This window comes from Brachionichthys hirsutus, chromosome 2 (assembly GCF_040956055.1).
Source record: "Brachionichthys hirsutus isolate HB-005 chromosome 2, CSIRO-AGI_Bhir_v1, whole genome shotgun sequence".
In the NCBI taxonomy this organism is placed as follows: Eukaryota; Metazoa; Chordata; class Actinopteri; order Lophiiformes; family Brachionichthyidae; genus Brachionichthys; species Brachionichthys hirsutus.
The window spans coordinates 11,501,342-11,573,430 of NC_090898.1; the positions used below are offsets into that span (position 1 = coordinate 11,501,342).

At 41.7% G+C, this 72,089-nt stretch overlaps 2 protein-coding genes across 2 annotated transcripts; one reads left to right on the forward strand and one right to left on the reverse strand.

The window, feature by feature from the left end:
- The first annotated feature begins 5,666 nt into the window (after window positions 1-5,666).
- On the forward strand, window positions 5,667-56,310 carry LOC137908812 (metabotropic glutamate receptor 7-like). The gene is made up of 10 exons (XM_068753237.1): window positions 5,667-6,140; window positions 27,648-27,864; window positions 33,870-34,005; window positions 34,495-34,649; window positions 36,748-36,882; window positions 38,633-38,833; window positions 43,350-43,489; window positions 46,399-47,334; window positions 52,766-53,018; window positions 56,252-56,310. Exons 1-10 carry the CDS (start codon window positions 5,694-5,696, stop codon window positions 56,308-56,310), a joined length of 2,679 nt encoding a protein of 892 aa, XP_068609338.1. The 5' UTR covers window positions 5,667-5,693.
- Window positions 56,311-66,914: 10,604 nt separating this feature from the next.
- On the reverse strand, window positions 66,915-70,780 carry LOC137908039 (dystroglycan 1-like). Its single transcript, XM_068752400.1, is given in 3 exon segments — window positions 66,915-69,236; window positions 70,369-70,753; window positions 70,755-70,780. Coding segments are annotated over 3 exon segments (2,733 nt in total).
- Between the last annotated feature and the right edge of the window lie 1,309 nt (window positions 70,781-72,089).

The following is a 72,089-nucleotide window of genomic DNA, read 5'->3' on the forward strand; positions in this document are numbered from 1 at the left end:
CTCGGATCTCTCAGACTATGGAAGCAGTAGACTCCAGTTATCACTCTAATCTGCTGTGGAAGCATCTTTCCGTCTTGGTTTAGGAGACTGACCACCCTCTCTAAGCATTTCAGACTAGGTTTAAAACATTCCTTTTTTGTTGAAACTCAGGGTATAGCCTTTAGCCACGCTGATATGGGGGGGGGGGGGGGGCTCCCAGGGGGGGGGGCTCCCAGGAAGGTGTTGTGAGATCAGTTTTGTTGCTTTTCACCCGACTTCTTGATCACATTCTAACATTTATAAATAAATAAATGAATATAATACAATATTTCAAAGATGAAAAAAAAACACCATCATTGTCTTCAAAGTGTGTCATCACCTGCAAATTAAGTTTAATCTGAAGGTACCATAAATAGCTGATTTAGTTAATCAGAAAAATGCCAGCCAGGTGAGTAGACTCAGTTTTTCAGCCGGGTAGTATACAGGGGGGCTGAGCCCCTTTACTATGCTGCATAGAATTCCCTTTCATCTTTAAGGATGTTAAAATGGGAAATAATGGTTAATTCCCAACAGCACAGAATGGAATAAAGCAGGAAGATGCATTAAAAACCGCACTGGATTTCAATCCCCTGAAAAGAGGGATTGCTGCAATTTTGGGCTTCATTTTAATTTCGTGTTTATTTTGCTCTCTGAAGTTTAGCAAACTTTGAAAAGATTTAAATGCCTGTCATTTCCTGTGTCTTTATTCCATTGCATTTGATTTATAGATTTGATTTTCGGCTTGAAAGTAGGGAGTGAGAAATTCTGAAATGGATGGGGGGGACCCCACCATCATGACACAGAGGAGCTTAAAGCTTTGAAAGGTGCAGGAAATGGGAAGGATATAAAATGCTTATTGCCTGCTCCACGGATGAAATATGTGGAATTGTGGGAAACCCTGTAACGGAACGTGATGTGTTGAAAATGAACTTGGCTTTATCCAATCCCCGAGCAGCCGTAAGAAGTCCTATTCTACTCTGCCTGTATTGTGCTGTGCCCCTGTGTCGACAGGGCTCCATCTCGCTCGACACCGCTGGGCGCCCATTAAACGCCACAATACACAACCATTCCTCTCTCCATACTCTGCAGACACAGTGTGCACTCTGTTTCCCGCTTTCACTTTGAGCTGACGTTCTTCAGCAGGAGGGACAGACGCCCTGATTTGACCATGACGTTCCTTGATTTCACGGTGCACCCAAAGCAACCCATGACTATTGTAACCCAATAGGTATGAATATATGGGTTTTTTTTCTCCTCACCTTAACTCGTGTTCTCTGTGAGATAGATCAGCTAAAAATAAGACACCCACGCAGTTGGAAATGTAGCAGCCCTGCAGGGAAAAGGGCAGCTTTTGTGACTCACAGTTCCAGGACGACTCCCATGGGAGCACTGGGGCCATGGGGAGTCCAAAGGGAGATGGACCATGGCTAAGAGGTATAGGAGGGATGCAGGGAGACCGTGGAGACGCTGAGCACACAGAACATGTGAGCCCAGGGGATTACTGTCAGACTGCACCCTCCTCAGGCTTTCACATGGTCAAAATGGGGTCTACCTTAATTCCAACCTGTGTAAATTAAGTGTGCCCTCTAGCAAAAGGAGGCAGAAAAATAGCGGCAGTGAGTGTAAAATCGAGCTGACAGCTTTTATGCCCAATGTCACAATTTAGCTTTTCACTTTATGCAATAGCTTTGTGCAGTAATTTGTTAATGTCCACCTAATCACTGGGAGATATTCATTCGTCATGAATTGCACGGCAGTCAAGATGAGCAAATCTGTGTTTAAAATGTGTTTGTATGCCTTCGTGTTCTCACTACTGCAGGGGCACTTATCTGAAATAAGTAGGGCTGCCCTCCACTGCAGTCCTCCATATGGTAATGAGCTGTGCAAGATGAAGAAAATATGTTATTTGCAGCACAAACGGGACCAACGTTAATTCAAGCAGCTCAGGCGCTATCCACTCTCACAGTCTCAAAGACAACAGCCTTTTTCCAAGTGTTAAGTTTATGTGAAAAACAATTCTAGAATGAGTTCATTTGTGCAGCAATAACATAACGAGAAAGAATGCAGACTTGTGAAATGCAAAATACATGTGAGACTCTAGCTGTCAAAGCATGAATTGAACTGAATTACAAACTTGGAGACTCGCCAGCCAAAGTGAAAGGCAGATAAGGCTATGATGCCTATTCTGAAATGTGGGCATAGTCTCGGAATCAGTCACTTCATTAACGTAAAGTTTGACTTCATCTGTCGAAGCTGATCTAAACATGCTGACATTTGAGCACTTTTGCATCACATGAAGGCTGCAGAGCTGCAATATTTTTGGAAACACAGATTTTACAGTCCACTGTGTTTCTACTGAGACAGAAATCAGTTCAAAACAAGCTAAACCAGTAAATACTTTTTTTAAATCGTTCTTTCTCTTTGGTTTGCTGTGAAGTAACTAGCTGTGCATTTCCGGTAAACATTTCATTAATTAAATCAACAACAACAAAACAAGTATGGCAGTAACTATCATCATAACAGGCTTAGAATTAAATAGCTCATAAGTTTCAAGGAATGGCTGCAAATAAATAATGCTTCTGATAAATATCACAATGGTCGCTGGGTATTATCTCTCAGTATTGCAACATTTGGAGTGTGAAAGAGTCCCGAGCTCACAGCAGCATCTTTACAGAGACGTAATGAGGAGGGAGAAAGTATGACAGATGGATTCCAATCATAACTGAGAGTGTGGAGAGTCTTTGGTACATTGCACCTGTTTTGTATGCTTATACAGCAAAAAGAGGTAAAAAATGCATCTTCTCTTACTGTAGCATTTCTCCACGCCCTCTCACAAACTTCAATTCAGAAGAAGAATATACTGTAGATTTATTATTTCAAAAGAGCCTTGCACAAAATGCGACATTGGTGACCTTCATGTTGCTAATCTAACATTACCGTTACACTGATCTAATATTAACGCCTCACCCCTCACAGAGTATGCATGACTCCAAACAGACTGGTAACCCGGTATGCTTTCACACAAATCACCCAGACATGCAATTACCTCCTGCTCTGGAGTTATTTCCTTCCCGTGGATAAGACAGCCCTTTCATTTGAGTCTGGGAATTAAACAGGTTTCCAGGTTAATTAATTTGACAGACAGAACCCATTGTGCCTCGTGTCAGCCCAAGAAGAAACCTTATTACCTCTTGTCCTGCAAGTTAACTTTTTATTGTTCCTTGATTCGTTGTTCTTGAAAGGAGAATGCAGCACCGGCGCCGTAATCGACTTAAAGAAGACTTGCATTGAGCAAACATGTTATTGAATTGCTTGAAACAAAAGCTGTGGCTCATTGTGGGAGACCATCATTTGTGCATAATGCAACGCACCCCTGGCAACCATGGCTATTTCTGTTTGTATGGTCAGCTATATGCTATAGGTATACACAGCGTCCAGGATACAGTCCTGTTACCCCTCCTTGCTTTGTTGTGTTTTACTGCATCCAAATATGAAATTTAAATAGTGTGTTTGTGTGTGTGCGCGCGTGCGTGTTTTGGTCACATGTGACTGTGAGAAGATCCAAACTGAAGTGTAATCTCAGTCTGTATCACGCAGCCCCCCCCCCCCAGAGGAAAAGCCCCTCTTCCTGGAGTTAGTGAATTAAATCACAGTGAGGGCCTCATTTTTCAAAAGTAACCTTTCCATTGACAGTGTAAGTGGGAGTCAGGCTCCCACTCTACAGTCTGAGCATCGGTTTTAATGTCTTGCGTGGTGACACCAGTCTCTCAGGGTGTCATTTGTAGGGGCTGTTGCTGCATTTTTTTCATTGCCTGCTTTGCCTGTCTCCTTGTGTTCACAGTGGAGGTGGCCATCTGCCTCCCTCCCCCCCACTCACACCCCTCATTTCTCTCCTCAGCAGTCTGTTCCCATGCAGTTCCCACACAGTGTCCTTAAAAGTATTTTTGGTGCATCTCATGAATTTTGCCCCCAATGTACAGCCAGCTCACCAAGACAACATTAATATGCTCGGACTGACACATGAATGATCCCCCCCCCCCCCAATTGAAGGATAATAGAGATAAATTCACTACATGGAAAGATTAGGCTTCAGTTAATCTCAATTCATCTCAATTAATTAGCAATGTGTCCATCCTCGCCTGTAATGTGAATAGAACATGTTTCAATTAGACGTACATGCCTCTTCTAATCCTTAAATTGAACAGGAGCGAATGGAATGAACATGTTCACAAATTGGGATTCTATGCCTTATAATAATTTTCAGGATGACGCAAATCTCAGAGGCTGTTTATTATTCAGGGATCAAGCATCTTAACTGATTCATCGTTAATCCGTTTACTGGTTCCCACAGTGCTACTCTAGTTTCCCAGACACAGCTGCCCGGCTGATGCTCTTTATTGATGGACGAGGGGTAGAAGTGGTCAGTTTCTATAAGGTTACTATAGAAAATGAAGACAAGTGCATGAATTATGATGATGATAGCGTTTTGTTTAGATGTGAGGGATTCCTGTTCCTCCCTCTGTGCATGCAAGTGCGGTGTGTGTCCGTGCGGCTTGGATTGGGGGTGGGGGCGCACACAGGATGAATTAGGAGTGTCTTCCGATGAAGGGTTGCCTGGGAGACCATTCTGGACCCCTCCCAACGTACCCCCCCCCCCCCCCCCCCTCCGTTTTAAAGGTGCACCAATTACATGCGTGGGGGGGGGATTACGGAGGGAGGGAAATAGAGCGATTATGAACGCGCAGCGCGCAGAGGAACGATAAATGTCACTAAGTGCGTTCGTTCGTCGTGTTTACTTTCCAGATCTCTTCGAACTCCAACTTCCTGAAAACCTTCCCATGACTGATTCCACTTTCCAGCCAGCGGAGTGACGTCTCGCAGGCAACGGGGGGGGGCTTAGAAGTCGGGTCGGCGCACAGCGAATCCCTCTGTGACTCATCCCCTTTGAATACACGCGACCGGCAGCGGAGACGGAGGAAGAGCCGCGGCTTTAACGAGCTGGATTTCCTTGGCTCTTTCCAACGGACGCACGTTTCAGATCGCACTGGTCGATTTCTTTCTTCTCTGGAGACCGTGGATATGAAATACACCCCCCCCCCCCCCACGGGACACAGAGCAATTCCTGCGGTCCCATGGAGTTGGTTTGAGTGACAAGAATGTCACCCACTTCTGCCGGTCCTCTAACATCCAACTGTTGGCTCTGAGAGATTATTCCTAATTTGTCTTTTTGTTTCTTGGACATTATAGCGGCTTCATATTGTTCCCGCTTTCGCTTTGGATTTAGTATAAACGGGCAAAATTAAGACAGATTATTTATGGTAAGTGTTCATATATATATATTATTTTGCATAATATAATCTATAGATATTTTTTTATGGATGAAGCCTCCCGTCACGCGTGGAACTAAATGATCGTGAGGGGCTTCACCATTCAACAAGCTGCACCGCGCACTCTTCGCAGTTTGCCTCAGCCGTCTCCTGCGGGTCGGTGCTTCAGCCCAGCTTGTTGGATCGCATCCCTTGTGACACAAGAATGGGTTCGTTTTGACAAACTTCTCGGATATCCTGCTTTGCATCTTCGGCGGATCGCACTCTCTCCCTCCTTCCTAAAAGTTGATCATGGCTCATCTGGGTCCGTGCGCCAAGCTGAGCTCCGTATGGAGAGCGCTTTGGCTCATGAGAGCTGTGGTAGATTTTGCGCTGCCCCAGGAGACTTACGCACCCCATTCGATCCGGACCGAGGGGCACCTGACTCTCGGCGGACTCTTCCCGGTGCACGCCAGAGGGAACGACGGCACGCCGTGCGGGGATCTCAAGAAGGAAAACGGCATCCAGCGGCTTGAGGCCATGATGTACGCGTTGGACCAAATAAACCAGGACGACCAACTCCTACCCAACATCTCCCTGGGCGCCCGGGTGCTGGACACTTGCTCCAGGGACACCTACGCGCTGGAACAATCTTTAACGTTCGTCCAAGCCCTGATCACGAAGGACACCTCCGACGTGAGGTGCACGAACGGGGATCCGCCGGTGTTCGTCAAGCCTGAGAAAGTGGTCGGAGTCATCGGCGCGTCGGCGAGCTCCATATCGATCATGGTTGCCAACATCTTACGCCTCTTTCAGGCAAGTCTTTGACAGAGTGCAACAGTTTTGTGGCATTGTAATTGTTTACCCCCCCCCCCCCCCCCCCCCCCCGCCGCATCTCGCCATAAAGCTTTTTAGGAACGACTGGAATTGGTGCGTTTAATTGCTTCCCACGCAGTGAAGCAAATGAGAACAGAGAAGTGATGGAAAAAAAGAAAACCACACACCTTTTGTAATTGTTTTTTTTTTTTTTTAAAAAGAACAGTTTATGGCGACGTGTATTTGTGCATTGATTCTTTTCCCCTCTAGTTTTTATTTGATTTGTGTTACATAACCAATCGTCTTTTAGCTTCTCTCCATCTTAAAGGACCAAACAAAAAGGAAAGTGGAGTGTCTTTGAGTGGTTTCCCCTCCACTACACTGGGCCGCTGCGACAGCCGAGTGCGCCGTTGCTTGTCCCCGGTGGTGCTGAAAGAACAGCTCCGGTCTGTTCCAGTCTCACTTCACCGTCTCGATGAGTGGGCGCTGTCAGCCTGACACAATCACACCCAAACTCAACAACCCCCTCCCGGGAAGAGCAGCCTCGCTTCACGTGATTGCACATGATTATTCGAGGCTCTTTACATGCAACAACTGCAGTCATTTTTTTTATGAATCGTTTTGGGCCTTAATGTCTGGATTTATGGTCGAGTGGGCTCTCATTCATTGGCGGCGGGCTCTTCAGAAATGAGCTTGCTCCACGCACTTTGCACCCTGATGGAGCTCGGTGGCTGCAAGTAAATGAAGTGAATTTGCTCGTTTCACAACGAGTTTGGGTTTGAAGGGGAAACGTATTTCCACTTCCTATGATTGAGCGTTAACTGATAATGTTGGTTATCCCATGCACCCATGCTGGTGCTGCGGTGGAATGAGAAACGCAGCAGGGCACCAACACAGCAGATAAATTATTTAAGACACTTTGCCATAGCAAAACATGTAATTGCTTTCAATACCAAGTGGATCCTTTCTGCAAATGTGTAGACTTCTATTTGGCTTTCCCCCTGTGAGGATGGCAGCATTTAAAGCAGGGAGAATTACTGGAGATGCAGTGCTGCTGCTTCTGCTAATGATTTGTGGTTGCAGAATGAAGCATGCATGTCTTACCATTTTGTCTTTAGTTCTAGTTTAATTAGCCTATAGCCAAGACTATAAGTAGCTGTTTAACTGCACCTAAGTGCTTAACTTGCTTTTAGCCTCCCTTCCGTCTTCCCTCCTTACAAACCTACACCTGCACTGCAAAACACTTCTTTTTATAGAGCAGCCATTCTCTGATTTCATGGGCATTGAATGAACAATTACACCGATGATGCCCATCAAACCCTCCAGACTGGCTTTGGTCCCCAGTCCCCCTTCATAGACTGAGGTAACAAATGTTATTTTCTATCATTCCAAACCTTGAGTTGTAAGGCTTTGTTTGTGTGACTGTCAGCAGATTCTGATCAGATGTTGTATATGGGCACAGCTTGGGTGAAAAGAGTTACTTAATTTTGAAGTAGATTCAGAATCTGGATAATTTTCCACTTTCTGCAACATCACATAATGTCCTTTTTTGGCATTTTGCCAACCTAATGAATAATAATAATAATATTAATAGGACAAAATAAAATGCCTTGCTATTGACAACTTATAATGTTTCACCACATTACACAAATTGCATCGACATCTGGATCACAATTCAAATAGCAGTATGGTAACGGAGATCTCTAGAGAATTTAATCAATATGTAATTCAGATTCAGAGTATTTCAAATGGCTTTCATGGATTTGATACCATAATAAATTCTCATATTTTCATCAATAAGCCACACACTAGGGATGATGAACACATGGATCCAAAATCTCGGAGTAGTTTGCTGTATTAATTTGAATCGAACAGAGCTGGAAAAAAGCAACTTCATCGCCACATCCTGATATCCCGTGCCGAGGAGCAACAATTTCTGACCGCCGCATAATGATACAAAATGGAACGAACAATTACAAGCATGCCCTTATCTTCTGTCAGAAACCAGAATCCCGGTGGAAATTACAAAAAGGCATCTAACATGAGAAAACTATTTTCCAATTGCTCAGATTTGGGGATAATGAGGTTCAGAGAAGAATGGGTTCGTAGCTGCAGAATGCGAGGTTTGTAACGCCTCATTTTTATTCAAGCTTTGTTACGGTAACTTGTACAGATTAGTGAAGTTTGAAGGTTTTAAGGGGCGCGAGCTGATTTCTATTTCCTTCTCCAGTAGCTTCTTCCAATCAGTTGTACCAACATGAGAAGAAGAACAATTTTAACTATAGGAGTGTATGGTGCAGGCTATGTGCTGTGTTGTGATCCAGCTTGAGGAATCGGGATTGACAGAAACTGTCATGCAGCACTGACCTTCACTCTGCACATCTCTCTCAAAGTGCAGACAGAACGGTCAGAGCTGCAGACACATTCACGTTCTCATCTGAATTCTTTTGATGAATGACGATGAATGAGATGTAAACCCGCCCAAAACTACATAATCAATACATGCCCAAAGTGAATGCCTGCAGCCCATTTACCCTCATTAGCATCACAGCGTTTGCCGCTCGACAGCACGTTTTTGAGTTTATATCTGTAATCCATCTCGTATGAAAAGATTCTTGTCAAAAATATCAAAGCCAGGAGAGAGCCCTTTTCAGGTATAATTGCAGAAGCCAGGCAGAGTTCGTTTTCTTCAAAATAAAGTGAAAGGTGTGTTCAGCTTCTAGTCTTAGCAACAATATTCAAGCTTGCAGACATGGCTTCTCCTTGAGCTGCCCTGCATCCAAGTCATTTCTTCTATCACCCATGTATGAATCTGGATGGACACTAAATAGTAATTGTGTTATTTTATTGCCATGCAGAAGCTAAATATCATTGTTTTCCATTCAGGGCATGAATAGATACTGAGCTGTTAATGCAGGGAAATGGACATGAGTGATGGATTTTTCTGAGGACCCCGGAAGGTTGATCGATACTGTTGCCATGGTGAGGCCGATTTGCTGCTAAGATGTTTTCATATCATTGCCTTTCATGCTGCGTTGCTATTGAGAAGCAACAGCATGACGGGAGGGAGAAAAAAAATCAATTAGTCAAAATCAAAGTTTTGAATTGTTAGAAAGATCTACGATGTTCTGCATCTTTTCATGAAAAACACCGTTCCTGACTATTTGCTCGTGTTCAGGACTCAAGGACGGTAACGTCGTTGCTCAAAAGACGTGGCGAATTTGTCCATTTGTAAGTCATAGCTGCTTGAATTAATCACACAATCAATGTTTTTTGAGAAGATGACATTTACATTAGAGAGTGCAGCATGCTATTATGAGCCGCATCTCTTTTCCCAAAGACCAGGGAATATTTGTAATGAAAGCAGATGAACTTCATCTTGTCCTCCTGTCTGGGGAAGTGGCCTCCTTGGACTAGCTGTCTGAGTGAGGCATTGACATGCCCTGTTCTTATAGCCCTGACAGGCTTGGGCTTTTTTATCTCTCCTTTTCCACAGAATCACCATTGTGATTGATTTGAAGCTTGCAGTGTGATTTATTCAGCCGGCTGTAGTAAAGATGGACACAAAAGGGAATGAAGAGGGCTGTGTGTTATTTAGCAAGCACTCTGAGTGACACAAACTGGCAGAGGTTAATTATCTTTGTCATGTTTGCCACTTGTACATTGATGCATATTGCGTGCAGGACAATTTGTTGCATGCACTGCATTAATCTCTGTCATAGGAGACATGGCTGGTGTGTCAAATGCGCAGCATACAGTATGAATGGTTGCACACACACATAATTATATCAAGAATGCCAGAGTCATTCTTCTAGAAAAAAAATAACTGTTTCAGCAGCTTAAGCTCTTCCATGTCATTTTACATAGAGCGTGACACAATGACTCACTACTTTCTAACTCATAACTGGAATCTAAAATTTATATCAAAGAAAGTACTTTTCGAGAATTTTGAAATGCAAGAACAAAACTGTACTATAAACCAATGTAGTTTTTTTTTATGGCAATATTTAACTGTTATTATTTATTGTCCTTCCGGATATTACACTGACATTTCGAAACTTCGGGCACTAAAAACTTACAAGAACAGGGAAAGAAAATGTTCATATATTTCCATAATATTTGGTTTCGAGAGGGTATCAGTAGCATTTAGCTTGAAGGAGTTCAAATCTCTACTGAATGCTAAGAACATAAGTGAGCCAATCTCTAGCTGTCTTTGGGAAATAGTAAAAACTTAGGAAGTGAATCATGCATCTGGATAATATTATCCGCACACCATCAAAAACCACTGCAGTAAAATACCTTATAGAGCGACCATATCTCATTCCAAATGTTCATTTATTGCTAAAGACATCATTGACATCATTTTGACCTTATCTGATGCTGCTCTGATTGAGTGGAGGCTCTGAGTATGTCTAGAATATGTGGAGTACATATGAGGGGCATATGCCCAATACATCAAAATTTATGATACTGCTTCCAGAACCATAAAAGGGAAAACCACAAATTGAAGTGGAGAGGAGTGAGGAATTTTATGAATTAGAATGACACTCAGTTTTGTACATACCTCCCTGCACAATCCTGCTTATGCCTTTTATTTCACTCCTCCATGGAGTTTCAGGGAAATCAATGCAGCTTCAATAGGGAAATTCTTGACATATACTTTTTCTTGTAACGTTAGGGGATGATATAAAATGAGTTTTCCTTCCAGAGCTTTTATTTACTATCATGTCCCCTTCCTCCAACAAATTTCATGAAGATCCATCCAAAGGTTTTTGTGAAAACCAACCAACCATCCAATGGACACAAGTGAAAATATAATCTCCTTGTTGGAAGCAATAAATACGTAATTTTCCTTTATTATTTCCATTGGATATGCTGATCTATAGCTCAATAATTCTCACTCCTGGTCCTTAAAACTGAGAGCCCAGCCTGTTTTCATTCCAGCGATTTAATCTGATTCTGATTTCTGACGCAGGAGGACCAGATCTGGGAGGTGAAATTTGCTCACATTATTATGCGCAGGATTGCAATAATTAATTGCAGGTGTTAGCATAGCCAACCGGGGATTACAAAAATTGACAGTTTTGGCGGGTTTAATTTTTTTTATTACTTGACACTCTCATTCTCTTCTTTTTACGTTCCTTGCACTGACAGTTCCTTACACAGACCTGCTTCTACTGCTTGTGTTCTTTAAACATGCAGTTATGCACAATCAATTTCTCAGTCAAGGCGAGGTCAATACTGTATTTTCAAAACAATATTGAGATTTGTCAATCTCACTACATTTCATGTCTGCATTCAGCCTGGCAGACCAGAGTTTATTCCAATATTTAATGAAAAAATAAATAAATAAATGTGCAATACTTCTGCCCCTAAATTGTGATGTTGGGTTGCAAAATGAGTTATAACTCAATTCAGCATTGATCAGAAATGATATTTTGTCCAAGTAACTTTGCAATAGTGATTGTTTTTAGTCGGCTTTCCTTCTGGTCTTTTTGTGAACGGGTTTCATGTTTTGGTGGAGAAGTCATATTTTTACACACAGAAGCACAATGCAGTGTGAGCAACTAATGCAATATTAATAAGGTGAAAAATATACCTGTATTGGACAAGCTGTCATTGCTGCAGACATGAGGTCTTTGGGTTAGCAATCTATCATGGGGAGAGTATTAGAACCTTTACAGACATTATATTAATGTCACTGCTATTCCCTTAGCCCTGGGGCGATGGGTGGAAGGGGTGCACTATTAATGTACTGTTTCTGAGTGAAAACACATTACATTATAATTCTGTTAATTATTTTTCTGATATATTCTACTTACTACTAGATCTCCTACTGTCTGATTTTAACTGCCGAATATTGATCCTAAATGAGGTGCAATTTAACAGCAACGACAATTTGACTCGACGTTCCCAGTCAGGCCCATTTTCTCCCAGAGTCAGAGCACCTGCTTTAATGTCTAGCTGTGCTCACACTGAAGCCTTACCGGAGTTCCTTCAAAATGTATCGTCCGTACAACCATAAAAAGTGACAAGAATAGCACTCTCAGACTTTGTTGGACGTTTTCCACAGTTTATGTCGCGATCAGAAGGAGCAGAGAAAGAGGAAACCCCATTAAGTCCAATCCTTTTACGGGGATGAGCAGAGAAGCATGCATGAGAAGGTCTCTGCTTGCTCGCTTGCTGGCCGGTCTCTCAGTCATCCTTCCAAAAGGAAAACTGTCCCTTTGCTTCAGCAGAAATCGCTTTAGAGCGACCTGAAAGACATTGTCACAGGGCTCAGATAGACTGATCTATGATCCATGCAGCATTCTGGAGAGTCTGAATTACAAAGTCACTCAGCCATACTAAATATCTGTGCTGTATAATGTGCTATATCATTCTTTTCTTTTTTCTGTTGCAGTTGAAAACCTCATGTAAGCACAAAATGTATGTATAGATAAATGGAAAATTGCCTTTTAAATATAATCAGTTTTACAAAACTCTTCTTTTCAAACTTTCTGAAATCCAGATAAATGAGTAAAACAAATTCTTTAAAGGTCTGTTAGAGTGTCTGCTGCATCAAAAGGAGGTCTGGTTTCTCTCAGTTTCTGCACTTTGCTCTGTATTTGATCACTTTCTCACCCAGCAATAAAATCACAAGATCCCTCATTGCATCTTGGTTTAAACCTCTAGACCTTTTTGTCAGGGCGAATTCACTGTCAACACATATAAGATTGTTGGGATTTAAGGGCACAGGGAGCAAAGTTGATGGAAACATCTACATACTAACAGTCCTGTAACTGAACAAGAGATATTCCACTAGTAAAGGGACAGTAAGGCGAAGTAAAAAGAACACAATTATTGGTCCTACCCTTTGTAGACTTAAAGCATTTCAATAAAATGAAGATTGGAAATGAATGGATAAAACATACTATGAAGGTTTGGAGAGAGGTAAAGAAAATGCTTAAAGATGCCGGATCAATCTCACTAGTCGGTAATATCGACTTTAAACCGTCAATGATTGATCTGGGTTTTCAGAGATGGGCAAGTAAAGGCCTTAACATTTTTCATCAACTGTTTGAAGAAACGCATTTAAAGTCCTTTGCACAACTACAGGAACAATTCGACCTCCCCTCAAACGATTTATATATCTACAAATTAGGCATTACATCACAAACCATAAGGACAAAGAAAGAATTGTCAAAATCCCAAATTCTATAGAAAAATATTTTATCACAATTATAGAAATAGGTCTTCCTTTCCATAAACATATTTCCTACCTCAATAAAATGCTATCCTCAGACACCTTTCGAAACACTAAATATCAAAGAAAAATGGGAACTAGAATGCAATACAATAATTGTAGATGAGCAGTGGGAGAAGATTTGTAAACAGTGTCATAAAGGAATCAATAGCCAACAATGGAAAGAGTTTGAATGGAAACTAAAAATGCGTTATTTTCATACTCCCTTAGTTGTATCCATTTTTTTTAAAGATCACTCTAAAGCTTTGTGTTGGAGACAATGTGGCAAAATAGGAGACCATACACATATTCTATGGGACTGTCCAGTACTAACAAGATACTGGGAAAATGGCCTGAGGGTGCATCAGTTGCTAACAACAGATATAAACAATTATATCATCAAGCAGTGTGGACCTTTGCAGGAAGACTGAATTATTGAAGCACAGTGAAGGCCTGGGGCATTGGAAAATACCTGTTGACTTAACATATGAAAATAAAGGAGATAAGCTTTACAGCTAAATTGGCTTAATTTATCTTATTTTTTATTTGCCTCTAGATAATATTTGAGAAATGTATGTATTTATTTCTGTCTGACTGCAGCGGGACTCGAGTGATTTTTGTGCAAGTTTATAATTCAGCTCATTTGGTGTTGAACTATAGACTCTAATAATATCAGGTACCTGCAGGAGAACACATTAAATCAACAAGGATAACTATTTTCAGACGTGACTCTCATGGAGTAACAAGAGCTTTCTGACATGCCTCATGTAGTTTCATTGATTTAGGGGAAGACCTCAATCACCACTGGCATTTTGCGAATTAGGGAAGTGGTTTCCTTTCAAATGGAGCTGCTTAAAATGCAATTGAGTGCTAGATGGGAGCTACTGGTGACTGGATGTAGTGTTTTTTAACTGCCTTATCAGTCAGATCTCAAATGTGGCCGGCGTTGAGGCTAAGGGGATCAATAGCGTCCTGTTTATCAATGGATTATGCATAGAGCTGTCAGGCTCCCTCCACCTTGAGGTCAGAAGCCCCTAAAATGTGATTTATGCCAGTAAATACACTAAGGCAAAAAAAAAAGGAAGAAAATTCCCATCTGTATGACGCATTGGTCAGCCGTGTCAATCTACTTATGCTCCCGTCCTGTGAGTATGATACTAAAATATGTAAAATGTTCAGGAGGATCCAATAAGCTTTGTTGTACGGTTACTCTTCAGGTTATATTTCATGCTGGAGGATGGAGACTGACTGGCTTCCTAGAAAAGTCTCTATGTGTAGTTGTATTATTGAAATGTTTGACTAAAATATTCATATGAGTTTCCCAGGGTGACGTTTTTGTCTTCCGTGGGTTATAGTCACTGGTTATAGTTAAGGTTAGGACAGAGCTCCGTGTAACTGGTCACAAACCTGTTGTAGGTAACTACAGTGTAGTTATATATATATATATATATATATATATATATATATATATATTGGGTCTCAGCAGCCCTTTGTCACCGATTCTGTTCATAACCTTTATGGACAGATTTTCTAGGTGCAGCCAGGGCGTTGAGGGGGTTCGGTTTGGTGACCTCACGATTGGGTCGCTGCTTTTTGCAGACGACGTGATCCTGTTGGCTTCATCAGGCCGTGCCCTCCAGCTCTCACTGGATCGGTTCGCAGCTGCATGTGAAGCGGCCGGGATGAGAATCAGCACCTCTAAATCCGAGGCCATGGTTCTCAGCCGGAAAAGGGTGGAGTGCACCCTCCAGGTCGGGGAGGAGATCCTGCCCCAAGTGGAGGAGTTCAAGTACCTCGGGGTCTTGTTCACGAGTGAGGGAAGGATGGAGTGAGAGATCGACAGACAGATCGGTGCAGCGTCTGCAGTGATGCGGACCCTGCACAGATCCGTCGTGGTGAAGAGAGAGCTGAGTCGAAAGGCGAAGCTCTCGATTTACCGGTCGATCTTCGTTCCTACCCTCACCTATGGTCACGAGCTTTGGGTAGTGACCGAAAGAACAAGATTGCGGGTACAAGCGGCTGAAATGAGCTTCCTCCGTAGGGTGGCTGGGCTCTCCCTTAGAGATGGGGTGAGAAGCTCAGTCATCCGGGAGGAGCTTGGAGTAGAGCCGCTGCTCCTCCACGTTGAGAGGAGCCAGATGAGGTGGCTCGAGCATCTATTCAGGATGCCTCCTGAACGCCTCCCTAGTGAGGTGTTCAGGGCACGTCCCACCGGGAGGAGACCACGGGGAAGACCCAGGACACGCTGGAGAGACTGGCCGCCTGGGAACGCCTCGGGATCCCCCCGGAAGAGCTGGAGGAAGTGGCCGGGGAGAGGGAAGTCTGGGCTTCCCTGCTTAGGCTGCTGCCCCCGCGACCCGGCCCCGGATAAGCGGTTGAAAATGGATGGATGGATGGATGGATGGGTCTCAGCAGCACTGTAGCACTAGATGGATTTACTGAATGCATTCAGGCTGCATGTTGCTTTATTTGTATTCCACACAGTGAATGTTGTTTACATTCATTCATTCTCTTTGTGATGCAGAGCGGCGATGGGCTTGGAAAATACTTATACAGTAGAAGTGGAGTCACATCGGAGCTTAGAACCTATTGCTCATAACTGAACTGGATTCTACTCCCTTTTGAAGCATTGTGTTGACAGTCATTCATTTACCGTGACGTGTGATAAGATCGGGGCTTGGCGGAGTCTTTTCTTTTACTTCCATAACCTCATTCACGAGCACCATAACCCTAACCCAGCATGAAAAGCACCAACACCCAAATCATTGCTCTCTACTCTCAATATATCTGTATGATATCTCTTCAGACAATATCAATAAGCATCTGTGTGGATGTTTGTAACAAGAGATGGAGGTTATTGACCCATGTGGATGGATTCTGGTTCACATTTTCATTTATTTTAAATCCCTGCCAAATGGGCAAATGCAGGTTTATCCTTGTTTGTTCAGATGACCTTATGTATTGTGAGGACTCCCATGGACAGAAGTTCTCTTCTCTTTCCTTCCCGGTTTACTTTGTAGTTTCTTGCCTTGAAGGACTTTGATTTCTGTGTGTATCAGGGTGGCATTTAGAGTTACATCTTGAGATTGCAATGATACGTAGGTTTATTATTATCATTGTTCTAAAATCCATACAGAATAAGTAAAGATAATGCACTTGAATGCTCTCCAAGCAAAAGAGGTTTTGATGAAATCATTCTTACCATTTAATGACTGTCTGGTTTCAATAATGCCACCGTGAATGGATTTTCCATCTCGTGAAATCACACGTTGCAAACACAAAACATAAAACTTCTCTAAACGCTACTATTAATCAGCACATTTCATACATATTCATACAATACTTTGTTTTTGACAATCTTTTGATACACATGAGCTGTTTCGAGAAAGATGCATGATGGTGCTGAAAATACTGGTAATTTTCTGTCACTGCGTGTGTCAGTTCCATCGTATTCAGAGGGGCACATTCCGGTTTCGGCTGGTTAACTTGTCTGAGGGTAATTGTCTGATCCAGAGTCTGTTGCGCAGCCCCGATTCCTGCTCTGAAATACATGCCAGTGTGCAGCTTTCTAAGACTGACTCTCCATTGAAGTGGAACTACGCAAAATGTGCCTTTTTTAAAAAAAAACAAAAAAACAAAACAAACACATTCCACATAAATCTTCTTGGTCCATTAGTCAAGACACTCGCTCCGATGAATCATGATCTCGGCCGGAATAGCTCTGTCTGAGAGAACTGTGCCCCGTTCTCTCAGAGCTGCCAGTTTATTCAGTGTGGGACAGCTGTCTATTGTTCTGGCTGCTGCATTGTGGCGAGGACTCCCAGGTCAGATGCCCTCAGTGATGTGCTGCACCGGCAGCATGGTGCAGAGCACAGAGACGTGGGAGTTTGGGTCGCTACTGGACACAGGATGCTTTTCAATAGATTGAGTTATATAATGGCCACCTTTCTCTAGACCCCACCTCACTGCTCAAGAGCACATAAGAATATAATGTATAGTAGTAGTAGCAGTGCAACAGTGCCTAATGTCACATTATGATCGTATAGTAGGTTGTGGTAAATGAGCTGAAACCTGCAAAACAGCTGACGTTGCTCTTTTAAAGTACGATGAGAAAAGAAATAAATGAATGAGCTGTCTGTACCCTATTCTCAATAGTTGAATGTAGAATGATGCATAAAAGTATAGACAACACTCAGAGAGCATCTACCTTCATGGCTTAAGGGTACTTAACCTGATCTTTGACTATATGGTTTCTGCTGAATATGTCACATTATGACACTTGGGGATATATTTCCAAGCCAGTGATGGATTTTGCATGAAAATTGTGATGGAACTACAGTCCTGCGTTTCTTGCCCATCTCAGCATCGCTCCCCCAAGCTGCACATGTGGCTTAATTTGTCTCTTTACTACATCATAAGGCATGTGACATCAATTTCGATTATTTTTTTGACATCGCACCCTCTTCACCCTCAAAGGTTCCCCTTTTCATGTGATTTTCTTATTGATCTTTCCTCAAGGTTTCCCATGGTGCCGTCCTCTCAACCTGGACAGCCTACTCCTTCTACTCTATGTAATTTATTTTCCATTGGCATGTCTCATCATGGCCATTTCTATCTCTCTTCTCAGATGTTTGTCAAGGGGTTGCCTTGACTTCCTTCTTCAAGGCCTTCCTCTCTTCAATTGTTTCTCTCTCCAGTTGGATGGTAGTTTTTATTTAAGATGTCTGTCTCTGGCTCGTCTTGGCATTTCCATGTCCAACTCCTCTTTCTACTTTAGGCAACAATGAAGGGAATTGTCGAGTACCTTCCTCCATCTGCTCAACCAGCTTGCCTTTATCTAGAGAGAGATAAAATTCCCCTGGTGTTTCACACGGCAGCATCCTCCTGTCCTCTTTGCTGCAGTGGATGGAATAGAAAGTCTGAATGTTCATCAACATCTTTATTCTAGGGCTCATCGATACTATCACCATGAAGAGGGGAGAATCAATAATGCCATTGTGTGATGCCCCACCTAGCTTTCGCCTCCTCCGAGATTTGGATTTGGAGTATGAAAATTCATACTTAACATACATTTTGTTAGACAAAAATGATTCAAGTAATTACACAGCTAAAATGATATCATCCAACCTCATTCATTGAGATCTTTCAAAAAAACACAAAACACATCATCCATTTATTTGATAATTATGCAATAAACCATGTCTGAACCAAACTTTAGTGTTTCTTTGTTTATGGTGTGAAAGCAAAAGGAGATTTTTTTTTAAACAATTAATTTTCTTCACAACTGCTGTCTCTCTCAAAGGTGCATGTTTTCTATCACACTGTACATTGAAGCACAGATGGTAGTCAGTGCCAATATAAGGTGGGTACTGTCAAACTTTATTCAGATCCCCCTCTTCATCTAGTTTTTATGTAATCCTGCTAAAAAACATACAACTTAGACAGGTTTGTTCAAGAAAGCACTCGCACATCAATGGAATAGCCAATAAGTAGCCCATAAGTGGACTACAACTCTACATCTGAGCCATGATGAATGAACTAGAGGAAAGCGTTCAAAATTCACCCTGATGTGGACATGAGGAGGTCCGTAAGACACATTATCAGTGTTATGATTGTACAATTTTCATGCCAGTTCATCCACTAGTAGTTGAGATGTTTCAGTCTGAAACAAATACATGACTTAGTAAATGCTAATAAGGATAACTGCTTCCCATTTAGTGAATTTAACAGATTACATTTTAGTTTCCTTTTTTCTTTTTTGGCCTCAAGTATCTTACGGTAATTAAAAAAGAATGCACGATCTATTGGCAATGGTCAATATTTTGGTCTCTGATGCTTTCTGGTTTCCATTTGTTCTTCGCTGGCTCATGAAGAAGGTATTGGCCCAGACTTCCATCGGCTGCACCAACCACCAGCCACTGCTCATTGGGCTCTGGGAATGAAAGCATTCAAGTCATTAAAATGCATCAGTAAGAAATGTAACCATTTGGACGCAACACATTCTTGATTTGCGTTCTATATCTGCTGATTGGCAACAAGATTGATGGTTAATCTTCTGTTATTCTCAGCCTGCTGAAACTATGGACTATGTTTGCACCTGTTTGCAATGTCCAGAAAAAGTGAGTGTGCTTATTTACCAGAGTCTACAGGCTTTTTATTGACTCGCATCGAGGCTGTTTCTGTGTACTTCCACAGAGAAGCTGAATTAATGTGTTTCTGTGGACAGAGGTGAGCTCTGTATGAATCCTTCCAAGGTTCATACAGTAAGATGTTTTTCTGTGCAGCTAACTCAGCAAATTCAAGTTCTGTAGAAGACGATGACTTTGTTTCTCTTGAATACTTCTTTCAGTTGAGGTGTGTTTTTTTTTTTTTAATCTCTTTGATTACAAGCTACAAATTTCTTGCTTAAGTAGTTTCAGGCTGCTTTTATTTGTTTATGCATTTGATTGTTTATTTTTCCCTCCATTAGTCTCATTTTGATGTTTCTTTTATTAATTTTTCATTTTCTTGTGAATGTATTTCATTCATTTAATGATTTTTTTTTTATTATAATTGTCATTGTTCCAGTTTTGTAATGGTTCCGGAGTGTGAATATCTTATTTTGAATGACAGTTTAAGTCGAACATTCTGCAGATGGTCCTCACATAACGACGTACTCGTTTAACGATGACTTCGAGTTACGACGGGCTTTCTAAAATTCAAAAGTATGTGTTTAGTGACAAGGAATCGCTGTTGCGACGAGTGGAATGCATTGGCTGCGGAGTCGTGAGTGAGCACGTGCATACAGTATGTACAGCATAAATGTGCTACACGTTTGCAAATATAAACAAAACAGGCATTCCATCAGATGCAGAAAAGTCTATTCGTCCATGCGTTCTTTTTCAAATTCATGACAGGCGGGTCTGCTGGTTGACATTTGGCTACTCTTATGAAGGCAGGGGTTGCTGATGAGATACTAAATATAATCTCAACTCTCAAGGCAGCGCTGCAGGAAATGCCAGGCGAACAAATAACTGCTCATTAAAATATTATGTTCTATGGCTGCATATTTACGTCTCAAGTGAACGTTACCAAGTCGGGGCTTGTGTACTTACAGAAGGAATAGGATATATGTGAAACTTCTAGCGCTGCGATGAGATTTTAATTAAACGGCCCTGCTAAAGAATTCCTTGTGAGGCATGGACAGATTAAGGCAGCTCACTCACATTGTCCGTGCCATTAGGAGAGAAATGGGCCTGGTGATAATGCTCTGGCGAGTCTGAGGCGAGAGCTACACAGTCAGGGGATGGTGATAACGCTGAGGGAATCATTTGGATGCAGGTCAGAGTATTGCCGATGCCTGACTGACAGTGAATGTATCAGACCCTCGCGCTGCGGGTGTAGGTTCGTAAAAAGGTGAACCCGTGTTCGCACTTTGGTGAACAATGAGTCAGAGGACTATTAAGACGAGGAGAGCGATGAGGCAGAGCAGGAATGGAAAGATGTTACACGCTCAGACACTTCTCAAAACCAATGACATTTGTATTTGTATGCCTCTGTTGAAATAATATTTTCATAAAATCGAAGTAGCCGCCGGTAATGTGAGGCCCTGTGGATATAAAAGAATGCATTTGAAAACATTTATCCATAAACCTGCAAGCCATGTTTTATTCTCACTGTGACTGAGTTTGCTCAGCGCCTGGAGAGAGCCGACAGCACTGCTGTAATGGTTAAAGCTCCTCTATTGAACGGCATTGTGTGAAGCTTAAGTCAAAAGAAGCATTGCAGAACGCCTTAAAGTGATACTGTATGTGTGCAAAATAATCCCTCACTGTTTTATGAGTGACAGTATGAAAGCTTATGCCATCTTGAAAAGCGAGCTGCTTTAGTCAGAAGGCTCCATTAATGCCATGTTCTCGTAACTGTGCTGTTCCACGTAGATGTTGAGTCTCTCCCCAGTGCAGACTCTTCTTCACTGAGGCTTTGAGAGCCATTGGTTGTTGAAAACAATTATATCTTTAATCCTAGTAAAGTTCAAACAGCAAACTGTCTACCAGATGGAAAAATGGAGATTGGTCAGGTTCTCTTTTTAAGCTCTCACACTTTCCTCCCACGGTTTGACACTATACTGTGTGGCTCTCCTGGTCAAATATCTGATTTGTGTGAGTCATACCTAGCCTTTATACCCATGGAGGAACATACTGGTTGTCTTAAAATACACTTTTGCAGAGACCATGCAAGAGCTTGAACCCAGCATGGAACACTGGGAACACCCATGGGACGAGCATGGAGCGAGTGGGAGAGACGAATGGGTGAGGGGAATTAGGCGGTGAAAAAGAGAAGCGTGAAGGATACAGTGGAACGCCAAGTTAGATAAGGGATTATGAAAGCCAAACTTTCTGTCATGCAACACAAAGGCTAGTTCAGCTGTGTGGGCAATTCATAAGAGTGGTGTTTGTGAGGCCTGTAGCGAAAAAGCTGTAAATGACAGTAACCATACAGGCTCGCTAAATGCTGTTCAGGTCACATCCTTGGAGAATAACTAGCTGTAAAATGGAGAGATGAGTGGGAGTGTGATGTGCGAGCCTGTTCTACTGCAAAACGCATCAAGTAACACAAATTCTTTTTCAAATCTAATAAGAAGCAAACAAATTTCTCTACAGATGACACGTGTCAACGGGCTGGGTCTCAGGAGGATATTCCAGAAATGTTGCATTCCTATAAAGCAGAAAAAGCTCAGTGAAGAAGCTGGAATGGATGGCTGGGTGCATAAAGCTGTTTACACTGACAACTGGTTTTCCTGCCTGCATTATTTTAGTAAATATTTAACTAATTACTGGTTACTTTCGACCAGCTAAAAAACAAAAATCAGGAGTAACGTTTCCCCCGTTGAGTTAAACAGTTTAACACCCTCCACATGATAGCCCACCGCTGGTAAACATGGTGGAACATTTAGAGGCTTATTGGGAGCTAAAGGACAGCAGGGTTCGACTTGCCCAGGTGTTCTGCTCATTCAGACAGATATTAAAGGTGCTCTGTTTATGCTGCATGTGCCATAAGCTCTAGCTTTGCTGTAGTAACTTTATATTTCACCCTCCTCCTGTGGCCGACATTCTCAATTAAAGCTGGTTTAATCAAATGTTTTGAGTTTCTCAGACGTAGTCATGAAAATAATAATTATGCTTTAGTTGCCACAAGGGGATATTATAGCGAAACACTAAAGCCTCTACAGTTATGATTCTGCATCTGCAGGAGACTTTTTGGTTAAATTAAAGTAAATAAATAAATAACATAATCCTGGCAGCATTACATTTGGCAGTGATGGCAGTCGGGGAGCACGATCAGCCAAGGCACTTCAGTTTCCCCATTATTTCATTGCAACTTAAACCCACAGTGCCTCACAATTGTGACTCCTTGACCAGAACAGTCCCTTAAATATAAACCGGTAAACTAGAAAAGCACTCGGAAAGCGTAGCCCGCTGCCAAGCACCTCGGCCCCTCCTATATTGTGATTTACACTAAAATAATGGCTCTACTTTTATTTTATCTATATTTTTAGATTCCTTAATCATGAAAACAAAACTTTAGCAATTGGATTCAAGTTGATATAATTTTTAGTTTAGAAGTTATTCTCAAAAAACACACTCTCAGTATTGGCAGATTGCATATTTTTCTCGTCTCAGGGGGGGAGAGTGGCAGCTTGAGGACTTCTCTGGTCAGGAAGTAACAGCTGATCATCTGCGTGGGCGTGTCTGCATGGAGACAGCAGACAGGAAGGGAGGGAAAGACATGCAGGAAGACGAGACCCACTTGTCTACTGTGGGACAGAAACATACATAAGGGCGGTGAAAAATGGAAAAACACTGGAACTCACAGGTTGTGTGAGGGCACAATGCAGAAACACAGCCATCATTAAACATGATTTGAAGTGAGAGCGAGGGACACAGATGGCTAGGGAGAAAGTGACAGAGGGAAGGAGGGAAAGCTGTCAGTTTCCCCCGCCTTTTGTGCCTGCCTCCTTGGCTGTGCTGGCAGTGCCACGCTCTGGTGAAGAGAGATTACTAAAGCCCGGCCCGAGGTTGCATGTATGGGCATGATCATTACCTCTGCCTTTGCTGGCAAATGGCAACTGGTTTGTGTCCCTCTTGTCACAGAGCTGCTGAACCGTGATTTAGAAGGAAAGATGTAAAACTTGATCACTTCTCAGAATTCTTTACAGGCCGCTTATTGTGCTATATAATTTTATTTATAGGGTATTGACCTTTTCTGGTTTACAACTCTGGGCTTTGGAGCAACAAATAAATCTTTGGACTCGGGATACATTTTGCAAGCACAATTTTATTTCATTTTGGTTGGGAGTGTAAATTTTGAGTTGGTTTCCAAATGTCCCCTTTTCCCATTTTAGAGGAGTCTACTTAGAGTCTGTACGTGGATGTACTTGTGCTGAGGACAATCTGTGTATCAAAGTCTGGCCTCAGACTGCATGAGGTCAGGGATGAATATTTCAGAACTTGCTGTCATTTCACCTGACATTGACACAAACAGCCGAGTGACGCTTACTGATTCTGAGATACACTTAGATTTAGCCAGTCATGCACTAAATCGAGGCACCGGTATTCCTGCTGCTGAAACTGCCTGGATACACTCGCTCTAGCTGAAGCCAGTCATGGGAAACATTTCAATACTGCTGCTCAGTGTCCATTTGTAGCCGTGTTGTTCAGATAAAAGGATTCCAAATCCAGTCGGGACAAAACAAGTATTATTTGCTTCATTTTCAACATTGACGGTGTCTATTCTGTCTTACTTAATGTGGAGGGGAGAGAAAAACTGTGTTTGAAAGATGCCTTTTGACTGTCATACCTCTCGGTTTCCATTGGAGACAGCCTGTCACATCATATCTGCAGATTTTCCTCCCCTCAGACGGTGACGATGGATAGATTGCCATTAGCCCAACTGAGAGTAACGGTGCGCCATATGCTGCATATTTCTTTCTTCAAACATTTCTTTTTTGCATTATAAATATGTAGGAGGGAAAAAAACACACAGCAGAGCAGCACAACTAGCTGTATTTTCAAGTTTTGCTCCGGGTGATTCAGAATCATCACCTTCACATTAGGAGGACAGGACACTTCGAGCATTACTGTCTCTCACCTTTCGTACTTTCATTCTTTGCTAATGGGCTTCTGTAAATGAAAATAAAAGGAAAGGCCAAGACGCTCCAATTAACTTCACCTGGCATGTCCGCTTACTGTGCATGTCTGTAACCTTTACACAACTTCACTTGGTCTTTTGTATTCTAAAACACAAGATTGTAGATTCTCATTTAATGCCAATTAGCAGATTGCTATCGTTCTTGTACTATCTACAAACCCCGCCTCTTATTTTCTTAATTTTCACTACACTTCAGCAACTAATTTTTAGTCAAAGAGGCTACAGCACACTGTGGTGTTAAATCAATAGAACAGTGTCCCCTTTAACAGACCTCTGCGTTTTCCCCTCCATCGATCCCGTCAGCCTAAACCCAAGCGATTACCCTCAGCAGTCCTTCCTTTGAGCGATACTGCAGATGACAGGTGCCAGACAGCCGCTTTGGGTAATTGTGATCCTGAAAGGGGGCGTAGTTAATCATTCGGTCTTGGCCTGGTTTCGGTTGCTCATGATCAGTTCATGGTCATTCTACTCACTGTCAATTCAGACTACGTTCAGGAAACACCATCGCCCTTTCAGCTTGTTGCCACCGGAGCATGGAGGATGTTGACATGTGAGGTGGCAAATTAATTGCAGAATATCTGGATGAAAGAAGAAAAATTGCAAGCAGTCGCGAGTGGAACTGTGAAATGAGCAAATTCCTGATGTAGATGGATCATGAGAAGAAATCCGTCAATCATTCCCAGTTAATGATTTACAGAAAATGATTACAAATGTTAATACTCATTCTCCCCAACTTATTATCTCTGTTTTAATTAATTTCATTAATAAAATTAAAAGCTGCTGTAATTTGTTGCAATGCAAGCTTATTTAGCTGAATTCAATCAAACATGCAACAGTGAATTAATTAAATGGGAAAACTTTGTCACTTGTAATTTACTTTTCTTAAAACATAAAATCAAGCTCATAATGTTTCACTTCACTTAGTTCACAGAAAAGCTTAAATTGTTAACTTACATTCCACTTAATCCATCACCGATTGGCTGCCAGAAAGACAAATGATCAAGGTTTTATATTTGAGTTAGTATTGGTTAATTATCTCCTTGAATTACAATTCTAGCTGGGTTAATTCTTGCTCTTTTTTGCCAATCAAGATGTAGCACTTTTCTTATCTGAAGGTCAAGTGGTAATTAAAAAAGCAGACATTGAATATATTAATATTTGTGCTCCAGGAAGTGTAGATTCCAGGTAATGGGGAATGAAGAAATTATAACACAGTAAAACTCAAGTACAAAGTGCAAAGGCAACCTGATTTTAAGGGTTTCCTGTCACAAAAAGTTATAGAAAGACAAATGTTCAAGCAACTTTCTGTAACTGCTGCCTCAAAGATAGGAAGTGGACTCAACTAACCTATCGACCTATCGAATCCATAGCAGTGTATAGCATAACAGTTCCTTTACAACTCACCCCTTATGAAATGTTCAAAGTTTCTTTTTTTTTTGGAGAGGATATTATTTTTAAATGCAAATAAGTGTTGTTGCTTTTCCATTTCTTTGCTGTACTTCCTGCACGACCTCGTGTCCATTTCAGCCCTGAAGTAATTTAATTTGTGACATCGTCATAGTTTTCTCACCTTTGAATTGGTTTAATTGCCTCAACACATTTTGGGTTTGCTGATTGTGTTATCATTTTGTTTTTGTGACTTGAGCCACATTGAGCCATCGAGAGATTGACCCCCCCTCCTTTGCTCCTCAATTTGCTAGCTTTCAGTTGTTGACTCGCTTTGAGTTGTGGGCCAAAGCTATAACCCGCTCTCAGTTGAAGCAATCCCATCAGGAAGCTGCTGTGTCCTCATTCCTGTGTTTCCCCAATGTCCCAGTCCTTTTGATCAGTCAAACAGAAATGGAGAGCATTCATGCATGGCTTAGATTAGACTTCACTATAGGAACAGGGTTCAAGAGAAAATGATGCATGTTCCTACGGGCAACCAGCTGCGATTGTAGTTTCAAACCTAAAACCCAGTCCCTGATTAGATATGTTGGACTCTAAGGTCAGGGCAGAGGTCGATCAGTGACTTTTTAGTACTGGCAATAGACCTCATTTCAATGTGATCTGCTCTCACAACATCTTACTTTAAAATTGGACAAGTTTTCTTGCTCACATGAAAGAAGACCAAATTTGACCACCGGCGCATTTTTGTTTACAGCTAAGACAGCCACTATGCAAAAGTTAGCTAATAAACTAGTTAGCAACTGTCACAGTTGCAAAACAACAAAGAAAAAAACTTTAATTCTTTGTTATTTTCTTCCGTCTTCTTTTTACTCGTATGTCTGTTTGAAACACATTAATAAAGCCCAAGGATTTTTCACCCTTGTAGAAACAATTTCAGCTCAGGCTAATCAGCTCACAATTTGCATCATCCTCTGTGACTTCATATCTAATTACGCTGCATAGAGGCGAATGCTAAAAAAATTGTCAGAATGCAAAAAGACCGACAATAAGCAGCATTTTCAAAATTAGTTTCGGCACGAGGAGTGATTGATTTGTTGGGCTTAACTCACAAATATCAATCAGAGCTGATCAAAGATGGAATATTGTCAATCATTTCTTTAATAGTTTAATTTTGTGAAATATACTAAATAAATACAACAAAATTACAAATCAAAACCTGTAACTTTGTTGGTTTTCTCCAGTATCATTTCACCACCAAAAATATTCTGTATAGGTGAACTGATGACCACAAGAACCATGAATGTGATTTTTACTTCTCTAGCTTGGCTCTGCTCAAAAGGAAATAATATACCTGCCAGCACCTCTAAAACTATTTAGCTCATGGCATCGCCTTTGTTTAAAAGGAAACAAGGCAGTGAACCTGTTGGTTTAAAAGGGGTACATGTGCTGCACCACTGTGTTCTTAATCTTGCACCGCTCAGTAAGAACGATCATTTTCCAAAATGCCTTTTTGATTAAGGTCAAAACAATAACTGATCCTGGTGAGTGCTCTCATTTTTGCACCGATCACAGTGTCATATTGCACTGCTGGGTTGACACAAATTCAATTGGACAAATTCTTTGTCCAATTCTCCTTATCTTCCACAAATGATACAACATCAGAAGAGTAAATGCTCCCTTCCATCCCCCTTCTTCTTTTCTAGATCCCACAGATCAGCTATGCGTCAACAGCACCGGAGTTGAGTGATGACAGGCGCTATGACTTCTTCTCACGAGTTGTCCCTCCAGACTCATTCCAAGCCCAGGCTATCGTGGACATCCTCCGAGCACTGGGCTGGACTTACGTCGCTACCGTTGCGTCAGAGGGCAGTTATGGAGAGAAGGGCGTTGAGGCTTTCACACAACTCTCCAAAGAAGCAGGTAAAGAAAAGTGACCAGAGATGGGCAGTAACAAGAATTCTTGGTATAATATATATATTTTTTTCTTTGCATGTATTTATTTTGCAGTTCATTGTAAGCATTTTTTACTGGGTGATCTGTCGTGAGCTGTGCAGTGTTACTGGAAATGTGAGGAAGCAGCCTGGAGAGAGGACGTCACGATAATGAGCACCACTGAACCCACTTCACTGTTTTTTTAAATGTAATTATTTCAGCTTCATGCTGCATGCTCGCTGAGCTGGGGAATTGTTTGAAAATATTTAATTCGTTCTTTTCAGCCAACAGAGATCACAAACTGGCAGCTGGTCATTTGGCAAGGCATTAGCCTGGTTGTACTCGCTGCCTTTTCTCTTTTACTCAAACTATTTTTCCTGCTTGACCTTCGAGAATGTAGCTGGTAATGATGGTAAGTCAGCAGTTTGAACCAAGTAGGTTCAAGCTGCTATGAAAGGATTTTGGGTGGAAAGCAGCAGGATTTTAAATTTTTAGTGAAATATTTAGTTCAAGAAAAACGTTGGGCTTCTTCAGTGAATGTCTTATTTTTCTATGAAACCATATGATTAAACAGAGAGACAAGAACCACTGATTGGTGTAGAAAACAGACTACTAACTTACCAGCTATCAGTCTTGTTGGTTGGCTCCTGTAATGTAACATTAATGATGATTGCTCAAAGTGGCAATGATCCTCCTTTCAGCCTTTACAAGTACTTTAAAGTTTACATTCGGGCTTTGAAAGGTTAGCGTAAAGATCTTGAAGAGTATACTTAGATTTAGGTATAATTTGCATTCAGACAATGTTTGGTGGCTTTGGCTGTAACTGGGCTGAACATTGTGCACATGCTTGACTCACCATTCTTTCACATTGACGCTGTGGTGGGCATGTGGTGATGCATGAGGATCAGCAGTCGTTGCTGTTACCAGCAGAGGCTCGGTTGCTATACAGCAGTGGGTCTGCTCTCTAAATGATGTGGTTAACTCTGCTGTAGAGCTACGCTTTAGAGACTGGTATGGCAGAAATCATGCAGTATTTCTACTTGGATAAATGTTGACAATACAGTGCAGTCAGTTTGAAGTTTGAAGTTATTTTTCTTGCACACAAGGTGACAATAACTGTGTGTTCAGAACTGCTTATTTATTTTTTGTCTTTCTGAAAAACGTCACTTAGAGAGGGCTGAGAGAAATGACCACGATCCATGATAGCATCTCAGGACAACAGGAGCAAGTACTGTGATGCGTCTCTCCTCGCCCTCTATGACTCCCGATCCTTTTCCTAGATCTGCTGGGAGACATCTCTTTCTCTTCGCGTGTACTAATGGACAGAATCCTCAAAAATGAGGAAAGCTAATGATATCCTGAGGGATTTGATCAGAAGTCCAGCATGCATGAATATTTGATCTTTGTGCGTTTGTGTCCAGTGTGATCGCACATTTAAACTATAAAGAGCTGTCTGTGGCCTTGCAGTGTGCATTGACTGAGAGAAAGTAGCGTGCACAGGAACAGATAGAGAAAAGTTTTGAATTACTTTAGATGTATGATTTCATCTTGTTTCCTGCAATAAACAGTTTTTCTTACTTGCTTGTTTTCTCAGATGGCGCTGCCACTTTTGTTATCCTAGGAGCAGTAAACACATTGATATTATTGCGACAAAGGAAGTAGGAAATTGTAAGACGCTGTTGACGTTTACTTATGTTGGTGCTACTGTGCTGCAGTCCCTTTGAAATGTTTTTTTTATTCATATACAAATGGGATCTATTTCATCTAATCTATTAATTATGTAATGACAAAAATGGGTCTGCACCGAGGGCTGCCTGTAATAGAATGAATGGAACAATCGCAGACCTTTGTGGCTATAGAAAGAGAGAATATTTGTGTAGATTAAACGCATATTCATTTTTGAGAAATTGCTTGACTGCAAAACAACAACAACACTGATCTTGAGATTCTTTTTTTTTTTTTGCGGCTTCCCTGTTGTGAGATGTGAGATGCATTAGTAGAATTGTCATCTCACCACTTCAAGGAGAACCTTCTAGTAGACTAATGCAATATGGCTGACCATTACCCCAAGCTGGAACTGGATAGATGGTCAGCCTGTATTGATTTTTGCTGCTCTGCGCTCCCTTCCCTGTTTAGGCGCTGTTCCAGCATGCACCTTCATCCTGGCTCCAGGTGAAGTTGGCACAGATTGATCTTGTGTGTATTTTTCCAGTGTCTCTCTGGAGTCAGGCCAAAGCAACGGAGTTTAGTTTTCCCATTTGATAAAAAGACTTGCATTTGAGGAAAAACCACCCACATGGCATCACGGCTGAATTGATTGCAGCTTGTTGCCAACATGGTGCCTTCTTAGATCTAGTCTCAGGTTGTGAGTGGAAAATAACACCAGTAAAATATATGAAGGAAGCCTGGTTCATCTGCAAACATTGTAAGTAGGCCATCACGCATGTGTTTGACCCTTTAACATGATCAAATCCCAGGCCGACAGTGGAAAGGCACAGAGGATATGGAAAGGCACACGTAGGTAGGACACGAATGTTAACTGCATGTCTGTCCATTTTGCTGACAACTCCCCTCCCACATGTTCAGGCTGAGAGATTCTGGAGGGAGCGAGTCTGGCTCGTGAATGTCGAGGTGATAAATATAATTGCAGCGTTATGGATCCCCTGGAGGTTCTTGGATAGGAAGGTCTTGAATTGGCAGATGGCAGTGGGGGGGTCAGATCCATCCAAGAGCCTCTAATTTAAATGGATTTGTATTTCACTATGCAAAATGGCAAAGCTAGATTCCTCATCCACAGTGTGCATTTTCAGAAAAAAGGGCAGTGGGGATAAATAATTCAAGCAGTTAATGCAGCATGTGACAGATGGTGTTCACATAACCAAAGAACTTCCAAAGTCCTGCTTTGACCATCGTGATCATGAATCTCTGTGTGGCAATGCATGGGCTCGGTAATCACTTCATACTACATATATAGGCAAAGCAGTTTGCTTTCTATTCTATTTAGCTTTGAGAGTAGTTTGAATTAGGGCTGGACAACTATTCTTTATACCCGGTGTTTGAGTGGAGGACTCTTTCAAGTCCACACAATGCCTTCTGGATTGCTGAAGATGGCGTGACCCACAGCACGCACACTCTTGAAGTGCAGATATAAAAAGCACATTTTCGTTGTGCCTGCCTCATGGCCTGTCTGCCTGACTGACCACCTGTTGACTGACAGCCTTATTCTGGAGGCATTCAGTAATTTAGCTGTCCGTCGTCAGGCTCTAGACTAGCCTTAAAACAATGGCATGTTTAGCTCTCTCTCTCTCTCTCTCTCTGAAGATGGGATATGCTCCAAATGCTTTTTATCTTCATCAGTGGCTCCTGCGGTCTCTATATTATTTACTGTTGTGACCTATAATGCATCTCTGTCCAAGTCTCTTATTCCATTATAATTCTTCACACAAGACGGCAGGTTTTGTTTTGTTTTTTAGCTTGAAAAGATTTTTCTGGTTGTTGTGGATTGCATAAAAATTGCATTTAAAATAATGCAGGCCTGATTTTAACGATGCTAGTGAAACGGTGTGGCATGTGCCAGTGAAGAGCCCATTCATTTTGGGATTTAAATTATGTTTCTCTTTAGGTGAGTGGTATTGGGTTGCAAGTTTAGACCCTCTCCTGGACTACGAGAGGAGTTGTGAGTCTGTAGCCCTACAAGGGGATCTTGCAGCAGTACCAGAAAGAAGACCAATACACAATAAATTACTTGTCACTAATATTCGCTCAGCTATTTCCCTTTATCGTGGCAGCTGATCCCCCCCACTCAGAAGCTAAGGAGCTCCAAATCCTTGTGCCAGCTCCCCTGTTTGAACAGAATTTATTCTTCTTTGAATTAACTGTTAACTGCTTTTTAAATATTGCAGCTGTGAGCCACACAAATAATCCGTCGTCAAAATGTAACACCCCAGTCCTATCTTTCTGCCTCAGATTCAAGGCTGTTGCTACCAGAGGTGGAGCAAAACAAAATGCCTCATTACATCTCCACTGCATTTATATATATAGAATGGTGGGGAGTTTTGAATGCGCTCCAGCCCTGTACTGAACAGAATGTGTAAAAGCAGCTAATGCTTGCGGAAAGAGAGCAACATTAACACCACCAAAACTAAAACCATACTGGCTGATTTATAGATGTTACTTCTAAAGCACACAACACAACCAAGTCTGCAGACATGGCCCACATCAACACAGTCACTCACAGCTTCAGCCCTTTATGATGGAGGTGGCAACAAACCCCAGACGGACTAGATAGAACTGACTCTATTCTGACGACATCCTTTGTATTGTCAAGTTTTCGGGCTGCAAGCCCACGATTGAAATCCCCAGAAATATCCATTATACTGCCACTCACGAGTAGAGTTTCATGAGTGGTGACTGAGAGGTGATGCACATACTCCAGCCACGTACAACCACACTGTGGTATGATTCTAATGCTTTTGCATATATACCCATACATATAGTGGCTGTACTCACATATTTGCATATCGTGGAAGAATGGACCGTTGGCCTTGTCAGAGTCAGGCACACTCTAAGTGCTTTTCCAATTGGAGTTGATGCATTTTCATGACTGACTGATGTCCTTTTTTCTCTGCGTAACTAATGTGTGTTTAATACCTGAAAATGACAGCTGCTGCTAATATTCTAGAATCAGATATTATACAGTGGCAGAGTTCCCTGCAGACGCCTGTGAGAGGGTCTTACTATAGGCTTTCTATGTAATTTTAAATGAAATGAACTGCTGAAGCAGAGCTTTAACACCTTTGAGGCCTACAAGGCCGGCTGCTCTGCACAAGTGGCACCAAGAACCGCTCATTTTAACAGAGTACCAGAAACCCTTAAACACACAACATGCAAGGCTCATGAATAGTCCAGCATCTTGTCTCTCAAGGGGAAACCAAGCTTTATTCTGCCTGCTGACACACGACTAGTAGTTGAGAGGCTGTTCAGCAGTGCATATCAGATGTATGATCTGCAGACTAAAATCAAAGTAACGAGTCTGAGGAGAAGAGTAATTAGCCTAGTCCTTCCATTCCTGTGTCTGCTCAGGATGACACACACGGAAAGGTTATTGGGTTGGCCATTAAAATACTTGAGTGGGAGAAATTTTAATTGGTTTGGGTGGAGCTTTGCTGTTGACTCAGGAAACAAGTGCAGGCATGGTATGATGTTTTCTCACACAGGTGATCGTATCATCTATTTATCCAGAGCATCTCAAAGGTTATTTCGTCCTCCAACAACTTTAATTACTACACCTGAGTAGAGTCGTCGAATTTAAGCCCGAAGAGAACAAGATCTAGCAAACTTCCAAAAAACAGTTGTACAGTATTAATATTCCATGCCAAATATCTGACAAATGTTTGGCAAAGCAGGGAAGCAACCAGTACCCTCCTTCCTGTTTGATCTCATTAGTGGGGGGACCTGTCTGAAAATGATTTATTGTCAGAATGAAATGCTTTTTTTTTTGTACTGTGTCTACCATTTGATTGGTTCAGGGTCCAACATGAGACGTTTGGTATTGACTTCAAATGAAAAGTCAATGATGAGCTGTTGGATTTTCACAAATCCATAATATGAAATCTGTAGCTGAATGTCCCTGTTGAAGTGGAACATTCTTTTTTTTATAGCAGTTTTGCTTCTAATGTTTCACTCTGAAATGATTCCGGTGCTCAGTCAGATGGCGCAGTTGGAGCATTGAATTGCATGCTGCTGTGGTTTTCAGATCATTGCCAAAATGTAAATGTATGCACTGTAAGACTATTATTTAGACTGCATGACAGCATCATCAAAGTCACACGATTGCTTTTAAATGTTTTTCATTTCCATAGGGGGGGGAAAAAAAACACAACCATTGTAACCCCAAGCTTTTTTGTGTGTGTCTATATTTGTGTGAGAGTGAGTGAATGGGTGAGATCATCCTAGAGGCCTCATCATTTCTCACTCCCTTTCTCATTAAAAAGGTGGAATCTGCATAGCCCAGTCTTTGAAAATTCCCCACAACCCCAAGCTGGAGGATTATGACAAAGCCATCCAACAGCTGCTGGAAACGCAGCACTCGCGGGCAGTCATCGTCTTTGCCAATGAAGAAGACATACGGTGAGAAGCACGGCACATTTTGCCTTCATCCCTGTTGCTCAGGCATGTTGATGCCTTGCCACATTGAGGTCTTTAATCTCTGAGTAGCAGCTCCCGAAGATAGGCTGGAGGCTCAGATTTACCATTTTTATAAACAAACATGCAACACAAACAGGAGCATGCCTCGGAGGAGAAGTAGGAAAACAGATCACAGCAAAGCTACAGAGATATTGTTTCATTTACAACAGCCCGTGGAAAGGGGTGGAAAGAAACATAGAATCACACATTTAGTGGATGCAAATTCAGAATGAATAACTCAGAACAAGATGAATCTACGAAATGTAAAGGAAAGAGGAGATGAAAAGTGAAAACACAAATAGTTATTTTCATGTCCATCGCCTGTAATGAGATAAACTGTGTGACTATGAGCCCAAACAATATTGCCTTGGTATGCTGTATTGCACACATCTCTTATGCTATCTCCAAATTCACACACAAATGTCCTTGCAGAGGAATTCTCAATGCCACCAAGAGAGCCAATCAGGTGGGCCATTTCCTGTGGATTGGTTCTGACAGTTGGGGAGCCAAGAGCAGCGCGATCCACCAGTTTGAGGATGCAGCAGTGGGAGCGATCACTCTACTGCCAAAACGCTCCTCCATCGAAGGTACTGGTGCCGAATCAGAGATCACGCTCTATGCTTTTCAGACTTCATTTGTGCCACTGTTTTTTTATTTATTGTTTTAATAATGATAATGTATTAGTTTTATATAGCGCTTTTCAAGGCACCCAAAGACGCTTAACATTGTGCATTATTCATTCACTTCATTTGTGCACCCTTACTTGAAGACAAGAAAAAATAATAATAAATCAAGTGTGGGTCACTGAGGTGTAGCTAAACTCATCTCACGGCTACAGCAACATTAGCAACATTAGGGATGTTATAGTCACCAGGTGAATCCAAAGAGTAATATTAAATATTCATTTAGGACCAGCTTTGAACATGTATAAATGTGACAATTTATTACAATGATTGAATGAAGATCCCATCATTTAATTACATATTTTTTCTTGACTGCTGTGGAAAATATGACGCGCTGTATTAGCATTCATATAGAGCCGTGGTTCTGACGGCTCGGCAAATCCCGATTCATCGTTTTCTGACTTTGGACTACCGACACAAATATGAAATAAAACTATTAGCTCTGAAAAAAAATCTCCTTTTTGTGAGAAGGCATTGGGCCTAAACGCTCAAAAAGATATCTTGAAGCAGTAGGAAAGGGGCCGAAACGTGTGAGTGAATGTGCGTGGGGCTTTCAGTCGAGGCACTGGAATTTTTGTCTTTTATTTAATATAAGATTAAAATAAGACCAGTAGGCGCATTATTCATTCACTCTATACTTGGTGGTGGTGAAGCTACTATCGTAGCTACAGCTGCCCTGGGGCAGACTGACAGAAGCAAGGCTGCCAATTTGCACCATCGGCCCTCCTGACCACCACCGACATCCACTCGCTCACTACATTCACACAGGCAATTCGGGTGAAGTGTCTTGCCCAAGGACTCAACAACAGCATACACATGTACCGGAGCCAGGAATCGAACCACCAACCTCTCGCTCACAGGACGACCAGCTCAACCACCTGGTCGAGGCAACGGGGCAAAAGTGCTTATGTTAATTAAAAACCTATCTCGGTCAGCTATGCAGAAACGAGCTGAAACTGGAGACAGGGAGAAAATGTTTTTTCTAGTCTCTGCTTTCTTATTGCTAAAAGGATTAGAAAATGATGAGTCGGAGAAAAAAGCCTTAATGTAATTTTCATTATGAAGCATGGGAGTTTTTGATTATTATTACCATACTAAAAAATATATTTGCAATCGCTATATGGTAAGTGCACAAGCGACAATATATCTTAAAAACTGCAGCTTGAGTAAATTCACTCGTAAGAAAAGAGAAAACAAGGACTTTATTTTGCTGCATGTGCCATAAATATAGTCTGGTCAGTATATTATTACTATTATCATTCATTCATTTTTCTCTCCGGGTTCTCCGGCTTCCTCCCACCACCAAAAACATGCAAATTAGGTGAATGACTATATCATGATTCCTAATAATTAATTGATGGTGTTTTGAGTTGTTCATGACTCATCAAAGTAATATTTAAGACTCAATCATTCTCAAGAGAGAAGATAATCTTTCTGTGGCATGCAGCAATGAAACGAATGCACTAACAATCCTTCCTCAAGGTTTTGCCCCAGCACAACTTCATGACCCACATTGGTGATAAAGTTTCACAAAGACCAGATTTCAGCACACAGGCTTTCGTTCTCCATTCTCAAGTTCACGCTTCGCACGGGCACATAAACAGCTTTGAAATCAGCTTTAGACCCGTATACCATGCTTTCAAACCGACAACGTGGTAATGGATTTTACGAAAAGAAGAGGATCTGTTCTGTACCTACAGGATCTCACAGCCTCAGGCACCCAGGCTGCAGCACCACTTACGATCCTGTCATTATTTATTATGCATCCTGTTCTTTAATTAATGTAATTTCCTAGATGAAAGGAGTGATTAAAGTTCCATGGGGTGTGAGAGGAAGAGGAACCACTGTGGTTTTTGCTGGTGTGCTTCCAACACCTAGCGGCTAGCACCACACCGCCGTCACCACTATACTGCTGCATAAGTTCTGCATCGTTTTCTCCATGTTTAAATCAGTTGATAATTGATCCGGAACTGATTCATTCTCCCCTTTCCTCCTTTTCCAGGGTATGATGAATACTTCACTGCACTTACCCTGGAGAACAATCGCAGGAACGTGTGGTTTGCTGAGTTTTGGGAGGAAAACTTTGACTGTAGGCTCCTCAGCGCCTCAAAGAGGGAGGATAGCCGTAAATGCACAGGTAAACAAGTGTTTACACAAAATGAACATGTTTCAAGTGCACTAATATGATGCATATTAACATCCTGTTAATGTGAAATGACATTCTGTTTGATCCAGAAGCTTCAGATTGTCTGTTTTAGGTCTTAATTCTAAGAATCTTGTTTGCTGCACAGCCAGAGAGTCGGACACCAGGTGTTTCACCCGGTGGAAGCAGGACAGGCAGAGTTTATTAATAGAATAATAATGCACCACGTGTCTGAATCATACTACAGTTGCTGAATGTCCTCCTGTGGCAAATGTCCTGTAGCTCTTACATTCCATATTCTCCCTATTTCTTCCCAACCTCGTCACCTTGGCAGCGCAGCAGCTCCACGCCATAGAGAGAGTACACTTAATTTCGGCTGGAAACAGTGAAAATGACAGAAGGTGATGTTTGTGTGTGTTAGCATTAAGGGTGATGTATGCTCTTATTACCTGAATTCTGCCTAGCAATGGTGTGACAGGCATCGCACTGATTTTTTAATCTACCAGGATGATGCCTGTGGTGAAGGATGCTGCATAATCATGCCTGCATATGAGATGACGGTAACAGCGGTGTGACACAAATTACTGTTTGCTGAAGCATTTCCTTTATAATCTGTTTGTATTCTCTTGTGATGTGTCAATGACAGGCAGGACGATGCTCATCCCTTTAGTCAGCCCCACGTCCTGCCTGTCAAATGACTGTAAATGTCTTTTGTTCATACTTAAAGTTAACCTCGTATTTCTGAATGTCAAACACGAATGTGCATCTTTGAGGCTTTTGCTTTCAAAGACTGAGCATTTAGCGCCTCATGCAGAATGCTGCAATGCAAAAAGGTTTTATGAAGGCTGAAATGTGTGTTAAGTTCTGATAAATTGGCTGAAATGCCAATCACAGATACCTTATGACCTCTTGAAGCAATGTTTCCTATTGACAATTTCCTCCTCCACCAAGCTCTCCATGTGAATTATCAGCAGTTATCACTGAGGAGAAAATGATCTTTCAGCGTTCTGTATTATTGTCTTGATGATGCATCCTCGCTTACTGGGAGTTTGAATATTAAAATGGCAGTGATAATGATGATGAGCATCGTGGTGATTGTGATGATCATGAAAACTAATGGTAACATCTTTGTTGTTAGAATTTTCACTCTTTGAAATGCAGCTGTAATCTACCTGTAGTAAAAGATGATTGACAAATTCCATTTTAATTCTAACAAGAATACAAATCCAGCATGTACGTTATGAATTCAAGCGGCGTACCAGCAGCGTCAGGATAAAAAAAAAAAGGATAAACCTTTGCAGCAGCCCATTGTGAAAGGGCAGTGCACTGGGAGGAGGACATAAAATAGCAGGAGGTCAGTGTTGAACAGCATGTTACTAAAGTTCAAGGCGATCTTCATCACATTGCAGATGGGGACCTGTGATATATGTACTTAGCAGCATGTTACTTTGAATACACTGCAGTAAGTCATTCAGAGTCTGTTGCATTTGTCAGATACAATATATCGTAGCTCAGTGCATTGCTTTCCAGTTGGGAATTAAATGGGTCTTCTTATTTCCTATGCCACGTCGTACCTTTAGGTATGAGTGCTACATAATCAAAACAGGACTAACTGGCTGTGATTGGTAAACAAAACAGGAATAAAAAATGAAGCTGGAGATGATAGGCAATGCTGAGGGGCTGTAACGACTAATAGTTTATCATGCATTTGACTGTACGACTCCTTATCCCTCTCCTCCCTTAGGCCAAGAGCGGATCGGGATTGACTCCAAGTATGAGCAGGAAGGGAAGGTGCAGTTTGTGATTGACGCTGTGTATGCGATGGCCCACGCTCTCCACAACATGCAGAAGGACTTATGTCCCGATCATCCTGGCATTTGTCCACAAATGGAGACTGCTGAAGGGAAGACTTTGCTGAAGTATATACGCAACACTAGCTTTAACGGTGAGTGACACATCTTAAACGTCCACACACCAGACTGGGTGGGAAAGAAAAATAATGTTGACTTTACTGAAGGAACTGTTCCGGCTCATCACTGAAGACAGACTTAATGTTAGTTTCATTGGATAGACAGAATTGCCTGAAGGAGATAATAGAATAAACCGTATATTAGAGCAGTGCATGAAAGTCAATGAATGTGCACCTACGGGATTTAAAATGGCACCATTTTACTTAAATGTAAATTTGCTTGGACAGTGTGTTTCGTATTAAAATAACACCCTACGCCTTGCTCTTATTCACTTTAAATAACTATCTTCATTTAATTAAACACCAAAAATACAAAAATACGAACACCAACTATTTGGGAGGGTTATACAACATTTGACATCAGTAATCAGTAATTAGCTTGTCGTCCGTCAGCTTTGATTTATAACAGTAATCCCCCTCCTCATGGAATGGCACAGCCCCGCATGATGTCATCCTGTAGGAGGGCGGCCTACCCTTGAGTCAGAGCTGCCGGGAGTTTCTTCTGAGTCTGTGGAGGATGTTCGCGCTCTAACATGTACACTCACAGGTTCAGGATTGTCGGGACTCGTTGCTAGCCGCTACACAGTTGTGATGTAATTCTCCTCCAGAAGCTGGAAGAACGAAAAAGCAGTTTGTGGGTGAGACTGATGTATTGGAGAGTGGGAAGTACAATCGATCGCAGGATTCATGTTTTAGATATTTAGAGTTTGGTGAATGCTGACTGCTGTACAACATTGTGTGTGTGTGTTCAACAAAAGGCCATCACTTCTGCAGCAGAGATACCGTACGGCGTACACTAATTATTGATTGGTTAAAATGTTGTTTACTCCAGTTGTTTTTGTTACTGATTAGACAGAAATAATCACTAAAAGTTTACAACGAACAAACCGTTGCTGCTTTTTTTTCTTCATATGACTCAAACTATTCAAGCAAATTCAAACAGTTGCTTGTTTTTAAATACGTTGGATGTATTTTACACAACTGTATCTGCTTGAGTTCACAGTGTCAATTAAAACGTAGTTTAGGGAAGAATTCATTTTTTGACATAGAAGCCAGAGTCACCTCCATTTCGGGGTGATAAATACATCCAAGTTTATCTGTTTCATCATCAATTGTGATATATTATATGTGACTTGAAGCTCTAGATGTGAAAGATACTTAAAAATTAATGACTATGGCTATCAACTCATTTGAAATTCAGAACTGAGTCTACATTCTAATGTTATTCTAAAGATTGGATGGTTTGACACCCAATTAGAGACTTTTGCCAATGATTTATGACATTTGATGTTTTATTAATTATTTTTCGACATCAATTTGTCATCATTTGTACAGTCTGTCACTTATTGTGATAAACATAGATTTTTGAAATCCTATTCAAAATTCATCCAACAAAGCTCTGATTGATTCGAAGGCGTGGAGCAAGCCTAATAAATGTATTTTCTTTGCACTTCTCTACCATCGGCTACAAAGTCCACTGTCTCCTTTTGAAGAGTCATAGCGCATGAATCTTATAAATAACAAATATTAATGTGCAAATGGCATAAATTGAAATAAACAACCATGCATGTGTTAATCATAGTGCAGGAGCATGTTACCCAGTGCACTAATGTGATTTCTGATCAGACCTTATGTTATGTGGCTACAAAAGGCCTGGCTTCACAGACAGTACTTCAACAGGTCATTCATGAAGTCGATCCTTTCCTGGGATTTGTGTCCAACAAGAAAATATAGGAATTCACTAGAATTGAATCACAAATGCAACAAACAAATCTTGCCTTTAAAATTAAATTGCATTCAATCATTGACAGTGCCCTGCTGTGTGCATTTTATACTTTGCTGATCGATTTGAGCAACACATTGATCATATTTAATAGCACCAAATAGAAGTGCACTCAGAGAATAAATATCTCTACCAACATCATAAAAACAATCATTATTTTCATCAAGATTAAAAAAAGCAACCGTCATCTCATTCTTATTACAGGAGTCATCTATAAAAATGTACTTGCATTCTGTGAAGAGCATTTTGAGATATTCTGCTGAGCAATAACTGAGAAGACAAATAGTGATTTAAAAATGACCTTTACAATTACTTAAAAAATATCTAAAAGCAAACTGCTGTCATCACGCTAAAGGCTAAAGAGCTGGTTGCTTTTCCATCATTATGGCAGCAGTGCAGACTTCCTGGAGGGGAGAAGCCCTCGGATTTTAAGGTGCCATTAAATAAAACTGAACATACGTATCGCCCGAGTGCAGCTACGGTTTCAAGACTTCAACGAAGTGCAGGTCCATTTATGTCAGCGTAAGACCGCTCCTTCTAATGAGCCAGATAGTAAGAGCTCCACCTTTGCTATCTATGCTCCACGCCAACCCATCCCACTATTATATTCTCAAGCATTTTAACTGCCGAACAGACGTCTTTGTGTCTTGGCTCATGCATATCTCACCACCCATTATTGCATTTATACTGGAACACATACATTATTCTGTGTATGTGCTGCTGCTAATGAATGTTTGAGAGCAAAGGAGTATAAGCCTCCTTTGTTGGTCTCCCCATTGCGCCAGAGTCACAGAGCCGAGAAGTGAGAGGCAAAGAACAGGAGAAAATAATGATGCGAGAGAAACACAGCGGCGGATCCCCAGTCCACCCACACTGCTCAGCGCAGCACGGCAGCAGTGCACTTTTGCCATGTCTCGGTTCAGATCCACATGCAAATGCAGAAATCTTTCATCTCAGACATCACGCTCACTAAGGCGTCTACGCAGACCATTTTGTTCACGTTCAAATCTAAGATGTTTTTCAATACCATTTTGTCTCTGCACAAAACACCCCACTTAATGATCTGCTCTAAAGCTGAGGAGGATGAAGGGCTCAATCGCTCGTGTCCCCGTACAAATGATGGTTCATGTGTTTATGTGTTTATGTTCGTGCTGGGGTGTGAAACTAAGGATAGTAACCCTGTCACAGCTTTTGCTCACAGGAATCAATACCATGTCAAACTCTTTATGCACCGTGTCAACAAGTCTACTGTCAGTTTAGTGTGGGCACAACTGACAGGACGGTGGCTGCCACCCACTAACGTTGGTGTTTGTATGGAGGCATTCTTAATCACTTACCAGAACCTTCTTTAATTTACTCTGAACACCAGTCCTGCTTTATTTACTGTGCTGAGACACATGAATATGTATGAATTATTCATGCAGGCTTGCGTCCTCTCCCTTTGGATCTTGTGTAGGTTTCCCTTTGGGTGCTCCGACTTCCTCCCAAAGTCTAAAAGCATATTTAAAGGTGTTTTGGTGAGAAAAATATCAATCCCCTTATAGCCTGTTTCTTGAAAGTGACTTTTTCTTGTTTCCCCTGCCATTATTGTTTTAAAAGAGTCTTTTGCCCCAAAACTTTGTAGAACATTAATGTCCTTGGAATCAAACCGGAGTGAGATGAAATTGCCTTCTGGTTAATAACTTGGTGCAGTGGCCTTACATCTGAAAGTCAAAGCTCTGCTCTAGATACAAAATACACCGCGGTTCCAGAAGCGAATTGGACTTTAGCTCCTGGTTCTTTTATGACAGTTTTTTTTTATTAGACCTATTAAAGTGTTTAATTCCCATCCCAAGTGTCATCAGACTACACTGTCCCATTTCGAAAATAGATGTGCTACAATAAGCAGTGCCAAGGTGAATCGACATTTGAAAGGCATCTGTTTCTCTCAGTTAAATAAAAAGTGCAACATTAACCCATTAGAGCCATTCAACATTCATGAATGCAAGGAAGATCTTAATGCACTGACCTGCACATACGCTGCATTCATGACATTATGCACACATCTGTAGCATCCAGTAGTGGGTCGACACACCTCATGGCCTCAGGAGTGTTCACAAATGCATATTTAAACAATTATTTTCTCAGCGGGAATGTTTCAGGTGTCTGCAGTCATCTCTAAGTTAATTAGTGACATATCCAGGGCTCTGCTTGAGACAGGCTGCTGCACACCAGGAGCAGATGGGGAACATATGATGCTTTGGCTAACCTATGTATCCTCGCCATAAGTCCTGTTGTTGTCCACCGTGCCATGGAGGCGCTTTCTAGGGAGGCATGCACGCATTTGAAATCACATTACATTTCTAATATTAGAGCAGAGCATGTGAAAATAGATTCCTCCAGTGGCGACTTTGCAGCTGCGGTGCTGCACAGGAAGCAGGTGAGGACATTTTGTGATGGTCAGGAGGGAGTTGTTTTCATGGCTGTGATTATTATGAGGGTTCAAAATATAGGTCATCCTGCTCAGAGGTTTATGGAGGAACAGTCGCTAAAACAATGCGGTCATTTTCTATGGACCATGTTGTCCAGCTCAGTAAGACACGAGGGGTTATACAGTTATGTTTTTCATTTGTTCGGAGATAAGCTTGCACCTTGTTGTGACAGCTTCTAACAAGTTTCTATTGTGCTGCCCTCGCTCTGCATTTTCTCTCTCTCTCTTGCTTTGTACAGGCAGTGCTGGCACCTCTGTTGTGTTTAACAAGAATGGCGATGCACCAGGACGTTATGACCTGTTCCAGTGTCAGATGACCAACTCCTCGACCCCAGAGTATAAGGTGGTAGGACTGTGGATGGATACTCTCCAGCTCAGGGTATGAAGTGTTTAAATGCTTGTATCAAAATGGGATTTCTCGGCTCAGCGGTGATGAAGATTTAGGAGTCTAAAAGCCATTCTGTGTTTTTGTAAAGCTAAAATCTCTCAGATGACACGTTTTTTTTGGTAATAATTTGCATCTCAAATACAGAGCTCAGGTGCAGACATGTTTTGCTATCAAACTAATGTAATGTAAATACTAATGTATTTCTGGGCTAAAAGAAAAAAAATCTATTTGGCAAGAACAAGAACTGTTAAATGCTAAAAGATCTTCATGTTTGATATTATCCTGTGATAATAAGCAGAAAAACACATTCGCACTCACATCACTTGATGTTTTTCCTCACTAATGTAGGTATGAGGTGAAAGTTAAATCAGTGCTTAATTTAGTCATGCAAACTCCTCTTTTTTTAAACTTTTTTAAAAGGTTCTCAAATGTCCAAATGGCTGTTGAAAAGAATGAGCAATTAAAATGACAGGGGATTTTCAGTATGTGAAGCGGAATAATTTTATTCACTATGTGATGAACAGAAAAAAAGGATTGCTGGCAGGACTAAAATATCAGTACGGGCTCCATGTGAGAGTTCAACACTTAAACAAAGGAAGGAAAAAGAAAAAAGGAACAATGGCATTAATCCATAACTGTACATCACTGTTTTCTTCTCCCATAGGAAAGAACACATCATTGAGCATCAGGCAATGCTGCATGTATGTTTAGTACTTGGCAGCAGAAACTGATCCCGACAGTAAATAAACATCCAATGTTACTCTGCCCTATAGCTTTCCTGCAAGATTGAGTGTACAATACTAGATGATCACATTTTAAATATGTTTTTAAGCTATACTGAGAAAGGAAGACGAACTACATGGCAGCGACAAACTGACTGATTTTAACAACAAAATGTGTGAAAAGCTAATTTATTTGGAAAATGTCCCTGCAAAACAAAATATGTGCAACAGGGTTAAGGGATTTTTGAATTCATGTGGGGGGACTCGGGGAGACACACACACTACCACTATGAACACAGAGCCGCCAAGCTGCTTTATAAAGTGTGAGGCTTTGGTTTGTGATAGATCTCACTGTCACAACACAAGAATGAGCTGAGGTGATTCATGTGAACAATAAAAAAAAAACAGATTTCATTTCAAGGCGAAGATGCTGCATGATGAGACATGAACTGGAATGCACAGGTATCCCTCTGTCACTCATATTGAAAACATGACATTTCCATACAACTCAAGTCAAGGTTTGCATAACGGATCTCACAAAAATCAAAGCTCAATGCAAAGGTTGTGTCAGCACCGCAGGTGTAAATAGTTATTGGTGCATCACATTCTAGTATAAAATTCAAATTTTTGAAGATTCCAATTTGAGGGCTATTTTTTCAGTAATTCCTAAAGAGGTTTTTAATTTAAAGGTTAACCTGGAAAGAGCTAAATTATGTACTTTGCAAACATCAGCGAAGAAGCACAGCGTGATAGTGTTCCAGCTCAAAGAGACTCAAATTAGCTACAAAATTAACACCCAAAGCAAAAAAGAAAAAAGCCCAAATGAATGTTATGGCAGCCATATGAGTCTGACGTATTCAAAAAAATCTTGCTTCTGGTCTCCATGGCAACAGAGCTGTTGGCCTCATTACTGTTTCCATGCCGTGTGTAATCGGGAGTTTTTCCAGAGAGAACCATTCATTGTCCAAATAACAAATGACACCTTCCTGCCCCCAGATAAATGGCAGGTGAGAATATATCTCGACACCACAGAAATAACACATTTGTCATAAGTTAGGCACACAAACACACTTTGGGTGTAGGTGTCTTGTGTCTGTGCTTGCAAAGGTGAACCTCTTTGTCTACAATTATTGGCAGTGGCCACATTTGGAGGCAGCAGTGCTGGGTGTGTGCTTCAATGGATTCAGGACATGTGATAATTGTACCTGGTGTCATCGTCTGGCCGGAGGCATTGTGTATTTCAGATTGTCTGTCTGTCGATCTGTCTGTCTATTCCTGTGAAACGAATAATCTGAGGAACACTTTAAATTCAAAGAATATGTCCCCTTGTTCTCACGAATGAACCAATCAGATTGTTGCTGTTAAAGGTCAAGATCACTTTAAAAAGACGCAACAAATCATTCGCTATGACTCATGGATGAGCTAATCATGATAAAAAATTCACACAAAACTGTTGAGTATGACACAATGCTTCAAATTCTATCCATATAATTTCTTAAAAAGGCCACAGATCACCATGTGGATGGTGTAAGTCCAATTAGGAGGGGAACGAGCTGCTTGGAGGAGGTCTGTGCTCTCCGAGTGCTTTTCTAGTTTTTTTGAAGGCACGAACAACATTTTTAGGATGCAGGAAATATTCAGTGTCTTCGTTGCATTTAAAAGGTTGACTTGTATGTTGAGAACACCTCCGGGCTTTTTTGGATTGGCGGTTTGATAGTACATCAGTGCATCTGTACACTTAGCTTTTTCTCCAAATGACAAGATCATAAATAGAAGAAGCTCTAAAGACATACTTTGCAATCCCAAATCCCCTTCCCCTTCTTGATCATCACATATTTCATACCTCACTGGCTACTGTATTAAAAAATAATGTCTTCTTCAATTCACATTTAATTATTTTTATTTCACTGGAAAAAGGTAAGCTCTGTTGCCATGGTGATTTAAATTACTTTCAAGTATAAGAAACGCCAATCCCTGGAAGAAATCGGCAGCAAATATTGACATAATATTTTTATGTTTTTTATGAACTTGTTTAAGAGATTTAATTTCACTTTGTTTGTGCAACAAATGTAAATCCATGGGAAACATAACAGAGCAACTTGATTGTGTAATATATCATATGTTCAGCGGAACCCTGACTAATCATCTCTCCTGTGTCGTGTGTCATCTCTCTCCCAGCTGGAGGAACTTCAGTGGCCAGATGGGGAGCAGGAGGTGCCGATCTCTGTGTGCAGTCTTGCCTGCAAAACTGGAGAGAGGAAGAAGAGGGTAAAGGGCATGCCGTGCTGCTGGCACTGTGAGCTATGTGACGGCTACCAGTATCAGTATGACGAGACGTCCTGCAGACTGTGTGCCTACAACATGAGGCCCAACCCCAACAGGACCGCCTGCCAGCCCATCCCCATTGTCAAGCTGGAGTGGCACTCCCCTTGGGCTGTGATCCCTGTCTTCTTGGCCATGCTTGGCATCATCGCCACCATCTTTGTCATGGTGACCTTCGTACGTTACAATGACACGCCCATTGTGAGGGCATCAGGCCGGGAGCTCAGCTACGTGCTGCTAACTGGCATCTTTTTGTGTTACATCATAACGTTTCTCATGATTGGCAAGCCTGACATAGGGGTGTGTGCCTTCAGGAGGATCTTCCTGGGCCTTGGCATGTGCATCAGCTATGCCGCTCTGCTCACCAAAACCAATCGCATCTATCGGATCTTCGAGCAGGGCAAACAGACAGTTACGGCCCCACGTTTCATCAGTCCCACCTCCCAGATCGCAATCACTTCCAGTCTGATCTGCGTGCAGCTGCTGGGCGTGCTGGTGTGGTTCGCCGTGGACCCTCCAAACACTATCGTCGACTACGACGAGCAGAAAACCATCAATCCCATGCTGGCCCGCGGTGTGCTGAAATGTGACATCACAGACCTGCAGATAATCTGCTCGCTAGGATACAGCATCTTGTTGATGGTAACGTGCACCATCTACGCCATCAAGACAAGGGATGTACCAGAAGACTTCAATGAAGCCAAGCCCATTGGCTTCACTATGTACACCACCTGCATAGTGTGGCTGGCCTTCATCCCGATTTTCTTTGGCACGGCCCAGTCAGCAGAGAAGGTGAGTCTCTTTTTCTCTTTTCTTTCACTCTCTCTTTCAATTATTATTCCTTCTTTTCATCTGCCTCTTTCTGTCCTGTTGCAAAACTCCATTTCATTCCTGCAGCACTGTTTTTATCTCGTCTAAACAGAAGAACAAATGCATACTTGTACAAACGCGAAATGAAAACAAATATTGCATAAACGGAGCATGCGCACATTTAATCGCTGTCGACCTATTGGATTCATTTTTTGCTTGATTTCATATTATATGGATTTGAAATGCATGGAAAGCCACACCAGCACCACCCGACAGAAATATGCAAATAAAGAGTTGCAGTTTAGACCACAATGCCTAAAATGTTTGAAGAGCAACATGGACGAAAGCAGATGTGCCTTTATCTCCCAGTAGACAATTATGCCTTGTTCTTGAAAGGGTGACGAACAAGCTGTGTAGGTGGAAGTTGATAAGACTGGGGAGGCGGACAAAGAGGAAGGCAAGGAGAAATAAAGAGAAAATTGAAGTTTGATTCAACACATTCCTTCTCTTGACAGCTGCATTCTAATCTGCAAAGCATTTGACACCGGGTGCCACTGATGTGATGGAGAATGCGACATTTTGACCTGATGCGGTCATCATTACTTATCCGGCCAACACGCTGCAGAATACAGATGCATTCATCTGCTGGACTCATAAGTTTTGCTTCAGCTCGGTGGGCCACGTGTACAAGATGGAACAGAGCTCGGCTGGCAAAATATCGATGCTGACAGGAAAATGTTCGCCCTGACCTTTTGAGAGGAACGCCAATCAATATCCTACCTGCTAAACTACGGGATGAGAGAGATCAGAATCTGATTTTCCTCATCACTTTGCTGTTGATTTCATAGATGAATGACACCCTCAGCAGCGATTAGGAGTTCATTATGCTACTTGAGGCGACTCGTGAGGCTGTAATGTGTTTATCTTGCTCCTTTATGCAGTTAACTCTTTCTTCACAGCAGCTCCTGCCTTACACTCAGCTCCAGTTCAAACCACAGAGTCCCGGCCTAATGGTCTAAGTGGGTGGGTGTATAGGTGCTTTTCCCCCAGTGAGAGTGAAGTATCTCTGCATGTCTTGATAACATGCTTCTACACTGTAGTTAAAGTGGAGCGAAGCTATCATGATGTTAGATCGCATATGCATTTCAGTGCATTTATATATATATATATTCAGTATTTCTCAAATCAGAGCTGAACAATAAATTTAAACAAAATTCTGAAAATGCAAAAGATTCAATTGTGCTAAAGAGAGAACCTATAATCTGTTCCCTCGAAACATGTCTAGAAACCACTTAAGTCCTTGTAAGATGTCTCCCGTACCCACAAGCTGTAATGACAAAAGAATGTACTGCCAAGAGTCATCATCAACGACGAAGCTACACTTTGCAAAAACATCCTCATTCTAGCTTTCAGTGGGAAAAATGAAGTTTACAGCCCCAAATCCTCTTGTCCTTCTCCAGACAACCGTTAGCAGTAAAACAATCATTTGAGATATTTTAAAAATGCGCGCGACATTCTCCTACCTGGCAGTTGCTCAATATTTAAAAACCTTAAATAGACTGCATCAGAGGTAGAGCTCATGCAAAAAGGGTTGAATTGGTCACCGGTAGAGGAAATAACAATTCTTTTAAATCGATATTGTTCATCTCTCAGGATGAATAGGATTCCATGAACTGGATCTGTATTCATTTATACTGGGGAGAGTGTGTGACGTCATTGTTTTCCAGCACACAGATCTATAAAGTAGAAATCATGCTTTTTTTCTGTACAAAGAATATGGAATACATCTGGTTGTTAAAGACTGATGCCAAATTTTATCAAACACTAAAATCGTATTTTATTTGTCAGTATGTTATTTACGTAGTAGTAAATACTGGCAGCCTGTTTAACAATGTATGCATGTCAGAATAGCAATGCTGCGTAAATTTATCATACCGACCTCCTACCATGAGATTTAAAAATTGCCACATTTTGAATTTATTCATTAGTGCGCCACACACAGTACAGATGTTGGAAACCCCCTGTGGACTGTGGCCCGCTGCTGAAATCTTAGACTTCACATCCCCCCATATGTGGGAGGAAATTATTTTTCTGTCAGTCTCTCAGCAAATAGTCTTAAAATATTGACAGATAATAATTAAAAAAAAACATATTTTAAAGATTTTACCTGTTTAAATTAAGTGGAGGTGTCCTCAAGCATTAATTGATTAAAGAAACTCTTCGTTTGCTAAATCTTAAGAATTTTTAATATAATGAGAACCAATTTTGGTGCATGATATAATATACGGTTTGATTTATCTCTGTCTAAATTATTGGTTCTGCCAGAAACAGTTATAATGCAAAAATGTTCCCAGCCCACCTGACTTTCATGCACATAACTGACATGTTCAGTTGCACACAGATGCAAAAAATGAGAAGGGTAAACACAGTTGTACCATAAACGTGTGCGCAAAGCTGATTCAGGTCATGACAGATGAGTGTGATGACTTTTTGGGTTTGGGTTAGCATCTGCAGAGACCCTGCTCTCTGTCTGAATTGTCTTTGCTGTGTTCAGATGTCAGTCATTTTAAGACAGCTGATTGCTGTGCCAATTTACGTTGATTGATCCCTAACCCAAAAATGCCGCTGAAAATGGTCTCTTACTAAACAATGCCATGCTGGTGCACACAACAACCTGGAGGAATAATCAAAAGTGACTTCCTCAGAGACCTGCAGACCTACTTTATATGTGTCACAATCACTTTATCTAGCCTTCCTGACGTACAGTGAAAGGGACTTACGAAGTCAAAATGAAGCGCAGACCATGCACAGAGTGGCTGGTGTCTCCTTTGTGGAGTACGGCTTTGCAGCACAAAGCCAGACAAGGCCAGAGTTATTCATGGATTGAGCCAGGGTAGGAAGTAGGCCACCCAAAACAACAAGAGACACCCAGGTACTTGAGAGGAGGCCAACAATCCCCTGGATCCATTATTGAAGGCATTCTGTGAATGGGCAGAGACCATTCCACTTGTCTCTCACTGGATTAACGCCGTGTGCATTTATAGTATTTAGCTAGACACAACAATTACAAGAACTTTCTAAATGGAAGACTGAGTGTTGGTATTTTGCCTGTCAATGAGATGTAAAATTCAAATACAGATGTTTGATTTGATGAGGACATTAATAAATCATTACTTGCGGCTATAAATAGAGGGTTGCCAAGCAGCTGGGAAAATGACTTCATGTATTTATTTATGTTAAAGCAACAGGAATTAATTATGAATATTCCGTGACAAGCTACATATTTGAATGGTAGGTGAGGAAGGGCTTTGAATTTGGGTCAAGCTCACAGAGAGGCTCAATAAAAAACCTTGTCTCACTGATTAACAGGAAAAAAAACTCAATTTGGTTTGGTTTATGTTGTGTGTCTCTACGTGTGGCTAAATGTGCAGCAATGGAAGCATGCCTATCTACCCAGTTTTATTTGTGTGTGGATGTGTGTTTTTGCGCCCTGTGTTATGTGTATGAGTAAGCATCTTACTGTGTGCCTGCTCCCAAAACACCTCTCCTACACGGTCAATAAATCAGTTCTGATAGGGTCAGCATTGCAGCGTCTATGGCATCACAATCTCATTAAAAGCTTATTCAAGCCGTGTTTTGGTTGCATGCTTCAAACTCTGTAGTGTTGCTATGGATACCAGACAGGTTAACAACTACAAAAAAGAAGCGAAATAAAGCGCAAGGCTGAGACACTCGGGTGATTATATACGACTCTGAGTGTGTCGTTGCAAATGCTTTGATCGGTCATCCCACATATCCAGTCGTAAATGGTGTCTTTTCACAGCACAGGCACAAGAGAAGCGTCTCCCTCAGCTTTGAGTGACACAGAGGAGAGTGCATTGTGACATTCATACAGTCATTACTTCGTGGTGAGCCAGCCAGATCACCGGCTCTGATGCTGCTCCACAGAGAATCAGGAGGGGATGCAGGGAGAAGAGAAGAAGCAGCGAGTGTGTTGGAATGTTGGTGATATCTGGCATGTGTAGCATTGGTGGAGATCAGAAATATTATGTGAAATAAATTATCATCAGTTGTGCTATTCACCATGAAAATCTGGATGCAAATGGGGCCATTTCCTCCTATGTGGCTCAGCGTTTCGCCCCTCTGCAGACACACTGTAGCAGCTAATGTATTTACAGCTGTGCCCTCCTCCCAATCCACTTTGCAAGTGGCATTTAGTCCTTTCAGATGCACTAGATTAGTGAGGAGGCTTTGCTGATCTGTGCTTGAAATCGCTCTTTAAGTGAGACGTTCTCCTCCAAGACCCTTAAATGAAACAAGGGGCTCTTGCACGTCTGCTGAATTACCGACTGTACTACCGCTAACTGAAATACTATTTTTTAATGAAGGCGTTACATAACCGAGGCATATTGAAGCCGTTTTGTGACAGGAGACTGCTGTTACTGCTCGATAATGTGAAAGCTGCTGTGTAATCTTTGAAGAGGCGGGCTGTGGAACAAGAACCTCTGTTGAGTTCACATGAATGGAATTCTTATGAGTGATTTTTCCACTTAATACTCCTGAAAGTCTTCCAAATGCTACACTCCACTGCATGTAGAGCTGTAGAGAAAAGAAACTACAGGCCTGCTGTTTGCTGCACTTGTCCATCGAAGAAGTCTTTTACCTTACTCAAGTAGGCATTGATGGCTGCACAGATTCTGCACAGAGGAGGCTTTAATATGCGATGAATAAAGTCTGCTCTGAAGGGAGAGGGAAGGTGAACATGTTGTGGGCAGACCCTCACCTCGACTGGTGTCTGTCAATGCAGTCTGGAGTGGGTGGATGGAGAAATAAGGCTATGCGAGGACATTGTGATAAAGTGATGGTGATTATTATCTGCTATTATCACAATTACGCTTGAATCGTCTTTGACTTGGCTGAGTAGCTGTACATTTCAGGCTTTAATAAGTGCTGCTTGACCATGTTAATGTGGTGCATGGTCGCTCCTATCCCAAACACTATGCTTAGCAAATGTAGACGCCGCCTGTTAATCCAGTCGTAATGTTGAATTTACAAACATTTGGGGTTTTTTTTATATGCAAGAGTTGATTTTTGTATATTTAACAAAAATGTAATTTTCTTTTAAATAACTTGAAAAAAACACAGCAACCAAACTGTTTTTTGTGGATGCTTACATTTTGTGATCTGGTTATGGTTCTGTCTATTGACTCCACAGCAGTGTGACTTTTCTGTAATGGGTAACTGATGCTTAGTCAGTATCCCTGTTTCATCTCTCATGTTTCTTGCTGAGTTCAAATGATGCCATCTGCTCCACATAATCCACGCCTTATAGAAAATAATTTTGAATTGACATGTTTGCTGCTAATCACTTCTGTATCAAGGATAGGTCTTCTCTGTCTGTGCTTCCTTTCAGCTGTACATCCAGACAACCACCCTGACCATCTCCATGAACCTCAGTGCCTCGGTAGCACTGGGCATGCTCTACATGCCCAAGGTGTACATTATTATCTTTCACCCTGAGCTGAACGTACAGAAGAGGAAGCGTAGCTTCAAGGCTGTGGTCACAGCTGCCACAATGTCATCACGTCTGTCCCAGAAGCCAAACGAGAGGCCCAACGGAGAGGCCAAGACTGAGCTTTGCGAAAACCCCGGTGCTGACCCGATGAGTAAGTAAACCCACCGAGGAGATCACAAAACCTCTGAGCCATATCTGTATACAAGTTCGAACAAACATACAGGAGACAACACTCCATATACGCTAAGATGCATCAGAAACTAGAAAAGCACTCAGAGAGCGCAGACCTCCACCAAGCAGCTCATTCCCCTCATAATTCGATTTAAACCATCCACATGGTGATCTGGATCATCACCAAAAGGTTCTAAATTGTTTTTGGTATCTTTATACACCAACCATGAAAAGTGAAAGTGAATCGGAGTTGATGTGTATTTTTAGCAGATTTTTGAATTCTTAAATGGGGTTTTTACCATTTTAAAATTTTATAATTTTTCCTGACGTCATTCTAGATCCGATCGGGATGAAATTCGGTGGTGAGATAGAAGTCCCCACCCTACATGGCTGTGTCAAATTCCATAAACATCGGTCAACAAATTTTGAAGCTCCATTGTTACCGAAAATTCCAAACTGATTCATAATCCAGGATCTCTTCTGGATCATCGCCAAAGTTGAATCATCTGTTCCCGGTAACATTCCCAACATTTTCGGAAAATTTCATCAAGATCCCTCCAGAGCTTTTTGAGTTACCTTGTTAAAAGGCTGATGGACTCAAATGAGATATTTTCTAATCCTTTCTCTTATTTAGTTTCTTGTAGATGAGACTGGTCCATGTCCGACATTTTACTTGGCTGCGTATTTGAATAACATGTACGTGCTTGTAGAACGGACCCGGTTATAAATGATTAGACTTTTAGCCCGAGCAGTGATCACGTAAGAAAGTGTGGTTCTTGCTCGGTGAAGAGATTTGAAGCAGCAGGTCTTTATCGCTGGGGGGGGGGGGATGGTGGGAGACGCTCTGTCTCTGAAGCTGCGTGTTACGCATCACACCCTTCATCCTAAACAGTAAACATCATCCCATTAGCAAAGAAAAGAAATGGCCCATTAGTATGTGGCTGTGGGGGGAGCCCATGTTTCACTATAGTACTAAGATATAGTGTTTGTGGTTTGTTTTTAGACCATTGTTGCCAAGTTACTTCGCTCCTAGTCTCTAGTCGTTAGGTTGGGGACAAAGATGATTGACAGCTCATGTAAATCACACATCACAGGCTCCAAAGGCCTCCTCTGAAGCAACACTTCTAATCGTGCTCGTGAACACGGCACCCACGGGATCACCATCTGCTCAGCCCCACTTTGGATTACACCTATGACTTGATTTTCCAGGGAATTCCTCCAAATACACACACACACATCTGTGCACGCTTTTTTTGGAGGGTGCTTCTGTGTGACACTGAATGTGTGAGCTACGCGCATACGAGTGGGGGCTGATGCAAGCGTCTCAGGGGATGGGGGAGTGTATCTTTCCAGTCACATGCATGGCTCGATGAACAAACGCTCTGCATCAGGGGTGAAACCGTAACATCTGTTACAGCAGCACATCTAAAAGTCCCAAAGAATGGCACACAGTCTCCGGGACGGCCTCTCTCCAGTGCGCGCCGTGTCATCTGCGCTGTATGTCCCTCGCCTTCTGTATCTCGCCTGTTCTCCACTCCCCAATCACCCTCTCCTCCTCCTGCCCCACTATTTTAGCAGCAAGAGGAGTGACATTTATTAATGGAGAATTTATGTGCATGACCCCTTCGAAACCTTAACTGTGCCTCGCCCGTCCCTGGAGACTGTCCGTCAGCTCCTGTAACCGTCAGAGCACCAAATACCTCCCGTTCAGGCCTCATCAGCCCCGTGTGTGATGCACCGGAGTGATTTATGGGACTGAAAGCATTGTCAGTTCTGCAGAAGTGCATTGGTATTGATGCAATATCCTATCTTCACGACTAAGGAATTAACCAGCAAATCAGAAATGCTGAAAAGCTTCAAATTAATTATTTTTGTTTTTATATAAAATCCCCCCCAAAAGGAATTATTGATTAATTGAATTAATGATTTTCATAATGACTTAATTTCATGTAACACATTCTGTTTTCAGTGTAAATAAATAGAACATGGAAAGAAAAAAAACACAGGAGAAAAGATAAGAATCACCTGCTCACCTGAGATCACCTATCGAAAGCACAAAGCTGAGTGCAGGTAGACGTCTACCTCTGGAACAAGTAAACACAGACACAGTGTCCTGCTGAAAAAAATAAAACAACTTCCTGTAGACTATTTATAGCTAATAGGAAGATTATGTTGTACATCTAATGTTTTATTCATCATACTTACCAGCCAAGACTACAACATGTAGCTGTAAAGAGATGGTGCGACTTTAATTGTGTAGCCCATGGGAGTTGGTTACCATAGCAACATGAAAGTAGTAGAAATAGAATTTATAGAAATGTACACGATAGCCTATATTGAACTTAAACCCGCATCCTATCAGACTTTTTCCACAAGGTAATATGAGCTGGGATGAACCCAGTGTACGAAAACGTCCATCACTCTGTGCGTTTGGAACTCACACTGGTTCTCACAACAATAGACATGACAAGTGCACAGACACACATCAAGGCACTCAGCCACATTCTGATATGTTTCCATGGCAATCCAGACTGGGATCACATTGCATGCCCTCGCATTTGTTTGGTGCTCACTTGTGCTGTGTTTGTGTTGTAGTTTTTTAATCACTAGTAAATGTCTGAAAATAGAAAATAAGGTTTTTCACAGGGGCATTGCGACTTTAAATGATACATTAGGCCAAGAGATATCGCTTCGGATTGCACACAACTGTTCATGGGAATGCACAGTAGAGGAGGGTGGAATTATATTTGCAGATGCCGCTTATTTGCAATCTGAGGAAAAGACAGGAGGAGGAGCTAGAAGTGGCGGAGATGAAGATGCTGAGGTTCTCTTTGGGAGTGGCCAGGTTAGATAGGATTAGAAATGAGACAATAAGAGGAACAGTGAAGGTTAGACGTTTTGGAGATAAGGTCAGAAACCAGACTTCGATGGTTTGGACATGTCCAGAGGAGAGACGGGGACTATATCGGTAGAAGGATGCTGAGGATGGATCCAGGAGAAGATACATGGACGTAGTGAGGGAGGACATGAGAGTGGCTGGTGTTGGGGAGGACGATGCAAAGGACAGGGTGAAGTGGAGAAGGTTGATTTGCTGTGGCGACCCCTGACTGACGGGACAAGCCGAAAGTACAGCAGCAGCTTATTTGCAAATGGAAGATGTCAATTTCTCTCAATGAATCTTTTTTTGTTTTTATTTTTCTACTCTGTTGTCAGGTCAAGCAACTAAGAAAACATACGTGAGTTACAACAACCTCAGGATCGGATCGGCTTGAACGTGAACGAACGTGTCTTTTATCTGGGGTTGAAGAGCGGGCGGAGCTTTAGAGGAACGTAAAAAAGGCCAACAGAGAGACGGGGCAGCCATCCCAGCAACACCTGCGGTACCGATGCACTTCAGGACTGTGGATAGCAGCCAACCTTTCTCCAGGCATGGCTGCAAGTCCCCGGCAGAGATTAGCACAGCTCTGGGCCAGTGTGGCTGGGTTGGCCTCACTCACAGACCAAAATGTGGGTTTCAAACTCGTGGTGTGGTCCCTTCCTCTCCAGCAGAGAACAACTTGCCTGCTCAAAGGGGTCACTGTGATTGAGGACATCCGGGAAAAAAATAAAAAAAATAAAAAAGCAAGGACGGTGGATCTGCTTTCAAGATATTTTCTTTTGAAATGTCATTAAAGCCATATTCTCTTGGGGTTCCCGTTATCTGATTTCTGTTTTGTATTGTTTCTAAGTGATTTTCTTCTGTGCCTCTTTTTCTTGCGGTTGATTGAATTACCTTGAAGGACAAGCTCTTTCTCATACAGCATTTTGTTTCACCAACGCAAATCAGGCCCAGATGATTATTATGTCGAAGTGATGGGCATTGTAAGTATATCTATTTTTTTTTTGTAAATATTTGAGAGTATTTTCATGTTTGGAGTACAAAAATAGATATTCAGTCTTTGTTCAATTGGATTTTGGATGGCAATGAAAAGCACCACAGTGTTCACTTTGCATGCGGCAATGTGTGTCTGTTCTATTTGATGTAAACAAAAAGATAAAATAAAAGAAATACATTCTAAACATGATAATGAGCTCCCGTAAACCTCTGCGAATGGTTTTCTTTAACACAAGTGAACTTCAATAATTCCCAGAATATGGCTTTAATCTGTTGTTGTATTGATCCCTGCTGTGCCCGCAAGCATGTCTGTTTTATATATTATAGTTTCGTATTGGGTATGTTATGCATAAATATTGTATGGGAAGCATTAATATCAGAGCAAATCATGCAAGTATGTTGTGATGTTTGTCAAATCATGAACATGTAATCAAATTCTTTTACTATCTTTTATACAATTAAAACCAGATGGCATATCATAGTTATTTCTGTGTGTGTGTCTCACAGCAGGCAAGACTTAGATCACAATGTCTGAATAAGTGCATTTATTTAATCACTGAGTGGGTTTCTGTAACCTGATGAAAGTGTCACACGTTTGTTTACGGCCTCACGCCCACACATGATGATCTTGCCGCCACACAGAGGAGATGCGACCCTGCGAGAAGAGGTGACTGGTTCGCTCCCTCGGTCTCCTCCGTTGCTTCCATCTGGCCGTTGCTCCTTCCAAGCCTCCCCATGAATAATATAACATGTCAGATCAATTTGTCTTGCTGACAAGCAGACCTTTACGAGCTAACCACTCTTTATTTCTGTACCTGCCTGCAAGCATAATGTTACTATTTTCAACATTGATTATTATATAAAAACATGAAGAGGCCACGCTTGAGAGACTTCTGTTTCTTCACGTGGCGAGCGAGCGTCCTACTCTGGGCTTCTACACGGACAAATGATACACGACCAATGAATTCCAATTCCTCTCTTTTGTCTATCAGTGTGAGATAGAAAGAGGGGAAAAAAAACCCACATAGGTTTTTGTTGTTGTTGTTTCCTTTTCCATTTGTCTGGCATCTATCTCAGCTCCTGTGGGACCAGATGGTCTCATACGCACAGTTCTGTGGTTTTCTGTTGAACACAGCCACGGAAAATTCCACTTATGCCCAATTAAGGCTAGCCTCTCTCCCACCAAATTAATTGTGTGTGTCGCTGTCTGTGTGCGAGTGATCAGCGGCGCTGAACGGAGTTTAGATTTGCAGCTCGGCAGAAATAAAAACACAAAATAGCAGTTTGGATCTCCAAGAGACACGACCTTTTATGTACAAAAAATCCAAACATCTCATGTTCAAGGAATGGTATTCGCTCGCCTCAAATAGTTTGAGGTATGGTTTACTCCCTCTCCAAACTCTCTAGGCTCCTACATGAGGGCACAGCTGCTCGCCGTGCACCTGTTCTGCAGGCAACCGTTTCCAGGGAGAAAGTGCGGAGAACATCAAAGGCAGGAAATGAATCATGGCGAAGTGAGAGCAACGCACGCTCGACCAGGAGGACTTAAGTGCTTCCAACTCTCAGGACTGTCAGGTAATGTGAAGTGGAACAATATATTTTATCTCTTAAAAATGTGTGCGGTGCAGCCTTGCAGAGTGTTTTCTCTTCATATTGGCCTAGTTACAAGTTGGGAAAACTGTCCAAAACAGTCTGCGTGACCTAATTCATTAGACATGGTGGCATTGCCGCTACTGAAATGTGCGCTTCATGTAACATGTACCGTCGACGTCCCAGAAACTCAGACTTTCCCCTGAGTTTGTCACTTTAATCCAGCTCTGCCGCAGAAGAAAGACTTCCTTATCTTGTCAGAACTCCTGATGTGCTCTTTCACAGACAATTTACTGATGCCGAGTCCAGATTAGCTCTGTTTCATGGCTTCTGGGCCCTGGGCTTTCCTATCTCTCCATAAATGTCCAATTATCCGACTCCAGCCAGAGTGAAACCTTATCTGCTTCCTGTCAGTAACCGACCGAGGCCTGATATAATGTGAGGTGGAGGAGGACACTCCACTAGCCTTGTTCTTGCCTTGCTGCATCTTGCACTCAAAACCTCCTTGTGATGCGTTTTGCTCACCGGGATCTTTCTTCTTTCATCATATTTTTTTGAAATCCGACCTTAAGAAATTAGGGCAGATAACGTTATCGGCACGTAGTGACACCAAGATCTGATAATTAGCCACAAAGTAAGACGGCCATTGGTTAGACACGAATCAGAACGTCTGCATCGCCTCAGAGGCACTAATTGTCATCTAAAAGGAAGATAAGCTTTATGAACAGCGTTATTGCATGTTTAATCAACACCAGGCATCAAATCAGCATCAAGAATTTAGTCCCCTCTCTCTTGCGCTGCTGGGGGTGAGGAAGAGGGGGAGGATGGGTGGGCGGAGAGAAGTCATCTGAAATGTTCTCATTTGACAGTCGTTTAGGATATGGATTTTGACAGTGCACAATTAGCTCAGTCACCTCCTTTATCTCCACTTATCATTGTCTGGGGGGATTTAATACGCCTCGCCTCTACTGCAAGGACTTTTCAGTCTCTCGCCGACTTCCTCTTCCGTCTCTCTGATAGAACAACTTTTAATTCCATATTTTTCCACAGCTAATGATTACATCATTAATATAATGGACTTCTGTCTTATTAGGATGACTGACTGAGACAAATGCTCTTCAGAATTCACAGCCGAATGTGTTGCAAATATTTTACGGTTTAACAGAATGGGTAATTTTTTAGATGCTTGTATAAATAAAGTATCACATTTTCAACATCGAATTGCAGCCCAGGTTCACGGCACAAACAAAACTCGGATCATCTGTGGCTTTAATAGGAGCTGACAGAGATTAGTGCCGTCTGACTGTGAAATTTAGAGAGCTAAGCCCGAGCTTGATTTCAAGGTGCGAAGCATAGACCGCATATTCCCACATCCCACACAGATCACTTTCTTATTAAAGAAAAGTAAATGCAAAATGGATCGTTGACAGCGGGTGATGTATATGTACGTCAAAAAAAGAGTACATTTAATCAAATCCTAACAATGCTGTCCGTGAATAACATACCACACGTCAGTTGTTTGGAAGTAGATTAGTAGAAGCGGCTGCCTGGTGTTATGCTCTATTTAGACTTTCGCCTTAAAATGGATCATAATTATGCCGTATAAAACCTTTAAATGACATCACATTTATGCGCACGACACTACATGAGGATTGTGTGTCTCGTTTTTCAGCTGCACTCTCCATTTGATTAAACTCTACCCAAAGGCTGCATCAATTATGCATCTTCACAATGGACTTAATGGACTGCAATAACAGTTGAAGATGACTGGACTAAATTTCCACATGATATGGAAAGAAAAATTTCCAATTCAGTAACGTAATACTCCCAAACACCCTGCCTGAGATTAAGGATCAGGTTTGCTTCCAGATTATTAAGTAAAATCACATTTCCCTTTGTTAATTTCCATGTTAACTGTGAAAACAGTGCACGGTCTTACATCTCTGTCTCCTCAACTGGAAGGTAAAATGTGCACAGACACTCTGCCGCACAATATATTTGTCCGTTTGTGTGCACGTGCTCAGCTCAGCTTGCAATCCATCAGCCTAGTGATCCAGCCTCTATAATGTTGGTCTCTGGGGGGGGGGGGGGGGGGTTCAATCCCCTGAGTGGATCCACACAGAGAACAGAAGGGTCCTGACTACACAGCCACTGACCCACGTGGTCATCAGGCCAACAGGGAGCATGCGCGGGACGTAAAGAGCAAAGTTCTGCACTCTAACTCGAGACCAGCGGAACACACGATGCCTGCAAAGGACAGAAACGGAGGACGGAACCACTACATATTGAGAAACGCATGTTTTGATGAGATGTTGTGTGTGTTGGGGGCAGAACGCCCTACTAAATGCATGCCGCTGAGAGGAATGCGCTGCGTGGTGCATAAAGCGACAGTGATCCTGCTGCGGCGTATTATTCAGAGCAAAACCAGCATGTTGATTCAGTTGTACTCTTTGCACGTCAGGTGGAGGCTACTAGAACATGACTTGACGGAGCAGAGGGGCTTCAACCTGACCCCCCCTGTCACATCTGGAGTGTGTGCCCACGACCCTCCAACCCTGGCAGTCAGCAGGAATACAAGAGTTTGGCTCACACAATTAGCTCCAGTGCACACAGCAGCATCTGTCGCGCTTTCTTGTCGGCTGTGAAGCCCCCCCGCCTAACTTCTTGGGCATTGTCACGCATCTGTAAACATCAGCATCCACAGAAACCGGATTCTGCCATGAGTAAAGACGGGCATTTCAATTCCATGGCTCTGGCCTGAATCCTATTTATGAGATAAGAAGGAAAATGCAATTAGTCCACAATTTAAAATCTTGGAATTAATTAATGCGTCTTGCATTAGTTGTAACTTATCTCGCTCTCTAATTGTAAATGTTACTGTGAGAGGTGACCCATTTCCTTATTGGGGGGGGTTATTTTCTTATCCACTGATTAATAAATTGCTAACATCAATTGTTAACCTCCTGGCAGGCTATCATTTTAATGCCATCAAATGTTTTATAACAGGCTCTTGCATATACATGCAGTATCTGATTAATGATAATTGCAGTTTTGTATTTTGTTTAGCACCGCTCACGGCTGCTTGTCATCCGTCTACAAAATATACTCTAATCTCATGCAAAGGTTAATAATTAGTCCCTATCCCTTGTTGTGCTGCTACTGCCATCTACTGACTCACCCTTCTGTTACCCCCCGCCTGCATTCTTACCACCCTGGCTTAAAACACAACAGCTGTGCAACAAGTTCATACAGATGACAAAATGCACTGCACGGTGACTTCCTGTTCCGAGCACGCCCCTCGTCTCTGCATCACAAAGTCAAATGAACTTACTGCATTATTTCACAAGATGGTGCTGCTGTCATTGGTGGCAGGAGGAAAAGATGCATCTTGATATTGGGTGAGGATTTCATTTCATCATGAATGTTTAGAGACTGCAAGAGAATATAAATGCACAAATGGACATACGCATTCAAGTGTTCTTGTCCATGCAGGGAAATGAACTGTAAGTTTCCTGGGCATTAATTCTAAATTAACTAATAAAGATTAACTTAATTACTTAATTATTCCTTGAGAAAGAGAAGAAAATGTTAGTGAGGGGAAAAAAAACATTCCCCATCTGCTGTTTTATTTGGATAGAAACAAAAATTAACGGGGTCAATTCTGGGCCCCCGATCCACCCACCCATCAAGTCTCATGACAATCCATTCAGTGTTTCTGAGTAATCCTACTGATAATCCAACCAGCAAACAGGTGAAATCATAATGTCTTTGGTGGGGAGGGGGGTGGAACTCGGTGGAACAGAGAAATCCAGATTTATCCAAAAGTGTTTTTTTTAATAGTTTAGCTCCGAAATTGTTATTTCAGAGCTAAACTATTAATAAACTATTATTATTATTGTTATTTTGGCGCTAAACAACTGGATCTAGACATGGATCATAACTTTGATCTGGAAGATCACCAAAATAATTTGGGCAACATGTATTGAATAAAAGAGGCGCAGATGCGAAATACTTCGTTAATTACTTAATTTGGTATGAGGTAGATCTGAGAAAAGCAACAACACCAAGGTGTGCTACATTTACTTACAACCAGAACAATAGAATCAACACATTTGTGGTTAAAGTGTCATAAATTCTCATTTTGTTTGGGCTTGTACCATTTTTCATTTCCTTCATAGAGTAAAACTGGTGTAGAGCCCGTGCAGCTGCATTTCTGCAAAGCATAAATTAAATAAAAGCACCGACAGCACTTTTTATACTTTTTCTATTGTATGCAAATGCTATAAGATGTAAAGTCTCTCAGTGTCTGTACAGATATACTGGACTGTCTAACTCTAAATACACATTCTGCATGCTCTAAAAAGGCAATAATGGATCATATGCCAAACATTCATTATACTTTATTTAATAAGCCCTAATTGTAATCTAATGTGGGCTGTAACTGCGTGGTCTATATCCTGTGGTGTTTACCCATCGTCATACAGCGTGTCTGATATTTTCACAACGAAGTGGGGGACTGCGTTACAACCTCCCCAAACAGTACGGTGCATGCAATGACAGATTAGTTTAACAGTTTTTAGATCTAAATAAATGTTTGGGTCATTAATGTCGAGCAGTATTAATAAGTTCATTCCTGGTTGCAATAAGTGTTTGCCACACATGGCTACAAGCATAGTTAAAAGTCATTATGACCCCATGAGTTATTTGTGAACAACACACATTCTGATGTGTGCAATCGGTGCATGAAACAATATATTTCAGCAGTTGTTCTCTAATACTATTTGAAAATGGAAAGCATTACAATCATTTTGTAAATTAAATGCAGCGGTCTCGTGCACAGCTTCCACGACACAATTTAAAGCGCATGGTTTCATGAGGTCAGACACTTTTTACCACGTACATTAACTTTTATTTAATATATATTTTAATGAGTGTTGCAGGGAGGCTGATCAAGTGGGAGATCGGCAAGGCATTTAATAGCCTCACCTCCACATACGGGCTCATTACCTGCTGCTGGCTGCTCTTCGATTAGCTCAACTCCATTTGTAGACTCGGGCTACTCAGCTGCTGTGAAGTACCGAGGTCATTCTTTATGGAAAGTATTAGTAGAACACATACCCATAAATATAGTCAAGAGGCTGTGGAAAACACACAATATATTGTTTACTTTTGAAACATTAAAATAATATGTTAACAATGCTTGGATAAATGTTTCTTTACAACGTCCACGTTTGAGACTTCAGCACAGATGGTTCGTAATCGGGGCGATGGTGGCGCAGTGGTTGAGAGGGTCGTCCTATGATCGAGAGGTTGGTGGTTCGATAACCGGCTCAGGCACATGTGTGCGCTGTTGTCGTGTCCTTAGGCAAGACACGTCACCCACATTGCCCCCGGGTGCCTGTGCACGTGGCGAGCAGCAGCAGACTACAGTTAGACTGCAACTGCTGTAAACCAAATTGCCCTCCGAGGGACAAATCAATAAGAAGTATTTAGTGTTTTAGTTTATCTTGACAGCCCTCAATCACACTGGTGCAACCTCGCCCCCCCCAAGAGCCGCCGTCAGTCACCCAAAGATCAGAAGCATCTCCCGCTCATCAGCGGTCACCACTCTGGTCCTGAACTCGCAGAAGAAATATATATTTTCGTAATACAGTGTCCCAGCGGTGTCGGCGGGTGGCTGTGCTATCCTGTTGCATGCATTTGGAATAATGTAAACGTTTGATTAAAATCCTTTTTTTTTTTTTTATTCTGGATGACGTGGATCACATTTTGCAACGTTCAGGCATAATAAATCATATGCCTCCATATTACGGGCTGGAATTAATTATTTTAAGAATCAGTTTACTAATCAAATGTCCTGTCACGTAAACAAAATCAAACAATGTCATGCAATTAAGAAATGAAAGCAATTTATACTGTAGAATAAAAAAAAGGTTTGATACAGTATTCAGAAATGCCATCAAAATGGACAATTATTTAATTCCCCATCAATTTATTACTGTGGTTATCTTACTGACTGCATTACAGTTGAAAAAGCCAAAAAACTGTGTGATGGATGTGTCTCACTTTGCAATCATGTCAATAAAAACCTGTTATATCCGTAAATTTCTGACGCTGCAGGCTGGCCAGGAAGTATAAGCAAGTCATTGCTTGTCAATAAGTCAGTTCAACGGTCAGATTGGTGTTAAATTGATAAATTTGATTGATAAATTACTACATTGAATTTGCAATTATTGAGTTAGTGAAAAATAATTTTGTTTAAAACTTGATAAAGCAGATAATTTCAAGACTAACAATGGAAAGAAGAGTCATTCTATCCAGTTGTCACTGATATTTCTCCAAACATATAAAAAAAAAAAAAAAAAATTGAAATGCTCACTGAAAATGTCACAAAAGAAAGATCACTTCTGTTAAAATACCAGAATGTCTCACAGGAGCCGCCTGCTGTATGTTTTATTACAACAAAGAATGTGTGGCGCAAATAATAGTTAAACCCAGCCAACCATTAGACTCTTCTGGAGGCTGCTTCCACAAGCTGTCAGACGAGCGACAACGTATTGTAAAACAAGGCTACAAAAAGGCCACTTCGCTACCAAGCAGAATCATATTTCAAGGAAAAGCAAATCAGAAAACAAAGTGGTTTACAAAATAAAAAATTCACAAATATTAACCCCGATTGTGTCAATTACAGCTTAAGTTTGCGTCTGACTATTTATGCATAAATGTGCTGTACAGATCTAACAAATCAGATTGTAATTTACCTGGTGAGTCATGTTTTTCAGCACCTTTATACACATGAACACAGACATGTGCATTATAATCAAAATGTGTTTGTTCCAGTTCCATCTTCTCAAATAAAAAGAACTATACACACCATATTTGAGGCTTTAGAAATAGTATTACATTTTATTAATATATTTTCATAAAACAAGTTTAAGACTGTATCAAAAACTCAGTAAAAACATTAGATTTTTAACCTTTTTTTTCTTCTGGTGATATCTGATATGAAATGTACATAATTCACATCCTTTTGAGATAATGGATTTTTTCTTCTTTTTTTTTAAAACAGAGACAAATGTTCATTTGCACCATCACAAACTATAAATTCATTTCCTTCTTCAGGATCGTGATCATAAATCTAGACATACAAATAAAAATTAATATTCCCCATTCTGGCTATCCCTTTCCAGACTAGGATTACTGATAAACCACTAAAATAATGGGTTTTTTTGTTGTGTGTGTAATTTCACAGGCACACAATTATGTACATCTCGACACCCATGCCTCATCTGCCCTGACAACAGGCAGTGCACTAGAAATATCAGCGCAACACCTAGAGGCAGAGCAGTGCTAATACTCTAAGCCTTCCCACCCACATTCAAACAAAACATACTGAATAGAAAAATGGATCCACCTCACTAACTTTCACCGTGCTATGAACCACAGAATTCGGTTGGTCCTCCTTGTTTGTCAACAAACCACTCAAAGTTTGCCTTGGGACCACAGACATCATCCTGGCAAAAGCTTAACCATCTGACAGACAGGTTCAGTGACACACTGAAAAATAAATCATTTGTTCTGTAACTTAATGAGGCTACATCTACAACAAGCATCATTAGTGTAATGTCCTTGGTGATTAAATGCCAGAGGAATTTCATTCAAGTGGCAAGTTCAAGGATACCAAAATAATATTGTGTTTCTCCTCATTAAACTACCAGTTGTGTGTTCAATTCTGCACAAGACATGTAGTGCAAGGTTTAACAAGAATTTGCATAAGTGCAAGGTATGCATGTTATTGTCAAGAGGGAGCGAAGCATAGGCGCGAACGGAATGATCAAAGTCCAAGGAAACAGATTTATATGCGATAGAGAATCACGTGTCATGCTTTCAATGTGGCTTTTTTCTGTATGTCATTCCCCTCTAGAAATAACAGGTGCAAAATCCTAGTAAACCTAGCCAGAAGACTGATAAGAGTGATATTGAACTAAAAAAAGATTAGCATTGAGAGGGAGAGTCTCATGTCTGTTGTCATGGTGACATCTGCTGAAAGGCCCCAGTGGGCTTTAGTCTTTCCTGTTTATTATTTTCTATACAATAGAAATAGAACACATTTGATAAAATTGACTCTTGGCAAAAACATAAAAAAAAAAAAAAATGGGAGAAGTCAGAAGCAGATTTGAACAAAGAAAAGCTGGAAATAAAAACTATTCCCTATCCATTTGCCCTGTGCCAGAAGTAGAATTGTATAATTCAGTATCTTATTCATGATGGTCAGAAATGGATGGGCATGATTCCCTGCTCCTCTACAAAGTCAATGCCTTTTCATTGAAAACATGTAAAATTACCTAATGAAGTTGTTTCAGCAAGCTTGCCCATCTTACACGTTTTCCATATTGAAATCGCTGATGTGTGTTAGGGAGGCACATAGGGGGGTGGCGACCTGTATGAGGTCATGTTCTTGGGGCGCGAGCCTTTTCCCTCTACGGGAACAGTAAATGGAGGTGGGGGCTGGTAAGGAGGTGCATTAGGATCATCATCATCTTGATAAACAGAATAATCCACCAGCAGATCCTGGTCAAGCAGTGTACTGTGGAGCCCCGTCATGTTGGGGTACTCTGGAGGGGGGAGTGGGGGCTTTTCCTCTTGAAGTATAAGAGGAATGCTCGAGGATGGTGGTGATTTAGAATCATCCAACTCATCTGCAAATATTATAGGGACACCTTTCTTAATGAAAGTGGCCTGCTCCTCTATGGTCATCTTCCCTTTGCGCTTCTTGCGGTAGCACACCATAGCAATAATCCCAGCTATGAGCAGCAACGCTGCTACCACGACAGCTGGAATGACGGTGTGCAGGTAAACGTCATCACTGCTCCGGTGGCCCGTCCCAGGCGAAGGCGAAGCTGTTGGAAGAACCGGAATTGGTACTTCTCCCGGTGGGATGAACGTGTAGCTCTGACATTTATTTGTACCACGAATAGAGATGCTAATTGGTTTGAATTCAGGCTCCATGGCTTTGACAAAGGCCGGTTTAGGCGTCCCTCGGGGATCAGCGATCCTGTTACTCAGAGCTGTGATCTGGTCCTTTGGACAAGGACTTTGCTGGAGACTATTGTTGGTCCATTCCACCACAATTGAACCACTAGTAATATTAGTCAGCGTTACTGTGCTACCGTTGCGATCACCAAGGGCATAAGCCAATTTTTTGGTAAACAGAATCTTTTTACGGATATCATTGCTTAAAGTCTTGGGGTCACCATGAAAACGAGCAGCAAACACAACTGATGGTTTGTTATTAGTAGACCAACGATTGACTTGGACTTCAAACGCATCCATGATGCTCTTCCCACCTTTATCTGTAACCAACATGAAGTATTCATGTGTCCCCTCGTGCTTCTCCTCAGGAAGGCCATACAACAGCTGGATGGTGCTGTTGAACTGAATCCACGACGTGTCATTCACTGCTTCTTTGGGAGTCTTCTTTAAAGTTAAACGCAGCTTATCCGTTGTACCATCCTCTCTGTCAAAGAATGTGTCAGGAGGAATCTTAACCTCAAAGTACGTGCCAACCCATGCATTGACCTGATCAATGGCATTGCGAATCTCTGGCACTTGATTGAAATCTGGAATCGATGAGACCGTAGTGGTGCGTTTAGGTGGTTTAGGTGGTTTAGCTGTGGTGGACTTGGGTTCCCGGGGAGCTGGAGTGGAGGTTTTAGTTTTCTTGGGTTTCCTTGTGGCAGACGGTCTGGGTCTTTTGGTGGTGCTTGGCGTTGTTGGCAAAGCAGTGGCCTCCACAATTGTAGGCCGGGTCATGGTTGGCTGAATAGGGATGCTGCTTGTAGTCCCCAATACTCTTGTGGGTTGGGGAGGTCCAAAGACCGGTGTGTGGGCAATCTGATCCCTGACCCTCAAAGTGGGCTTCACCGGAAGAGGCAAAGGGCCTCGGACAGGGGGAGCAGAGTTGTCTGTTGCTGGAGCAATAGAGGGTGAAGTTGGAGTGGGAACAACACGTACTGGGGGCTCCGGCTGACTAGTTGGAGGAAGCAGTGAAGGCAATGGAGTAGGAGTATTGTGCAACTGTCGCCTGACCCGTTTCATACCATGTGGCTTTTTGTTGACAATGTGCCAGCCAACTACTGGGTATCCTAGCCTAACTGACATGGTCCCATCCTTTGCTGAGAATTGTACACTGCTAATATCAGGGATACTGGCCTGGTCAAGGGCGCAACCAAGTTTCCATGACAGCAAGGCCCCATTCTCCACAACCTTCTTGGCATTTCCTGGTCCAGCCATGAATGCAGACATGTCAAATAAACGGTTGTTGACCACAGGAACTACCCTCATGTGCTCCAGGCGGACATGCGAGAATTTTCTCATATTGCCAAGTAACATGACTCTTTGTTCAGCAAACATCTTTGCCAAATCAGCATCCAAGATGACGGTGAGGACAGTGATGGGCTCCTCAGAGACACAGGTGAAAGGCTGGATGCCACTGACATCAGACTGCACCGTGTACAGGGATGACTCTGTGTCTGCCCGTTCTTCTGGGTACACCTCAATAGAAAAGACCGTACTGGAAAGAACTTGGTTGCCAGTCTTATCATTCATGTCTTCTACTGACACCAGGATATGATGCACACCTTTATCCCGCTCCAATGCCAAGCCTCTCAGAATGCAGTCGTCTTTGTCCCAATACAGCCAGGAGGGTAGAGCCTCCTTTCCCATCTCAGTGAGCTACAGATGGAAAGAGATAAACTCCATTACTTTACGAGTACTTCTAAGACACAAATTAAGTCCAAAAAGAAAAAAGTCACAACTTCTCATTAAGTGAAATGACAAATGTTAAGTCACCATTTTCTAAAATTGCTTAGTCTGATGAAGAATTAAGGGAAGTATCTAGAAATAATTTAGCAATTCAAAACAGGCACACAAATTAACATACATACAACCTTTTATTATAAATATTTGATACTTGCTCTGTTGGCAGAGGCATAAAAGCTTTCACTGTGTCTTCAAGTCCCACCCTTTCCTATTCCATTCATTCTATCAAATTTCATCAAACTTAAGTAGGAAGCAGCATGAGCATTTATTCAGAACTATGTGAGTCATCAACATTCACTTTGAGTCATTATTGTTTGACAGTGACATCATTCTGCATCACCACTTGGGCCAATAGTCCCACCCCATTAATAAATCAAATCACAGCAAATGGCACAACAGTCAGTTTCAACAGCCAATCAAAGAGTAGTCAAAACAATAGAACAAAGAAAACAAGGTCGTGTCATGTTTTAAAAACGTCCCTTCCTAAAGAATGACAATTTCTCATTACTCAATGCACATACATTCACCTAAATAAATGAGAATTCTCTAATATTATCTAACTATCACATTGCCGCAGTAAAGAGAGCTTTTTCAGAAGTAAATCATAAACCCAATTTATACCTGGTACAATCTGTACTCAGCTGTCAGAATTGTATTCACAATGAACATCGAGAGGAGCAGACTATGCTTTATCCGAGACTTTCAAACTAAAATCCTTGAATTAGTACTCATAAAATACAGGGACCGTCTCTTCAAAAGAAAGAAAAAGGGGAAGAAGGGGATCACAAGTCCATCAATACACTTCCTGTTATGTTTTTTCCACATTTCCCAAACACAAAAGCTTCCCTCAATTCCCTAAATTACTCTAATATAAATATTATTAAAATGATTACATAATTTACATGCAATTATTTATGAATACCAACAGTCATTTTGCTTTAAGGGGGATTCAATGTTACATATCAAATATTGCTCACCTAGTTAACACTGGGCTTTATTTCAATCCTGAATTATTCCTGTTATGTTTAATGTTCAGTATACTTACATGGAGACTACAGGATTCATTGGCATGCCCTGGTGGAACCTTTATTTGGAATGCTTGGCCCACGATTGCTGAAGAGTCAGGGATAACACCATGCGCTCCCCTGCTCTTTGCAGAGCAATCTGGGAGAGTTGCAGGCGGCCCTTCACCAATTGAAGATGCTGCAGCTCGCAGCTCAGAGAGAGCAGATGACTGCATGGATGCCTCTAGTTCCACAGATATCATCTCCACCGCTGTCTCTTGTTGTTCTGGTACAGCGCCTTGGACTATGGCCATTAGAAGGCCCATTACCAGAGGAATAGTCCTGCACGAAAGAAACCTGCTCCTCCGGGCATGCCCACAGCTCATATCTCTCCGTTTATAGTGCATAGCAATAGGCCTTCGGGCTGCCTGTGAACAACTTAAGAGGCCACATGCACTGAAGTCAATCTGATGATATGCTTGTGGGTCAGACTCCCTAGCTACTGGCTATGCTCACAGATCCGGTGCTTTCTCTACGCTTTCCTCTGTGATCCATGAGGAGATCCTTGGCAGCCTGTTAGACAGCCATGTCAGCCAGCTGTGAAAAGAAAAATAAATGTGTCACAAATTTACAAATGGTTCAAAGTTAAAAAACATGAAAGAATAATTCATGCTTGTACAGCGATCAATCAATCTACACACCTATCATTTAATTGACATACATATTACAGAAGTGAACTACGACAACTGTCAGTGATTATGCAAAATAATAAGCATCCAAAATCTCCCTTTTCCCCCTGCTCACTATAAACTATTAAATGCCTGTTATATAACAGGGGGGTGCTTCTGGACACAGCATGTTGTCATCCAACTGTAATTTAGAAGTGAGGCAGTGCTTGATGTAATAAATCACCTCACAAATGCTGGCTGAAAATAGTGAAAACAACAAGAATCTCAATCCGGTGAAAGATATTAATACCTTTAAAATTGAGTTAATCTATCAATAAAATGAATTGATTCAATTATTATTATTATTATACAAAGGACATCTCAATCAATTGATTGTAACTCTCCTGTCATGACATTTCTAGTAATAGCAATTCCCAAGAGCTACACGAGCATCAAAAAGTTGCTCGTGTGGTGGATTTGGAGCAGCTTTTGCAGGTCGCTTTCCGCACCTGTAAAAGTTTAACTAGACATTCTGGTTCGTCAGATCTCGTGGGGCGTATTGCAGCTAACGTTAGCTAACTAATGCTAATTAATACGTTAGCTACCGGGCCCGTTTTAGTTGCCCCAGTTAAGCTACAAGGCCTTAATAACTGATAACGGTAGTTGCAACTTACTCTCGATAAACCGTCTGACGACCCACAACACGCAGACCCTGTCTTTTATCGGATATTATCCCTAAAACGAGCTGAAAACAAAAACCTGCATTTCGTGCTATCCTGCATCTGGCCACCGCTAACGCGCAGAGATGCACCTGTTATATTCTAGGCGGACTCGGGCTGCAAAGTGCTGCTGGAATCACAACACATATGCACTCCGCTCGCTCCAGATTACGCTGCTAGCAAGTGCCTCTGCTAGATGCTGCTATTGACGGTCGTGTCCTGTTACTTACAAATGCGTGCGTCTTTGCAATAACAACCATAAAGTAAAAGTATTAACTCAAGCAAAGTGAAATCAGTGCGACAGGACAGGGACAGGACTCCGGTACGCATAGCCACCGAGTGAAGCTAGCTACCAGGCTAACGCCGGAAGAGTTT

Coding starts and splice junctions, on each gene's coding strand:
- LOC137908812 (XM_068753237.1), top strand. CDS start 5,694: ATGAGAGCTGTGGTAGATTTTGCGCTGCCCCAGGAGACTTACGCACCC. Junction 34,006..34,494: donor GCCAATGAAGAAGACATACG/GTGAGAAGCACG, acceptor ATGTCCTTGCAG/AGGAATTCTCAATGCCACCA. Junction 47,335..52,765: donor CGGCCCAGTCAGCAGAGAAG/GTGAGTCTCTTT, acceptor GCTTCCTTTCAG/CTGTACATCCAGACAACCAC.